This window comes from Canis lupus, chromosome 12 (assembly GCF_003254725.2).
Source record: "Canis lupus dingo isolate Sandy chromosome 12, ASM325472v2, whole genome shotgun sequence".
NCBI lineage: Eukaryota > Metazoa > Chordata > Mammalia > Carnivora > Canidae > Canis > Canis lupus.
The window spans coordinates 60,640,356-60,712,444 of NC_064254.1; the positions used below are offsets into that span (position 1 = coordinate 60,640,356).

General features: G+C 34.1%; 1 long non-coding RNA gene across 2 annotated transcripts; it reads right to left on the reverse strand.

Annotated features, from left to right (window-relative positions):
• Nucleotides 1–20,082: 20,082 nt before the first annotated feature.
• Nucleotides 20,083–45,372, reverse strand: LOC112658616 (uncharacterized). 2 transcript variants are annotated; one of them, XR_003135827.3, is made up of 5 exons: nucleotides 44,993–45,372; nucleotides 44,673–44,834; nucleotides 25,494–25,606; nucleotides 24,317–24,426; nucleotides 20,083–21,278 (listed from the first exon to the last, which is right to left on the reverse strand). It is a non-coding gene; the product is annotated as an uncharacterized LOC112658616 (long non-coding RNA). The 2 variants fall into 2 exon arrangements; XR_003135828.3 differs by lacking the exons at nucleotides 24,317–24,426; nucleotides 25,494–25,606 and having other exon boundaries at nucleotides 20,091–21,278; nucleotides 44,993–45,364.
• Between the last annotated feature and the right edge of the window lie 26,717 nt (nucleotides 45,373–72,089).

Sequence of the window (72,089 nt, forward strand, 5' to 3'; positions counted from 1 at the left end):
CAAAGAATTAGACAGTCTCTGAAAGCTAACAAAAAAGAAAATGATTCAGCCCTAGAGCCTTCAGAATGAACCAGCCCTGCTAACTTCATGTTAGCCCAGTGAGACAGTGAGACTGAGCTTGGGTTTCAGACCTCCAGAACTGTAAGATAATAAATCTCTGTTGTTTTAAGCCATTACATTTCAGGTAATTTGTTAAAGCAGTAAGAGGAAATTAATATTCTAAGTAACCATTAAATTACTATATTTTTAGTGATTTTACAGAATCACGTATGAAAATGACACATTCTTGTCTTATCTGGATTCAGCTGCAGATATTTAATAATGGATTTTCATTCAAACTCTCTGATTTAAAATTTTTTTTTGAAAGAGAAATTCTCTTAGAAATATAAAAAATTATTTGCTGAGGCAAAGAGCTTATTTTGGACTCAATTAGCAAACAGGGATATGTACTTGGCTCCTTTTGTGATTTAAATTTGTTTTTTGAATACTTACTGAAGATAAATAATTACTTACATTTCATGGTTTGTAAAAGAAAAAAAATAAGCTGTAAATTATACATCAAAAGCTTTTCTTTGTAGTCTAGACTTCAGCCTGCACACATGAAATCACCTCAACAAATTACTTAACTTCCTCGTAACATATAGTCTACATATCACTTAGGAGTTTTTTTCTTGGATTTTAAAGTGAGTTGCAAATGCAAGGTATTATTATCATTAAATTGCTAGTTTTCTGTAACTCAACAGAGTTGAGTCACAATCCTTGATGTTATCAAGTAGAAGTTCCCATAGAAAAAGCTTACTACTTTCCTGAAGTTAATCTACAGAAATTACAATGGGCATTTTTTTCATCATATTGAAAAGCAATGGAAGACTGGTCAAGAGCAAGAGAAGGAAGAGAGTAATATGTAAAATTCATTTAAAAATATTTTTTAATTTTATTCAAATTCAATTTGCCAACATGTGAAATGCATTTTAAAAGACTTAAAGAGAGGTACCTGGGTGGCTTGGTTGTAAAACATCTGACTTTGGCTTAGGTCATGATCTGGGGTCTGGAGATTAAGCCCTATGTCAGGCTCCCAGCTCAGTGGGGAGTCTGCTTCTGCCTCTGCTCCCCAACCCCCTACTCATGTTTTTTCTTTCTTTCTCAAATAAATAAAATATTTATAAATAAATAAAAGACTTAAAAGTTCAAAATAAAGTAATGCTTACTTAGTTTGTTGATTTTACTTTCTAGATATAAGCACACAGGTAGAGGTGAGGAAAATTTTACTCAGAAGTAAGGACAGAATTTGGGTGATTTATACCAGGGAAACTGCATTAAGGTTATCTATTTTTACACTAGGGATTAGGTTTAAGGGTGTAGACTCCTGTTTTCATACTATATATAAATTTATAGTAGCAAACCAAGACTTCCTCAATCTTAATTTTAGATCCACACCTATTCTCATTCTATACTCTTCCTCAGTTATTTTATGCACATTTGGGCTTCACAAATCATTTGCATAAAGATTTTATATACCTATATTGTTGATCCACATTCTTTCACTCAAAAGCATTTAGAAACTACATGATTAAAATGAATGATGTAGGGATCCCTGGGTGGCGCAGCGGTTTGGCGCCTGCCTTTGGCCCAGGGTGCAATCCTGGAGACCCGGGATCGAATCCCACATCAGGCTCCCGGTGCATGGAGCCTGCTTCTCCCTCTGCCTATGTCTCTGCCTCTCTCTCTCTGTGACTATCATAAATAAAAATAGAAAAAAAAAATGAATGATGTGGTGTGAGTTCAAAATGCATTTTAAAATCTTTCATTTTAAACAATCTAATAGAAATAACACTTAAATAAGTATGCCACTGTGGCCTACTTGTGTAATTTTCCCTTTTAGAGATTCAATTAGAGATTAGAGATTAACAATTTGTCAAATGTAATGCTTTCTAAACATTATTAAAGGTATTGAGAATATTGTGTATTTGGGATTTATAGCAAGGAAAGATTAACCTTAATAATTCTAAAAGAAAAGTATGTTTTCAGGATCTCCAAAAACATGTCATTTGTAAAGAATGAATAATTTTCTAATATTATTTCCTTTCTATGATATTTTAAGTAATAAACAGTAAATAAAAGATAATCAAGTAGTCAAAATATACACATAAAAAGTTTAAAATATTTTGCTCTACTTATTTTTAAATGATAAAATATCATTCTAGATAGTCATATTTTGTCATAAATTTCGAGAAACAATACAAGTATTTGTACATGTATGCAAAGGCAGCAGAATATTGACTGAAAGAATTCGTCCAGTTTATTTGTTGTTTCTATCCCCAACTATGAACAATGGTTAAATTTTTTAAAATATTTCAGAAGGGATGACTTGATTGATTGATTGATTGATTGATTGATTGATTGATTTTTTTAAAGATTTTATTTATTTATTCATGAGAAACATACAGAGGCAGAGACATAGGCAGAGGAAGAAGCAGACTCCCTGTGGGGAGCTCGATGTGGGTCTCGATCCCACACCCAGGATCACAACCTGAGGTAAAGGCAGATGTTCAACCACTGAGCCACCCAGGTGCCCCAGAAAGGATGATTTTAATGAACTAATTTGGCTACCAGTGTTTGGATATATCAAGAATGTTAAGCTGACATGAAAGACAAATTTTTCTACTAAATTGTGATTTAGAGAGTTATAAAAAATAGCTCTTATTTTATCAATCAATATTGTCTTTTTAAACACATATGTATATAACATTTGTAAGGAAAATAAACATGTTAGTTGCAAAAGGTACACTGACATTCTTTTTTCAGTCTATTTTACTTGTTTATTTATATTTCTAGATTTCTCTTAATCTTTGACTATTTTAAAGACTATATCAACTATTTTAAAATAAAATACTTTTAGTATAAATTAGTGAGTCATGACATATTGCATGTCTATTTTATATTACTATTATTTAATAATAATCTTATTTTTATGTCAGTATTTTGGAATTTAATTCTGAAAAGAAGGAAGACAAGAAAAAAATCACCTATATTTGCACTGCTCATGTAATTCATGTTGACATATAAATAAAAGGTATAAAACCTGCATTTGTAAGAAAATTCATATACAACAGAATAATGTGAAGTTTCTTAAAAGCTCATCTCCTTTTTCTCCTTTTTCAAATATATACCTTCTGCAAATAAAATTTCTTAGGTATATTTCTACACAAAATGAATATGCTTGTTATTTACACTAGTTTATTTATGCTAGTTTTTATCATTAATTTTAATAAAAGGAAATATGCAATGGAAGTTGGTTAGTACATTGTGATTATGTGTTTTATAACATATCTTAGAGACAATTTTATATCAGAGCTTAATTGTTAGCTTCATTATTTTAAATAGAGATGGGTATTTAGGCTTTGTTTCTTAGCAGTGATGAAAAAACACCTTTGTATATTTACTTATTAATTTTATAAGTGAATCCATAGGTTTATTTTCTATAACAATATAATTAACATTTTTATTTTGACATACGATGTCAAGTGTAATTGATTATAGTATTGTTCTAAATATTCATGGCTGTCCCCATAAATCTTGTCCTAATCCCTGGCTATGATAACAGGTGAATATAAGAGATATGGATCTCATGTTTTAAAAATTTCAAGAAGGGTGAGTTACAATTGTGGAAGTAGAGAAATGCTGTGGCAGCTTAAAAGTTGCTGAGGGGGCTGACCTAGTTTTAAGGTTAGAAAAGATATCCCTTATGATGTGATATTTATGATTAGTTCAAAGGATGAGTAGGAGTAAAATAAAGAACAGCCAAATTCATGTTACTCTTAAGAGATACATAGTGATTGCAGAATCAACCTTTGTATTTATACACAATCACAAGTAAATAACAGTGAATATGACTAATATTCTACATAAATTTCTCCAAGCAAATAATCTTTCCATAGGCCTTTTAGTTCAATTCCTACTTAATATCTCTTAAAAGAAGGTTCCTAATTTTTGAATAATACTTTGTAAAGCTTAAAAAAATTGTAAACCATTTCAAATTCCTCAACTAGTGCGTAAAGTCATAAGAAAGGTAAAGTTTCCTAGGTTGTAAGAATGAGACAAAATGATGGCCAAGTCTTGTCTAGTTTTTGCTAAATTTAAAGTTCATCTTGTAAACTAGGATGAAAAACATGTTCAATTTATGTTTGAAAAGAAAGAGAATAAAAAACATAATCCCTGAGTTTGGGGAATTATAAAACATAAAGTCTTTTAGAAAATCGGTCCTATAACTAAGATTCATATAGCTATGTTGACTTGACAGTTTGTATAATAAAATGAAAATACTATACCAAAAATTATGTTTACATTATGCAAGCAAGTTAACACTTTGAAATGACTGAGTTCATTTTCTGCCAACTTAAAATACAGCTGTTATAATGTTTATCCAGAGCTCATTTGAAAGCTTGTATTGAACACAAACCTTTAAATATCAAATGTCCTGGTTGGTCTTTTCCCCATTAGTAAAAGTACTAAGTCTAAAAGCTTTGGCATAAATCTTTTGATTGACATATCCATACAACCAATTATGATCTGCATGAGATATACTGAGGTATATATTAAACATATGGTTTCTGGGTCTCATTCCCAATGTACTGAATTTGAATAAAGGGAAAAGAATAAGGAATTTTTATTTATTTTTTAAAGATTTTATTTATTCATGAGAGAGAGAGAGAGAGAGAGAGAGAGAGAGAAAGGCAGAGACATAGGCAGAAGGAGAAGCAGATTCCATGCAGGGAGCCCGACGTGACACTTGATCCTGGATCTCCAGGATCACGCCCTGGGTTGAAGGCGGCGCTAAACCGCTGAGCCACCCGGGCTGCCCCACATTGAGTTTTAGATGGCAACAGAACATACAGGAAGATGTCATGGTAAAGGTACAGATAGTGAATTGAATAAAACAAACATGTCATAGGTTGAGAGATCCATGGAACTGGAATTGATTGGATGATAACTGAAGACATAGGAAAGATACAGACCAGTGGTAAGAGAATAGAAGAGAACATGAAAGGATAACAAATGGTAGCTAGATTATGTAGAGTGGGTAAAATGTACAAATCACTGGGAATGTTGATGTTATAGATGAAAAGAGGGAATTCTTTTACGGTGAACAGATATCTGACATTTTTGAAATGGAATATGGAGATGTAAGTTGGAAAAATATAAAGATACGATGACGATAACAAAGTAATGATAATCAGTACTCATATTTTGAGTAGGTATATGGAAGGAGGTTGAGAACTTGGGGATGTATAAAAAACACAGACCAGTTAATTTCATAAGGGCAGTAGCTACCGTACAAAAGGAGTCTTAAATAAGGACACTGGCTAGAAGTGGATTGTAAGAGATCAAGATGAGAATTGGATGACTGAAAGCCTAGGTACTTTCAGTAAATTGCCTCTTTGGGGACCATAGATATAAAGAAGATAATAGTAGTTGGAAAGAAAAGACATGCTTTGCAGCTGCAAAATCAAAGCAAGACTGACAAGAGGGGAAAAATGATAAGAGTGATAGAAAAAGAAGAGGCTGCATGTTTAAGGATAGGCACCACATAAAGGTAAATGAGTTTACTTCTGAAGTTTAAAAATATTGAAAACTTTTCTTAAGAAATCTCTTCTTTGTGACCGTGTTATTACTACATCTATGTTTATTCACAGCTTGACATCTGTTTATATTTTCAAGATAATGAAAAGAAAACCCCCTGCCTATGCCAAACCACACTGTCTTTTCTCTTTCTCTCTCTTCAAAAGAAATAGTTGAAAGAAGTAAAGCCAATGATTCTTAGAGAAAAAATTGAGCCAAAAGTTACCTTTATTAAATAGGAGTACCAAAAAATCAGTAAAGAGCATTGTTGAAATCAAAAGAAATTTGTACAAAGAAAACTTTGGCTTTCTTTGCTTTTTTTTTTTTTTTTTAAATCTTCTGAATAATGAACAATGTGTTTGGTAATTAAAAGTTTAATTTTACTGAATTTTTATTCAGAATATTTAGAAATCCAGAGAATAATGCATCATGTCCTTCAATCAATCATCTACTTCTTTCACATCCACCAACCAAAGCACTAATCCTAATTTGTATGATTGGTCCAGTAGGTCCATGACTCCACACACCTTCTTCCCCATTTCTCTTTTCATTGTGCTTTCTGAGACTGCCCTCCCAAACCAACAGACGACTCTATGTCAAAGGCTCTAGCCTGTTTCCTGCAGTAAATCAAGCCTAAATCTTCCCTGAGGAAATTGCTTCTTTGCAATCTCCTTAGATAGTGAGTAATTAGATTCATGAAACCTCTCAGAGATGGGTCTTGTACTTGCTCTTTCTTGATCCCCCTTACTTCACCACATTTTTAATTTATCAAAACCAGTTCTGTTGAGTGCTGAAACCTTTAGCTAAGTGACCACTTTTTATTCTACATTGTTGCTTTCTCCCTCCTTTTTTTTTTTTTTTTTTTTTTTTTTTTTTTTACCATATACTCCTGTCTACTACATCCATTGAACCTTGGGTCAGTTTTTTTATTCACCTCATGCCTTGCTATCATTTTAGGGGACTCCAGTAGTTAACTGGATTACAAACCCCAAAGCTTTCTCTGTCAATCTCTTCACAACCTTATTTCAATTGACTTCATTTCTGCCATTTTAGTAACCCATGCCTACAGTTAAAATTTAGGTCACAATCACAAATGTACTGACCACTTTGCTTTCTTCCAATAAACCACTCCTCTGATATTGTCACTTCCTTCCTATCTAATCAGATAGCAATGGTCTATCATTTTAGCAGCATATCCTCACCAGTATCGTAAACTCCCTTGCCCCACCATTAGGTTGCATTTGTCTAAAAAACTTAAACTTCTAATGAATCCAAATATTTGTTTTCTCTATGACTCATTTAAGGTTATCAAAGTATCAAGTAGGTTCCTTAATGTTTATTTAATCTTTTAAGATTCTACGTTAACAAACTGAAGTTCTGGGTTCCATTCTTGTCTCTAATATCGTCTACTCTTAGTTTCATATTTCTAATATATAAACCCAGAATCCTATTACCTCAAGAATTTTTTGAAATTTATGTGAAAATCAAATGTGATAATGCATGTGGAAACTTGTAAAAATATAATTATTTGTACAATTTCAAGTTGTACTGTGTGGGAGGGACAATGATTTGGCCTTCTAATACCTGGTGCCAGGTAGCCATTCAACAGAATCACTTTTACTCAGTGAAGATATGACACCATACGTCTTAATTAGTTGATTCCAGAGATAGCCTCATGTACCCATTGTAGGTCCTATCAAAATATCTTAGGTATGATGAGAAAACTAGGATTGGGAAAACAGCATGGCTCTAAATACAGAGCATTACAGTCTACCTCAAATTTGATTTGCTTGGAGTAGGTGGCATTAAATATTTTCTATTCGTTTAGACTATCCTTGAGAAGAACTGATTGAAATAAACTGAGAAGGACTGGTAGCATAGGATAAATAAAGATAGGACAAGGTAGTTGACTTCAGATGTGATTCAGTATAGGTTAAACATTTCTTCAATTGCCTCAAAATCAATGTACCTCTTAGAAATCCAGGAAAAATATTCACTACTACTTAGATAGATAATGCCAGACAATTGTTTGTAATATATCTTAAGCCTATGTCCTATTAAAAATAAAATACAAATAACTGATAGTATGCACAGAGAATTCTGAATATTTGTTATTCAGAGTTACAGTATCGCTTCATTTTAAGGTATAAAAAATTTTACTTTTTCATATTCTTAAAATTATAACTCTATTTAATAAAGAACATGACTAAAGAGAAATATAGCCCTAAAAACCAAGAATAAAATTCTTTACTATAGATATCTTCCACTTTAAGTAAAATAAATCTGCAATCTTTTGTATTTAAAAGAGAGACAATCAAGTTCAAAGGATAGAGTCTCAAGAAAGATGACCCATGCTTACTCCTAGATTTGTTAGTGAGAAGTCATGCGACATTAGGCATCTTCTTTAACTTCTCTGAACTTCAGTTTCCTCATCTCTGATATACAGACAGAAAAGTCATACAACATAGAGTTGTTGTGAAGATTAAATTAGTCAGCACTGGTATAGTGTTTAGCATACAGTAAGCACTCAATAATTGTGAGACATTACTATGAAGCAAAATTAGAAAGCATTTTATGAAATGGATGTAACTGACTTTTAAAAAAATCAATTCTCTTAGTTTATTTATAGTTACTTTTTTTGTTTATTTGTTTGAGAGAGAGAGAATGTGCAAGTGGGGAGGAAGGGGCAGAGGGAGAGTGAGAGTGAGGATATTAAGCCCCAGGCCAGAGCTTGATCTCATGGCTCTGAGATCATGACCTGAGACAAAATTAAGTTGGATAATTAACCAACTGAACCACCCAGATGTCCCTTATAAAATTACATTTTTAATTTTGTTTACATTGAGAATTAGCTCCACCATTCACTTATTTCTTCTTCAGCCTATTTTGCAGCATAAAATTGATAAGTACTTGCTCTATGTTGAATTTATCATAGTAAGTAGTTCACCGTCCCTACCCTGAAGGAGCTCAGAATACTCACAGTACAGTAGGGAAGATAAACAGATTATAACACTCATCCAATACAGAATGATGTAGGATTTTACAGCCTTACTTATAGGATGCTTTGAGACCTATACCAGCACCTCAGCCTTATATAGACTTTAAAGTCCTATTAGAGTAACTGATTCCAGTAACACTAATCCTAAATAAAAAGATGAGGAGGAATGGTAAGACTGGATTTCAAAAAATAAACAGCATGTGTAGAGAAGTAAGTTAAAAAATGGAATTGAAAGTTCCAGAAAACTAGAAGCTGAAACAAACAGGAAAAGAATTGTGAAACATGATACTAAAATACATATAGAAGTGGGTTACAAAGTGTTTTTTCTATGACATTTAGTTTTTTCAACTTAGAGAAATATTGACATGTTTTAAACATAGTTCGTACATATTTTTGAAGGTCATTTTAGGTCTAAGATAGGGAATGGTTTCCAGTAGGAACAATCTAGAACTTAATCTAAGTAGGGCTGGGATGGTTGAATTAACTGGAGCTTCTCTCTCTCTCTACCTAAAGTCCTCTCCACATGCTATTTAAGCTTTCTCATGCTATGGGGTCAATCTTCTTACATGTGTATCCTAATAGATATGGAGACTGCTCTTAAATCCAGGACCTGGAAGCTGACACATTATTATCATTTCTTCCATATTCTGTTGGTCAAAGCAGATACCAAACCTTACCCAGTGTAAGGTGAGGGATCATTGACTTCGACTCTTTATGGGACATCAAAGAATTATTTTTGGCCATCTTTAATTTGCCACACCCATTATTGTTACTAATTTATTCCTTGAGAATTGACAGAGGAAAAAAAGGTTATAGAACATCAGAGTAATTGTTAGACTTCTAGCTATTGAAACTCTGAAAAGGAAAATGGTTTGAAAAAGAAAATGAATTCTATCTAGATAGCTGTCAGAGTATTCAGGAAAGATAAACAGTCGCATTTGGATCGGGAGACCCGAAACTGGGATCTCCTTTGGAGTTTGGCTTTAAAATGATTCATCCACACATTATGCAAATGGCAACTGAAGATCTAACAGTGAAGATGAACATTCAGGGAAATTAGAACAGTAAGTAGGAGCCTCAGAAAATGACAGAAGAAATGGTCACTTTTGTATGGGCAGAGGAAGAGAGTCTAGTGATAAATATTGGAAAAGAGTGGTCAGATATGCAGGTAGAAAACCCACAAAAAGTATTTTCTTAAGAGAAGCATTCAATCATGGCTTGTGCTGAGAGAGTAACTGACAGTTTATATATGTAGTATGCATTGTGTGTTGCCAAAGCAAAATTCGTGGTGAATTTAGCAACAGCATGGGAGTAGTTCTCTAAGAAAATAAATCGCATTATGAGTTTAGGCAAGAATGAAAGCTGAAAAAAAAAAAAAAACAACTAGATCTAGAAAAGATTCTGAGAATGAGTGCTATTGTCATGGATAACAAACAATGTTTTTATGTAAATTGTTTATTCACTTATCACATAAAAACATAAAAATATACAACTCAATACATTCTTAAAAGTGAGCACTCGGGGTGGCTCAGTCAGTACAATGTTGATTTTGGATCAGGTCATGATCTCAGGGTCCTGAGAAGGAGCACCTAGTTAGGCACCACACTCAGCAGGGAATCTGTTTCTTCCAGTCTTCCTCTCCTTCTGCCCCTCCCCCGACTCACACATGCTATCTTATCTCTCTCAAATAAATTTTTAAATAAATAAATAAATCTTTAAAACAAAGTGAGCACTAGTGTATTGTACACCCAAATAAAAATGCTATAAAAATAGAAGCTGGAAAGCCTCCCATCTACCCTTTGCTATATTCCATGATATTTTTCTCCAAAAGTAACTACAATCCTGACTTCTAACATCACAGACTAGTTTGCCTGGTTTTAAATTTTATGTAAATGGAATCATCAGGCATATACTCATCTGCATTTTTATTCTTTTACAAATACAACGTTTGAGAGATCCATCCATTCTGTTGCATGTAGTTAACTGCATTTATTCTCATTGCTATTGCTGTGTAGTATAGATGAGTGTATTTTGAAGAAAAAAAAATTAGAAGTTCCCTCATGTTCTGAAATCACAATAAATAATTCAGTAGAAGTTTACACAGTGAAAAATACTGTGTAACAAACCTGGTAATGGTTTCACATATATATAAAAAGATGATGTATTACAGAGAAGGCATTGCAAACCAGTGAAAATAAAATCAAATGTTCAATAAGTGACGCTGAAATAATTAGTTTTCCATATGGCAACAAAATAAAATACTCCTATACATACACACAAAAATATTTAGGTAGATCAAAAACCTAATAGGAAAGGTAACATTTTAAAATACATTTTATAATAAGCAAAAATGTCTGAAGTGATATAAAGAAATAGTCAAAAATAAAATACTAATAAATTACATTAAATTTTAAAAATAGACACAATAATAAAACTTAATAAGGATAACATAGACTCAAATAACACATTTACAATCCATATAACCAAAAGAACTTATAAGTTGTCCTGTGATTAGACAGCCCAAAAGAAAAATGAGAAAAAAAAAAGCCCAAAGGAAATGTAAACATGAAAATAATGATTTACAAAGGTTCATCCAGAAGTCAATAATACTTGAAAACATGTCCATCCATTCTGGAGTGGACTAAAAACTACCAAATTCAGGTTCAGATTGTCTAATGAAGGAAAAACAGGAAAGTCATTAGGGAGAGGGGTCTGTAGGGATTGACTATTAAATAAATGATGTCATGTATTTAATTATAACTATTGTAAGTATAGAGAATGATAGCATTTGATAGAGCTGAGTAATTGCTACTCTTCTTCATGTAGGTTTTCATTTTTCTTTTTTTTTCATTTTTCTTTTATATATTTCTATGTGACTTGAAAATTTTATATTACTAGTTAAAAATTATTTCTGGTTTGCTTGATTTTAAATGAAAGATAACTGGAAAAATACTGACTGGAATAAACCAGAAGAAAGACAGAAGATACAATTGAGAGATACATTAATTAGAACACAAATTCCCTGAAAAATACAAGGAATTTCAAAGCAATTGTCTTTGAAAGTTGTAGGGTAATCTTCTTTTATTGTAGGTCCAGGTTAAGGAAATTAATTAATGAATAAGATTAAGAAGTATTAAATTGGAACTAAGTTTTTTGTATTTTTTTTAACTTAATTGTATCTTTTAAAATTTAAATTCAATGAATTAGCATATAATGTATTATTGGTTTCAGAAGTAGAGGTCAGTGATTTATCAATCTTATGTAATACCCAATGCTCATTATATCACATGTCCTCCTTAATATCTGTCATCTGGCTACCCTGTCCCCAATCCGCCTCCCCTCCAGCAACTCTCAGTTTGTTTCCTATGATTAAGAGTTTCTTATGATTTGTCTCCCTCTCTGATTTTATCTTTTATTTTTCCTCTCTTCCCCTATGAACCTATTTTGTTTCTTAAATTCCACATACGAGTAAGATCATACAGTTATGTTTCTCTGATTGACTTATTTCACTTAGCGTAATACCCTCTAGTTCTACCCATGTCTTGCAAATGACAAGATTTCATTTTTCTGATAGCTAGGATATATATCCCAACATTATATATGGTGGGATATATATCCCAGCTTCTTTATCCATTCATCTGTTGACAAACATCTGGGCTTTTTCCATAGTTTGGCTATTGTGGACATTGCTGCTATAAATATTGGGATGCAGATGCCCCTTTGGATCACTACCTTTGTATCTTTGGGTAAATACCTAGCAATTGCTAGGTCATAGGGTATCTCTATTTTCAACTTTTTAAGGAAACTCCATACTGTTCTCCGGAGTGGCTGCACCAGCTTGCATTCCCACCAACAGTGTAAGAGGGTTCCCCTTTCTTGGCATCCTTGGCAACATCTGTTGTTTCCTGATTTATTAATTTTAGCCATTCTGACTGCTATAAGGTGGTATATGTCATTGTGGTTTTGATATGTATTTCCCTCATGCTGAGTGATGTTGACAATTTTTTCATGTCTCTGTTGGCTTTTTGTGTGTCATCTTTGGAGAAATGCCATTCATGTCTTCTGTCCATTTATTGATTGGATTATGTGTTCTATTGGTGTTGAGTTTGATAAATTCTTTATAGATTTTGGATACTAGCCCTGTATCTGATAAGACATTGCATATATTTTCTCAAATTCTGTTGGCTGTCTTTTAGTTTTGTCAACTGTTTTCATTGCTGTGCAAAGCTTTTTATTTTGATGAAGTCCCAATAGTTTATTTTTGTCTTTGTTTTCCCTTGCCTTTGGAGATGTGTCTAGCAAGATGTTGTCATAGCCAAAGTACAGAGGTTGCTGCCTGTGTTCTCTTCTGGGATTCTGATGGATTCCTGTCTAACATTTTGAGTCTACTTTTGTATATGGTGTAAGGAAATGGTCCAGTTGAATATTTCTGCATGTGGCATCCAATTTTCCTGACATCATTTGTTGAAGAGAATGTCTTTTCCATTGGATATTCCTTCCTGCTTTGTCTAAGACTAATTGACCATAGAGTTGAAGGCCCATTTCTGGGTCTTCTATTCTGTTCCATTGATCTATGTGCCTGTTTTTGTGCCAGTACCATACTGTCTTGGTGGTTACAACTTAGTAGTAGAGCTTGAAGTCTGGAATTGTGATGCCATTGCTTTTGGTTTTCTTTTTCAACAATCTTTTGTCTATTCAAGGTCTTTTCTGGTTCCATGCAAATTTTAGGATTATTTGTTCCAATACTGTGAAATAAATTGATGGCATTTTGATAGGGATTGCATTGAATGTATAGATTTCTCTAGGTAGAATAGATATTTTAACAATATTTCTTCTTGCAATCCATGAGCATGGGACGGTTTTCCATTTCTTTGTGTCTTCCTCAATTTCTTTCGTGAATGTTCTATAGTTTTCTGAGTACAGATCCTTTGACTCTTTGGTTAGGGCTATTCCTAGGTACCTTATGTTTTTGGGTGCAATTGTAAATGGGATTAACTCCTTAATTTCCTTTTCTTCTGTCTCATTGCTAGTGTCTAGAAATGCAACTGATTTCTGTGCATTGATTTTATATCCTGCCACTTTAGCAAATTCCTGTATGAGTTCTAGCAATTTTGGGGTGGAGACTTTTGGGTTTTCCACATAGAGTATCATGTCATCAGCAAAGAGTGAGAGTTTGACTTCTTCTTTGCCAATTTGAATGCCTTTTATTTCTTTGTTTTGTCTGCTTGCTGAGGTGAGGACTTCCAGTACTATGTTGAACAACAATAGTGAGAAGGGGCATCCCTGCCATGTTCTTGATCTTAGGGGGAAAGTTCTGTTTTTCTCCATTGAGAATGAATATTTGCTGTAGGCATTTTGTATATGGCTTTTATGATATTGAGATATATTCCCTCTATCTTTACACTTCCAAGAGTTTTATCAAGAAAGGGTGTTTTACTTTGTCAAATACTTTTTCTGCATCTATTGAGAGGTTCATATGGTTCTTGTCCTTTTATTTATATAATGTATCACGTTGATTGATTTTTGGATGTTAAAGCACTCTGACAGCTCAGGAATAAACCTCACTTGGTTGTGGTGAATAATCATTTTAATGTACTGTTGGATCCTATTGGCTAGGATTTTGGTGAGAATTTTCACATTCATGTGCATCAGGAATATTGGTCTATAATTCTCCATTTTTGTGGGGTCTTTGGTTTGAAGTAAAAATGCTGGCTTCATAGAAAGAGTTTGGAAGTCTTCCTTCCAACTCTATTTTTTGAAACAGTTTCAGAAGAATAGGTATTAGGTATTAATTCTTCTTTAAATGTTTGATAGAATTCCCCTGGGAAGCCATCAGACCCTGGACTCTTGTTTCTTCAATTCCCTTGCAGATGTTTGGTCTTTTCAGGTTTTCTATTTCTTTCTTAGTTTTGGTAGTTTATACCTCTCTAGGAACGTATCGGTTTCTTCCAGACTGCCTAATTTGTTGTGTATAGTTGCACATAATATATTCTTATAATCGTTCATATTTCTTTGGTGTTGGTTGTGATCTCTTTCATTCACAATTTTATTTATCTGGGTCATTTCTCTTTTACTTTTGATAAGCCTCGTCAGGGGTTTATCAATCTTAATTCTTTCAAAGAACTAGCTCCTAGTTTTGTTGACCTGTTCTGTTCTTTTGATTTATATTTCACTGGCTTCTGCTCTGATATTTATTATTACTCTTCACCTGCTGGGTTTAGACTTTATTTGCTATTCTTTCTCCAGCTCCTTTAGGTGTAAGGTTAGATTTTGTATTTGAGGCCTATATTGTTTCTTGAGAAAAGCTTGTGTTGCTATAGATTTCCCTCTTAAGACAACCTTTGCTGCATACCAATGGTTTTGAACAGTTGTGTTTTCATTTTCATTTGTTTCTATGGATTTTTTAAATTCTTCTTTAATTTCCAGGTTGACCCATTCACTCTTTAATAGGAGGCTCTTTAGCTTCCATGTATTTGAGGTCTTTCCAAATGTACCCTTGTGATTGGCTTCCAGTATCAAAGCATTGTGTTCTGAAAATATGCAGGGAATGATCTCAGTCTTTTGGTACCAGTTGTGACCTGATTTGTGACCCAGTATATAATCTATTCTGGAGATTGTTCCATGTCCACTTGAGAAGAATGTGTATTGTTATTTTAGAATAAAATGTTCTGAATATATCTGTGAAGTTCATCTGATCCATTGTGTCATTCAAAGCCCTTGTTTGTTGATCTTCTGCTTAGATGATCATTGCAGTGAGGGGGTGTTAATATCCCCTATTATTATTGCATTATTATAGATGTGCTTCTTTAATTTTGTTATTGTCTTACATAATTGCCTGCTCCCATGTTATGGGCATAAATATTTGCAATTGTTAGATCTTTTTGAATAGATCCTTTAGTTATGACATTGTATCCTTCCTTATCTTTTATTATAGTCTGGTTTAAAATCTTATTTGTCTGATAGAAGGATTGCCACCCCAGCTTTCTTTTGATGTCCATTAGCATGATAGATGGTTTTCCACCTCCTCACTTTCAATCTGGAGGTGTCTTTGGGTCTAAAATGAGTCTCTTGCAGACAACACATTGATAGGTCTTGCTTTTTTATCCAGTCTGATACCGTGTGTCTGTAACTATTGAAAGATATGAATTTAGCACCATTGTATTACCTGTAAAGTTACTGTTTCTGTATATTGTCTCTGTTTCTTTCTGATCTATGTTACTTTCAGACTCTCTCTCTGCTTAAAGCCTCCCTTTTAATATTTCTTACAGAGTTGGTTTGAAGACCACAAATTCATTTTCTGTTTGCCCTGAAAGCTTTTTATCTCTCCTTCTATTTTGAATGACAGCCTATCTGGATAAAGTATTTTGGTATGCATATATATATATATATATATATATATATATATATATATATTTTTTTTTTTTTTTTCTTATTTAGCACCCTGATTATATTGTGCCAGTCCTTTCTGGCCTCTCAGGTCTCTGTGGATAGGTTGCTGCAAGTCTAATGTTTCCACCCTTGTAAGTTATGGACCTCTTATTCTAAACTGCTTTCAGGATTTTCTCTTTGTTTCTGAGATTTTCAAGTTTCACTATTATGTATCAGAATGCTGACCTATTTTCATTGATTTTGCGGAGGGTTCTCTGTGCCTCCTGGACTTGGATGCCTGTTTCCTTTCCCCAGATTAGGGAAATTCTCTGCTATTAATTTGCTCCAATGTACCTTCTGCCTTGCTCTCTCTATCCTCTTTTTCTGGGATCCCAATTATTCTAATATTGTTTCACTTTATGGTATCACTTACCTCTCAAATTCTCCCCTTGTGACCCAGTAGTTATCTCTCTTTATCTAGTTGATTTTCTGCTTCTTTATTCTCCATTTTGTCTTCTATATCACAAATTCTCTCTTCTGCCTCATTTATACTAGCAGTTAGAGCCTCCATTTTTTATTGTATCTCATTAATAGCCTTTTTGATTTCAACTTGATTATAATTTAGGTCTTTTATTTCTCCAGAAAGGGATTATCTAGTATCTTCTATGCTTTATCTTTATAAAGCTAGTATCTTTATAATCATTATTCTGAATTCTAGTTCTGACATCTTACTTAGTCCACACGGATTAGGTCCCTGGAAGTCAATATTGCCTCTTGTTCCCTTTTTTGAGGTGAGTTTTTCTGTCTTGTCATTCTATCCAGAGAAGAATACATGAATGAAGTAACAAAATACTGAACTGGCAATAACAACCTCAGAGAAATATACACTCCACAAATCAGAAGTGACCCAAAACCAAATTTTATATATATATATATATATATATATTTACATATATTACATATATATTATGTAATATGTATATTACATATATATTACATAAATATATATATATATATATATATATATATATATATATATATATATATAAACTCAGGTGAACACAATAGAGCAAAACACTGGATCCTGTGTATTTTGAATTCTAAATCAGAATACTAGATCCTAAAATTTTAAAGTGAGAAAAACTTATATATGTACAAAAGTAAAATTAAATCCAATGAAAAGATAGAAGGTAAGTGTAAAAATGAAAATTAAAAGAGACATATGCAAAAAAGAAGGAATATCAACAGACAGGTGAACAGAACAGAGTAATACGCTCTATCCTGAGTGTATTTTTCTTGGTTTGTTAGAAGAAACTCTATCTCAAAATTAAAAAGAAAGGAAAACATATATATGTAAAAATAAAATTAAATACATTGAAAAGATAAAATGTAACTGTAAAGATGAAAATTAAAAAAGACTTTAACAAAACAAAAAGGAAAAAAGAAAGAAAAAAAAAAACACAAACATACAAGAGAATATGACCAGACATGTGAAGAGAATAGAGCCGTATACTAGATTCTGGGTGTATTTTGGTATGTTAAATGAAATTGCATCCCAAAGTTGTAAAGAAAGACTTACATATATACAAAAATAAAATTAAATACAGTGAAAGGATAGAATATTAACTTTAAAAATAAAAATTAAAATGATTTTTAAAAACGGTTGATAAAATGAAAAATTGAAAAATAAAGAGACGAAAATTGAAAGACTAAAGAATAGTGGGTAAAAAAACATGAATTCTAAGTTATATTCCCCAGAGCTGGAGGTTTGCAGTTCTCAGTGATCGGTAAACTTGTTCTTGGCTGGATGTTGGTGTTGATCTTCTCAGAGGCCTGTGCTTTGATTCTCAAGTGTCTTTGCATGGCACCACCATTGCCAGTGGGCTAGGTTAACTAATCTGCTCTAGATTGCCCTATGTGGGCCTCAGAGGATGAGAATGAAAATGGCAGCCTCCCAATCTCCAGCGTGGAGCTGAAAGCTCAGGGCCCTACCCTTTAGTGTACCTCAGTCCATCATTCCTGTTTCCCTGCTCTGGGTCTGCATTTTGTGCTCACCCAGCATGTGACTCCATTTCAAGTCTCCAAACCCTGAAGACTCCTGTGGCATGCTCTTGTGATGCTCCTCCCAGGGGAGGGAAGGGTTTATTGCCAGTTCTTCTGTTTGTAGAACCCCTGCTCAGACAGCAGTCACAGAAACTGTGCCCCAGTTTGTGGTTTATGGCAAGCCCGAGCTGGGCTCACTTCTGGGCTCATTGATTACAGATGGTTTCTCAGCTCTGATGCTTGAGAACTCTGATGCACTCAGGCACTCCGGGTCTCCCCATGATCTCAAGAATCCTGAGATCACTCCGTTCCCCCTGCCCCAGCTTTACCACCTGAGTACCTTTCAGGCAGGGACCCTCATCAGGGCAAACTTCTGATTTTACACTTGGCTGCTATATTACCTTACAGTAGCCAGCTGATGGAGACTCCCTCTCTCCTGGGTTTATCTTCCCACATATCGCCTTGGATTCACTTCTCCGCACCTCCGATCTTACAGAAAGTGGTTGCTTTTCTATTTGTAGAGTTGCAACTATTCTTTTCTTTGATCTCCGGTTGAGCTTGCAGATGTTCAAAATGATTTAATAGCTATATAACTGAATTCCTGGGACCAGATGAAATTAAGTTCTCCTACCCCTCCACCATCTTGGACTCTGGAACTAAGTCTGGAACTTATGTGTGTTATCATGTTTGGGAAATGCTTTTTTAAACATCAGCTTTGTGTTTAGAATTATTTTTCTTTTTAATTTTATTATGGTTTCAGTTTCATTTTAAATATTATATTATATAAATATATATAAACATATATGCTATGCATATATTTGGTCCATCAATGCTTTCTTATAATTTTGTGAGCACCAAAAAGTGAAAAAGTTGTAGGATGTCTGACAAATTTTTGTGGTAAACATTTTAAGGGTTAGACCTTCAAAATACTTGAAGTTTCTTTAAAGTGCCCTCTTAGAGGTTTCTCTTTTAACATTTTAGACGCATTTGGCTTTTCTAAAGCTAGGTATCAAGACAAAGAGATTTTGCAGAACATGCGATATCCAATCTGTCATGGGAGGCTTTGCTGCCATTTCTAAGAAATCTCCCTTTTTAGATATGATCTTTCCTAGAATAGAAAAAGATTTCAACCAGAATACAGCCTACAATAAAATGTCATTGTGCCATTCCAGAATTATAAGTCTCATTAGAAGTCATCTCTGTTTCTGCATGAATAGTAAATATAATAAGTTTTCATGAAAGAAAGTATGAGTAATAAAATAAAGTCATTATAGTGAATACTTTAAAGGTAAAAACAGAATATATGCTTTATTTCCATAAGATGAACAGAATTTACAGTTCTAGAAGGAGAAAATTAGTCTTTTTTATATACTGGCTGCCATTGACTTGGGCTGTCATTAACTTGGGTTGTCACTATCTAGTTCATATATATATATATATATATATATATGTACATATATATACACACATATATATATATATGTTGAGAGAAAGAATATATATGTGTGTATGCATGTAAGTGTAATGAATACATACAGCTAAAGAACCATATCCAACTTTAATAATATATGGATATTTATCTGTGCTGAAAACTTCAAAATAAAATGCTTAGAGCTTAACAGTTTAACACATGTGGCCATATCTTTCTAAAGGAAAAAATATTTGTCTTCTCAATAAGAATAACTGTGAAATAAAACACTAACAAAACCTTGCATATTTCTTTTAGATGTTGCAAGTAATGCCATAAAGTATAATTATTTTCTTAAATGTCTCAGAAGGAAAACATCTAAATATTCACTATCAGTAGCTGAAATATTTGTTAGCTCTCAGTCTCAGTATTGATCATTATAGAAGCAGTGGTAGGTAGGAAAATCTTCACAAACAAAAGCCTTTATGTCCAAATCGTGAAAGGGCATATATAGAAATTATGATAATACTAAATGCATAATTTATTTTATAAAATCTGATCAGGAAAAAATAAAAATAGGAAACAGATATCAGACATTGGATATATTTGATTATTTGCTTTTATGATGTCAAATTTCTCATACTATCCACTCACTAACAGAGAGAGGTATTATTAATTTTCAAAGGTATCATTTTAAATGAATCTTAAGATTAAACTTACATTATTAAGTTATTTTATTCAGAGCCAGCATAAATAACTAGTATAATTTCTAGTTCTATTGCTTCATCAGCTTCATACGATGTCTTGATAGCTTGGCCACAGAGCCTACAGAATTAAGTATGAATATGTTTACAATTAGACTTATGAATAGGGAGTTAGTGGACCTCTCATACTCATTAAAAATATGCAACACCCAACCTCTACAGGAGAAACCAGCAGCCCTGCAGCTGCAGATGTTGAGCTCAACGAAAAGACAGCATGGGATGAAACTCATTACAAGGATAGAATTCCTCAAATAATTGCAGCATCCTGGTTAGCACATATTTGTCTAAGGGCTCAGGTTAAGAGAGGGGCTGGACAATCCTGAACAATTCATGAGGGTATTCTTCAATGAGAAAAATTAGAATGATCTTTCAGAAAGGTGACATAGTTTAAATTTGAAGACTGTAACAATGATACTATATATAGGACTGGTGACCAAAGCAATGAAGAATTTTGGAACAGGCCTTTAAGAATAGATTCATGTAAACATATGGAATATCATTATGTTACTTCTCTGCAATTTTCAACGAAATTGTGGGAGTAGAAGAAAAGCACATAAACCAATCGAAATGAAAGCTATGCCCAGCATGAAAGATGGCATCAATATAATGTAAAAGGAAGTTTCTCACCCATGGTGAGATGATGAAGGTAAGAACAGTAACAGAGGTTGATCCCACAATAATTGTTATAGCTATTTCCACATAAAATGAGTCATACATCAGGTTGATAAGAACTCAAATTCTGTGGAAAGATAGATTAATGCTCATATTTTAGGTTTGAATTCACAGTAAAATATGAATACCGGTTGTACTGTTTTTTTGCTTTATGAATCACATTGATTTCATACGTTAGTGGGATACAGCTACATACTAGGCTAGTTTTCCATAAATGAAATATAGATTTATTTTTTTAAGATTTATTTATTCATGAGACACACACACACACACACAGAGGCAGAGACACAGGCAGAGGAAGAAGCAGGCTCCTCACAGGGATTCCAATGCAGGACTCGATCCTGGATCCTGGGATCGTGCCCTGAGCTGAAGGGAGATGCTCAACCACTGAGCCACCCAGGTGTCCCTGAAAGATAGATAGAATGATTTCATATATGTTTAATCCACAAATTAAAATCTAGTCTAAATATCAATAAAACATTCAATTCAATAATGAAATTTGAAGGTTAAAAATAAGAGGATGCAGTTCCATTTAATTGTGTGTGGAATTCAATTAATGGGGTCCAATTGATAGTTTTCCTAATTTGTGCTGTATTTTTCAGTACTCATAGCCTTTGATGACATAAGTTGTAGCTCAGTCTTTGAGCTTAGTGAGAATCTTCTAAAGAAGATTTTAAATTTTGGTAGACTTAAAAATTCTTATTTAAAAGGCCACTGACAAAAAAAAAAAAATAAAAAAAAATAAAAGGCCACTGACAGATCCAGAATAAATCATTCATTCATTTAATTACTATTTATTTATTTATTTATTTATTTATTTATTTAAGATTTTATTTATTTATTCAGGAGAGACACAGAGAGAAAGAGTGGCAGAGACATAGGCAGAGGGAGAAGCAGGCTCCATTGCAGGAAGCCTGACGTGGGACTTGATCTTGGGTCTCCAGGATCACACCCTGGGCTAAAGGCGGCGCTAAACTGCTGAGCCACCAGGGCTCCCAAGAATCATTGTAATACTTTTTTTTTTTTTTTTCATTGTAATACTTTATGAACTATCCATTTTTCCTATAATTTTCTATGAAACACCTTAGAAATGTTTTGAAAAAAAAAATCAATACCACTGCTGAATTTCATATACACAAAGGCAACATTAAACCATGTCTTATCATGTATCAGACTACAGTGGACAATGATATGTAGTTTGCAGTTTTCAGAAGTTAGAATATAGATTACATCATGAGCAATGTCGGCACTGTAAACAAAACCAGGGTTTAACTTCATATGTATGAGACTATCCATAGGAGCACTTGAATTACAGAAAAGACTTTTCTGTGATTTCTTTTAAAAGCAATTTTCCCCATGCTTATTTTTCTTGTCTTTTTAAATATCACCAGACCATTCAAAACTAAGGCTGTTAATTAACTGTCAATATAACAAACAATCTTTGCTCTCCTTACAGCAAGATCACAGTGTGACAGCTGAATCCTCAAAGATAATGACCTAATATGTGTTGAACTGCAATTGCAAAGGGAGTAACCAGGAAAGGCTTTAAAATGTGATATTTTTATTTTTTAATAAAGTGTTTAATATCATGTAAAATATTAGAATACTGCCAGTGAAGAATGTTTGAACCATGATTAGAGTCATATTGAAGATTATATAGTTAATAAGAAAATAAGAATAACTGAAACAATGTTATGGATTGGTAACTTTATTTTTAAAAATCTGAATCAGGGATCCCTGGGTGGCGCAGCGGTTTGGCGCCTGCCTTTGGCCCAGGGCGCGATCCTGGAGACCCGGGATCGAATCCCACGTCGGGCTCCCGGTGCATGGAGCCTGCTTCTCCCTCCTCCTGTGTCTCTGCCTCTTTCTCTCTCTGTCTATCATGAATAAATAAATAAATCTTTAAAAAAAAAATCTGAATCAATTCTGTTGAAAAGTATTAAAAATATCCAAATAAGTACAGGATTATATGAATAAATTATTTCTAATCTTCACTGCAATATTATTTTAATATTTTAGGCCCTATTTTTTTCTACATAAGGGGCAATTTTCATGGTTGATTTATAATAACTTCAAAAAATTGATATGTATACAAAAACGTGCAAACATATATATAAAAATGAAAACTTTCCATATCAGTATGTTAATAACTTTCCCTCATTCTGAATGAATACTACTGCTAAATGTTGAGAAAACAATACTGAAGAAATACTAGATTTGGAGGATAAGTAACGAATATCTTTTAGTGTTGAATTGGAAGTCCCTTTAAAAAAAAATCTAAGTACAGAAGACCACTAGTTAGTTTAAATTGATTAGCTCTCAATAGATACCTGAGCTAGAAATATAAATTAGGAAGTATGAATACATAGATGGTAGAAAAACAAAAGGTAATATAGAACTGACTGCTGATGTTATGTTGAAAAAGAAAAATAAATCACAGATTCCTGAGAGACACTAATTCAATCTTTAGGGATAGATTAAGGGAAGAAAGCCAACAATAGGAATTAAAAAAGAAAAAAAGAATTACATTTGCCCTTTCCATTTCTTTAGTTTCACATATAACCCATCATCAGGTGTTGGGGTTTCTTCTGTTCAATGTCACTAGAATATTGTTTCTTCTTTCAGAACTTACTAGTTAGCTCCTTTCATCTCCTCAATCCCAAACTCTACCTCATGTTCATTTCCTGCCTTCTCTGGAAAAAAATGCACCCTGTTGCTGTATCTTACACACTCTACTATTTATAATTTCCACTATATAAAGCAGAATTTATGGTCACTACCAAAAAGAGAAATTGGCAACGAATACAAACAATACTTGATGGTCTTAGTAAATGTGATACTGAATTTACCTTGTTTTACTAAATGGGAATGGTTGAGACAGTCTTTCATAGTAGAAAGCATACATCCTTGGGAATTAAGATAGGCAGGAGGAATAGCACACATGGATTTCAGGTGTCAGACAAAAATCAATGAGGTCACCAGCTCACAGACATAAGGACATGGCCCCTTTCAGTTGTATAATTTCAGAGCAAAATGTTCAAATCAATAACTGATGTCACTGATTGTTAGTACAATCTTTTCTGATGTAGAATATAAACTTATTTTTTAAATAGATTGGAGAACATTATTGATGAAATCTTAGTTTGAATATTGTACACATTAGAATCCCCAAAATGTTGTATTATAGATCATCTGGTTAGGCAAAATCTATTGAAGAAATACATGAATTTATCTGAGAAAAAGTATCAAACTCATTTCTGTCATTAAAGACAAAAAAATTCAATTCATAACTTCTTTAATCATATAACTTTTATTCTAGATGTGGAGGCAAATAAATACAATATCGTGTTATGTTTCATGCATGTACAGAATGCTGACAGTTCATAGGAAAATGTGAATGTCTCTTTCTTAATTAAAAAAAAGTAGACATCTTATTTAAAGTACCTAATCACAGAGTGAGGTCCATGTAGTCTTCATCAATGCACCTTGCTCATTTGCTGTTCCTTTTAATGTCTGTATCAGCCATTCTGGAACTTACTCTTTCACCTGTAAATCTTTATTTTGCATGTAGAGTGGATGAATTTCTAGCAGTAAGATTATATTTAGTTTTTAAAAAATTTCTATCTATATTTAACAGAGACTTAGTCTTTACAGGAAGTCACTGAATACATATTGCATTTATTGGACTCCAGAGAAGAAACTGAGTTTCCATATCATGAGAATTGAACTCAGAAACAGAATATGTTCAAAGACCACAGAAATTCAAATTCAGATAAAATAAAATAAATAAAATAAAGGCATAAAAAGGCACAGAGCAACTAAGAGTAAAATTAGAAAATTTTACTGAGAAAATCTCTAATTTGACTTGGGTCATTTTCTGAGTTTTTCTTTCAGTCAAATATTTGTTCTTCTTTTTCTCACATAAGAGGAAATAAAGAAGTGAGTTCCTCACAAATTCTCATATTTGTTTTTCCTTTATTTAAACTTATCTCTACCTTGTTTTCTTCTTTTTAACATCTAGTGAGCTTATATATTTTATATCAGCACAACCATTACCTACAAATAATGCTCTTCATTCTTCCTACTCTTCACAGATTACCCTCAGAATAGAGGTAGACACATGGAAATAAATCCTTTTAGAACTGTTTTTAACCCAGGTGGAAGTTCATCATGCCAGCTTAGTTCTATGAGGCTACCATACCATATTATTGTACATATATTAACAATGAGTTCTCACTAGAGTCAGAGAATGATTGGTATATTAAAACCAATAGCAGAAATGAAATTTAATTGTGATATATATATATTTATTTATTTTTAGTTATAGAATCACATCATATTAAAACTTAGTTGTTTCATAAATATACATAATTATTTCATTGAGGGAGTATAGGGTCTATGTTAGATTTTATAAAATTTGTTGCATATTGGAATCACCTGGAGAGTCTTCAGTAATGACAATAGGTCGTACCTATACCCTCATTAAATTGATTTTCACTAATTAATTGAATTTTCAAAATTTCTTAAAACTTTTCAGCTAAGATTGAGAAACATTAACCAATATCATGTAAAACAGCTCTTAATTCCATACTGGTTAAGCTATATATATAAAGATACCTACATTAAGGAAGTATGGCAAAGTTCACTGTAATAATATTTTATGGTGATGTTTTGCCAGATAATTAAAAAATATCCAAGTCTTGTCTTCAACAATTCAACATATTTCTCAAGGTACTAAAGAAACACATACGCACAAAAGAGAGAACAACAAAAATTTACCCTTTTATTATCTGGGGTTTTAGAAAACTAAGCCAAGTTCTTTAAAAATAATCAAAGAATTTGATAAATATTTAAAAAGAAAGAAGACACAAAAGAGGGAATATAACTAGATTCTATAGGATAGTAAGAGCATATTATGAACTCCATGCTCAGAAATTCAAATTTGCTTAAATCAGCTAATTTTCCCCCAAATCACAAATTTACACACACAGTCAAGATAAAAAAAATAATATATATATCTATAAATCATGAAGAAATTTAATTGAGTTAAAAATACTTTGAAAAACAAGTATCTGGCCACTGATGCTTTCAATGGTAAATTCTGACAAGCATACTTTTATATGACATACATTATATTAGTTTCAAGTATATAACATGAATACTGAATATTTGTATACATTGCAAAATAACCTCCACAATACATCTGGTTAACATCAGACACCAACATAGTTACAAAAATAATTTTTCTTGTGATGAGAACTTTTAGGATCTACTCTCTTAATAACATTCAAACATGAAATATGGTATATTATTAACTTAGTTATCATGCTGTACATTACATATCCATGACTTATTTATTTTATAACCAGAAATTTCTATCTTTTGACTACCTTCACTATTTTACCCACTCTCTTATATCCCTCACACCACCCACCCCCCCAAACCCTTCTTCAACCACCAATCTATTTTTTTTTATTTATGAGCTTGTGTTTTGTTTTTAGATTCCACAAATACGTGAGATCATACGGTGTTTGCCTTTCTCTGATTCATTTATTTCACTTAGTATAATGCCCTTAAGGTCCATCCATGCTTTTGCAAATAGAAAAATTTCATTCTTTTTGTGATTGAATAATATTTCATTGTATATGTATATCTACCACAGTTTCTTTATACATTTATCTATCCAAGGACACTTCCTCTATTTCCCTATCTTAGCTACTGTAAATAATGCGAAGAACATGGGAGTATATACATATTTTCAACTCAGGGTTTTAATTTTCTTTAGATAAATAACCAGAAGTTCAATTGTTGGATCAAATGGTGGTTCTATTTTAAATATTTTAGGAACCTCCATCTGTTTTCCATTGTGGCTTCACTGATTTACATTTCTACCAAAAGTGCACAAGGGTTCCTTATTCTCCACATCCTCACCAACACTTGTTATTTCTTGTCTTTTTGATAATACCGTCTAACAAGTGTGAAGCGATCTCTCTGTTGATTAGTGATGTTGAACATATTTTTCATTTGGCCACCTGTCTTTGGAAAAATATTTAAATCTTCAGCCAATTTTTTTAATTGAATTGATTTTATTTTTGCAATTGAGTTATATGCATTCTTCATGTATTTTTAATATTAAACCCTTATCAGACATATGATTTGAAAACATTTTCTCCTACTCAGAGGCTGCTTTTCCATTTTGTTGATGGTTTCCTTTGCTATGCAGAGATTTTTAGTTTGATGTAGTCTCACTTAATTATTTTTGCTTTTGTTGCCTTTGCTTTTGGTATTAGATTTAAAAAAATCATTGCCAAGACCAATGTCAAGGAGCTTACCAATTATGATTTCCTCCAGGAATTTTATTTCAGATCTTACATTCCAGTTTTCTTAATTTTGAGTTAATTTTTGTGTATGGCATACAATAGTAGTCCTTTTTTTTTCCCAATACCATTTATTGAAGAGATTGTCCTTTCCCCATTGCATATTTTTTCTTTATCATTAATTAATTAACCATATATGCATATGGATTTATTTCTGGACTCTATTCTGTTCTGTTGATCTATGTATCTGTTGTTTGCCAATACCATACTGCTTTGATTACTATTGCTTTGTAAAGTAGTTTGAAATCAGAGAGCATGATGTTTCTACCTTTGTTCTTTCTCAAGACTGCTTTGGCTACTTGAGGTCTTTTATGATTCCATACAAACTTTCAGATTGTTCTATTTCTGTGAAAAATGCCATTGAAATTTTGATAAGAATTGCATTTAATCTGTACATTGCTTTGGGTGGTATGGACATTTCAATAATATTAATTCTTCCAATCCATGAGCATGGAATGACTTTCCATTTATTTGTGTCTTCAATTTTTTCATTAGTTTTCAGTGTATAGGTCTTTAATCTTAGTTAAAGTTATTACCAGATATTTTCTTCTTTTTGAAGCGATTATAAGTGAGTTAGTTTTCTTCATTTCTCTTTCTCATAGTCCATCATTAATGGATAGAAATGCAACAGGTTTCTGTATTTTGGTTTTGTATCCTGAAACTCTACTGAATTCATTTATTAGTTCTTTCAGATTTTGGTGTTTTCAGGTCTTTTTATATGTAATCTGCATAGAGTGACAGTTTTACCTCTTCCATTCCAATTTGGACATCTTTTATGTATTTTTTCTTTCCTAATTGCTTTGGCTAAGACTTCCAATATAATCTTGAATAAAAATGGTTGTGTATTCTGTCTTTTCCTGAAATTAGAAGGAAATCTTTCAGCTTTTCACCATTGAATATATTAGCTGTGAGCTTGTTATATATGGCCTTTATGATGTTGAGGTGTGTTGCTTCTGTGCCCATCTTATTGAGAGGTTTTTTTTTTATCGTAAATAGATGTTGAATTTTGTCAAATGTTCTCTATGTATCTATTGAGATGATCATATGATTTTAATCTCCCATTTTGTTAATACAGTATATGACATCGATTGTTTTGTGGGTGTTGAATGTTCCTTGTATCACTGAAATAAATACCATCTGATCATGACGTATGATCCTTTTAAGGTATTTTTGAATTTGGTGTGCTAATATTTTGTTGAATATTTTTGTGTCTATGTTCATTAGGGATACTGGTCTGTAATTTTCTTTAGGTGTCCTTGTTTGTTTCAGTATCAGGGTAATGCTGGTCTTGTAAAATGAGTTTGAAAGTGTTAATTCACCTTATATTTTTGGAAGAGATTGAAGTGAATTAGTATTAATTCTTCTTTGAATGTTTGGTAGAATTCTTCTTTGAATTTGGTAGACCAGGGAAGCCACTGGTCATGGACTTTTCTTTGTGGAGAGGTTTTTGATGACTTATTCTCCTTACTACTAATTGGTCTGTTCAGATTTTCTTTTTCCTCACTATTGTCTTTTTTTTTTAAGATTACTTATTTATTTATTCATAGAGACACAGAGAGAGAGAGAGAGAGAGAGGCAGAGACACAGAGGGAGAAGCAGGCACCATGCAGAGAGCCTGACATAGGACTCGATCCAGGGTCTCCAGGATCATGCCTTAGGCTGCAGGCAGCGCTAAACCTGCTGTGCCACCGGGGCTTCCCCTCACTATTCAGTCTTGATAGGATGTATGTTGCTGGGACTTTATTTTTTCCAAATTGTCAAATTTGTTGGTGTATAGTTGTTCATAGGAGTTTCTTATGATCCTTTGTATTTCTATGGTATCTGTTGTGATGTCTTTCATTTTTTATTTTATATGGGTACTCTCTCTTTTTCTTGGTGAGTTTAGTTAGGGGTTGATCAATTTTGTTTATTTTTTCTGAGAATCAGCTCCTAGTTTCACTATTTTTTTTCTATTGTCTTTTCAGGGTCTATCTATTTCATTTATTTCTGCTCTGATCTTTGTTATTTTCTTTGACTTTAGGCTTTGTTCATTTCCAAGTTCCTGGTGGTGTAAAGTTAGGTTGTTTGAGATTTCTCATATTTCTTGACGGAGGCATTTATCGCTATAAAATTCCCTCTTAGAGCTGCTTTTGGTGCAACCCCTAAGTTTTGGTTTGTTGAATTTTCATTTTTCTCAGGTTATGTTTCTATTTCATTTTTTATTTCATCTCTGACCCATCAGTTCACCACTAGCATATTGTTTAATCTACACATAGTTATGGATTTTCTAGTTTTCTTCCTATAATTCACTTTTAGTTTCAGACATTTGTGATCAGAGAATATGCTTCATATGATTTCAGTCTTCTTAAACATATTCAGACTTGTTTCATGGCTTGACATGTGCTCTATATCTTGAAGAATGTTCCATATACAATTGAAAAAAATGTGTGTTCTGTTGCTTTTGGACACAACATTCTGAGATACCATTTAGGTCTATCAGGTTTAATGTGTCATTAAAGTCAATATTGCTGTATTGATTTTCCTGTCTGTGATTGGAAATGGGATATTAATGTACTCCTATTATTGTATTGCTCTCTAGTTCTCTCTTTAGGCATGTTAACATTTGCTTTGTATATTTGGTGCTTTCTATTATGGATGAATAAACATTTACAAATGTTATATATTCTTGTTGGGTTTATCCCTTTATCATTATGTATTGCCCTTCTTTGACTCTTATTACAGTCTTTGTCTTAAAATTTGTCTGCTATGAGTATAGTGACTCCAGCTTTCTTTTGATTTCCATTGCCTGGAATATCTTTTTCTATCATTTCACTTTCAGTCTGTGCATGTCCTTATATCCATGTCCTTATATCCAATGTGAGCTTCTTGTAGGCAGCACATAGATGTGTCTTGATTTTTTTTCCATTGAGTCATCCTATGTCTTTTGATTGAAGAACTTATTTCACTTACATTTAAGTAATTATTGATATGTATATAGTTATAGCCTTTTGTTAATTGTTTTCTGGCTATTTTGTGGTTCCTATCTGTTCCTTTCTTCTCTTACTCCCTTCCTTTGAGGTATGATGGTTTTCTTGAGTAGTATGCCTGGATTCCTTCTCTTTATTTTTTGTGCATCTACTATAGGTTTTTGTTTTGTAGTTACTATGAGGTTTAAATAGGTAAACTTTTATTTATAACAGTCTATTTTAAGTTGATAACATAAGGTTGAATGCATTATTACACTACATTTCTTCTCTCCCCCACCATGTTTTATATTTTTGATGTCATAGTTTAGGTGTTTTTAAAAGGGATATCATAAGCTATCAAACTTTTAAGGAAAAAAAATAGCACCAATTCAACCACATTATCATCTATAAAGTAGGAAGGAAAGGAAAGCAAAAACTGCATAAGAAGAGTATAAAAATGAATCAAACAAGAAACAACAAAACAAAAAATTCAAATAACAAAAGATAAAGTGTAATGAGTATAGATATAAAAAATCCCCACAAAATATTAGAAAATTGAATACACCAATACATAAAAGAATAATATCATAATCAAGTGAGATTTATCTCAGAAAACTTAGCAGGTTTGATATTTGAAAAATCTAGCAATAAAATAATCATATTCATAGTCTAAAAAGCAAAAAGGACACTATCATATCAATTAATACAGAAAGAGTTTAACAAAATTCAACACTTAACACTCTCAACAATCCAAGAACATAAGAGAATTTCTTCAACTAAGTAACAAACACTGGCAAAAATTCTTAGTGATAACAAAATTAATAGTAAATGGCTGTATGCTGTTCTCTTGGGGTCAAAGACAATGCAGTATGTCCTTGCTCACTATTCCTACTGTATTGGAATAGGAGTGTAGGTCAAAGCCGTAAGGCAGAAGTGTAGATCAGAGCCATCAGGAAAGGAAAAACAAAACAAAACAAAAACTGACTAAAAATCATACAGTTTGGAAAGTAAGACATAAACTGTCCCTATTTGGAAAAACATAATTTTCTACTTAGAAAACACCAAGGACGGGGAATATAAAAATTAGTGAAAGGGAATAAAGGGAAAGGAGAGAAAATGAATGAAAATATCAGTGAAGGTGACAAAACATGAGAGACACCTAACTCTGGGAAATGAACAAGGGGTAGTGGAAAGGGAGGTGGGCGGGGGGTTGGGGTGACTGGGTGATGAGCACTGAGGGGGGCACTTGGCGGGATGAGCACTGGGTGTTATGCTAAATGTTGGCAAATTGAACTCCAATAAAAAAATTTAAAAAAACAAACACACACCAAGGAATCTAGAAAAAGAAAATAAATGCTTCTAAAATCAATGAGTTTAGCAAACTTATAAATTAGACTAGAACACACACACAAATCAACTTCTAAATGCTAACAAATAGAGACAAAAATAATAATTAAAAAAAACATTTAGTACAGTCTCTCATAAAACAATCTATAGGTATCACATGCTTAAAATGGAAAATATAATGAAATAAATGAAAAAAAGACCTACTAATGTATATGCATAACTTACTCTTTTTTTTTTTAAGATTTTACTTATTTATTCATGAGACACACACACACACACACACACACACACACACACACAGAGGCAAAGACACAGGCAGAGAGAGAAGTAGGCTCCATTCAGGGAGCCTGATGTGGGACCTGATCCCGGGACTCCAGGATCATGCTCTGGGCTTTAGGCAGGTGCTAAACTGCTGAGCCACCCAGGGATCCTCTGCATAACTTATTCTTGGCCTGAAAGACTACACCTAGTCCTGATCCAACTTAATCTATAAAATCAGTAAGAATTATGTACATATTTACAAGCTAATTATAAAAGTTATATAAAAAGCCAAAGTAGAGAGAATAGAATAAAATAGCTAAAAAATAGTTATCTGATTAATGATTTCCTCTACAGGAATAAAGGCAGTGTTAAATTGCTAAAGGAGATAAACACATAAATGAATGTAACAAATTGGATAAAATGGAAATATACTTACAAAACTATAGCCAAATGATTTTTGACAACAATGCAAAAGTATTCTTGTAGAGAAAGAACAATCTTTTCAGAAAATGGTGTAGAATAACTGGACATAAATATTCAAAAATAAACTTGGATTTAATCTTCATAATGTATATGAAAATTCATTCAAATGGATAATCCATGTAAATTTATAAAGTAAAACAATAACTTTTCAGAATAAAATATAGGAAAAAATACTCATGATTTTGCACAAATTAATACCAAAGTCACAAATTATGTAGGAAAAAATCTTAATCAATTAAATTGCATTGACATTATAAAAATTTTATTCTAAAGGCAATGCTAAAAAAATGAAGTCAAGAAACCATTTTTTTTTTGCAAAGAACATTCTGACAAAAATTGTATACAGAATATGAAAGATCCTCAAAGTTAATAGAGAGAAAAGATTTAAAGGGTAACATCAGTGAACCTGAGAGAGGAAGGTCCTCCATAAATTCTCTCCTCTACTAAAATATAGTTCTGGAAATTAACCAAAGATTTGCAGCAATCTGAAGAATGTTTAGGGGAAAAAAAAAAAAGGTCTGTATTCTATAACCATAAAGCAATAAAAATAGTCTCTAAAACTACCAAAATTTAAATAACTTTTATCCTAACAAATTAAAATAGAGAGTATTAAAGTAATAAAAGTGGATAATTTATGCAGCAAAATCCCTAAGATGTATCTAGAATTATATTGTTATTAAGTACTGAATAATAAGGAAAATAAGCTAAATATATAACAATTTTGCAGAAATAATAAAACAAGAATGAAAAAGAAGAGAAAAATAAGATCAATGTAGAACAAAATGTATTAGTAGGGAGAATAAATATCAATCAAAATACTAAAACACTATCCCTCCTCCGCTGATAAAGTTGTATAGGAAGTTTTAAAAATTCATTATATTAAAATTATAAGGATGATTTAATAAAAATTATAATTCAAAATATTTAATTCACTATTCTAATAATTTGAAAAATCATTATGAAATTAACTATAGGATTATAAATTTAAAATATAAATATTTTAAAAATAAATAACTACCTTAACATAAACATAACTAAACGTAGAATTAATTGTTCCTAAAATCTCTTGCTCCATTTGTTTCCTTAAACACATTGCTTCCATATATTTAAGGCTGAGTTACAAATCATACAAAGAGGTTTAAAGCCAGAGAATTAATCATATGAAATTATCAAAATTAAAAAGTTGATAGAAAGTTGACATTTATTGTACAAAAATGTTCTACAAAAGCTATTTTCTGGGGCACCTTCATGTCAGTGGTTGAGCATCTGTCTTCGGCTCAGGTCACGATCCTGGGGTACTGGGATCAAGTCCCACATTGGGCTCCCTGAAGAGAGCCTGCTGCTACCTCTGCCTATGTCTCTGCCTGTCTCTGTGTGTCTCTCACGAATAAGGAAATACAATCTTAAAAAAAAAACAAACAAGACTATTTTCTTCCAAACTCTTAACAACAATCAGAGCTACATTTTGGAGCATTTTACAATGTATTATTCACTACATTGAGACCTTTTTTCATATTAACTCCTTTAATCTTCATATTTGGCCTCTGATAATAGATACTATTCTTATCCACATTTTACAACTAAAGCATTTGAATTACAGGAAAGTGAAGTTATTTATAGCCATAACGTAACTGGGTTATGAACCCCGAAAAATATAGTTTTACAATTCTTACTTTTACCACCTATGGTTGTTTATTTTATGTGTTAACTTGGCTAGGTTACAGTACCCAGCTACTTGGCTAAACATGATTCTAGATATTTCTGTGAAGGTAATTTTTAGACAAGACTAACATTTAAATTAGTAGACTTTGAGTAAAGCAGATTATCCTCAATAATGTGGGTGTATCTTGTCCATTTCAAGGCCTTAAAGGAAAAAAAAAAAAAAAATCTCCCTGGAAGAGGAGGAAATTTTGCCAAAGGACTGTCTTTGAGCTCAAACTGAAACTCTAACCCACGGCCTACCCTGTAGATTCTGAACTTACCAAGTCTCCACAACTGTATGAGAAAAATTCTTTAAAATCCCAGCCAATCAATCATTTCCCACTTCCCCTCAGCTTTCCTTTGCATTATTATAGGCCAGGACTGATGTCTCTCGTATGCTGCTATGAAATCTGGCTCCCTATTACCATTGGGAATAAGAGAATTTCAGTATCTCAGACTAAGTAGCAACACCTAATTGTAAAAGGTATGACAGATGTGATGGATAGCAAGCCAGAATACATACCAGGAGACCTTGACCTACAGGGATTCATGACAATTTGAAATAAACCATGCATGGTTCTTCAGGAGACAAGAAAAATGTAAACCCCATACAAATATTTCTTGACATGTATAACCAGAAAAGATCAAGATTTCTAACTGTGTCAGTTGACAATTACAAAGCACTATCCCACGTACAGTCTCTAGGTATAAACCACTTCTGAGACCTAGAGTTCATTGATTTAATGGAAGGCTGGGTCTCCTTGAAGAAGGGCCCTATAAAATCACAGGAAGTATGCATCACAATGGTCAATAATATTTCTTCACAGGAACCTACCACCATCTTTCATAATAACTAAATACGAGAAAGTTCAGATCTTCACAGGACCCTTGGATGCAGAGTCTGAGCTGACACTGAATTGATACCAAGGAATTCAGAAGTCATCAGTCCTCCTGTACCTTTGCCCCCTGTTTAGAGTGATAATTCAAATACCAGTCCAACGCATTTCACAGTTTTTTCAATAGGTCTGTGAATCTAGGATATTTCTATGGTTTACACTTAGGCACTCTCAGAATCCTCATTTTGGTTCTTAACTTGTGGGTTTCAGAGTTATGGTATCAGAAGCACATGATACCTCTAATACCCACTCAAAATAGAGTACCAACAGCAATACTAATTAGAACAGCAAAGCGTAGTACAAACTTCTTAAAGGGTACAAGGATGATAGTCCCCATCGTATCCTCACTTAATTCAATACTTTAATCCCCGCAAAAGCAAATAGATCATAGCAGAGGAGAGTAGTCTATTTTAACCTTAACTATATGATAGTCTCAGCTGTAATGAATTTAGTATATTTATTAAAACATATCCCACAAACTCGAGCACTTGCCAAATAGCTACTAAGGTGTTCCTATCAACCTCAATCCACAAGGGGAATCAGAAACCATTTAGATTTCCTCAGGATAGAGAGCAGTACACATACACTTGGCCTTGCAGCTATATTAAATTTTCTCTTTGTCACAGTAAAGTTTGATGGCAAGATCCTGTGGACAATGTATAGAGAGCATCATTCCTGTCCTTCATTATTGATAACATCTGAATCAGGTTTGCGGCTCTGAGTGGGCCAAGAGCAAGAGAGAAGACTATATCTATTTAAAACTATGGTACTAAAAAAATTAAAAAAGAAAAACAACTATGTTACTAAGTAGTACTGTCACTTGAGCCATATGGTTCTGTAGACGCCATGATGCTAGATACTAGATACATCTAGGGAAAACAGGTACCATATGGAATTTTGGGCTGACCTAGTGGGAGATTTGCAGCATATACTTCTGGAATTCTTAAGCAATGTCATGTTATGTGCAACAAAGAATTATCCTTCAATTGAAAAAGTTTGTGGATCTATCTCAGACTCTAAGGTCCTGGTATTAGCCTCAAGACATTAGGTAAAGAGAGGGCTTGGAGATGCTCATCACAAATGCATATTTTCCAAAATAATAAGTTTGAGTGACTCCACACCAGTTTATTATGTAACAGAAATGATGTCCTTTTCTATAGCTCAGGCAATTAAAAAGAACAAAATTGTATTATATAAATAGGTGGCCTAGACCCACTTGTTACCCATCACTATTGCATTGTTTATACCGCCCACTTTACAGGTAGTTGCCTAAGACCAGGTATCAAAGAAAGAAAAATACTAGTTCCACTTAATGACTAGACTAGCTCAGTATATTGCTGTGAGCAAAATATAGACTGTTTCAGCATTACTGGCTTAGAACCAAGGAATGGAAGTTATAATAGCTCCTCTCAGTGACACCCCAGGGAATTTATTCCCTACATTTTCAACTCTGTTAAAAAATTTCTTTTTGATTTCTTGGTTTTGATTTCCTGGGCAAGAGTTTTTCTACCTGGAAATACAGAAAGTGTTCAACTAAACCTATGTCTATTATCTGGTTACTTTGGGCTATTAGTGCCGGGCAACAGAAATTGTTCCTACATTAGTAGGGGTAATTGACTTTCATTATCATGATGAAATACAGCTACTGCCAAAAATTAAGACAAGGAGGAATATGGCTGCAACTTAAGAGACTTACCGTTGTGCTTGTTTATGCTTCCATATATGGAGATCACCATAAAGAGAAAATTATAGGAACAATGAACAGGCAACACCATAGTTATCTTGGAGATAAAGTCAAGAATTGAACGCTCTACTGCATTCCCACCTAGGAATTTCATTTTAACATCATCTTTACACTAAAATGAAACCCCTTGAAAGTAAATAAAAAAGTATTGAGGCAGAGATATAAAGAATCTGAAGATTATTCTAGGATTGGGGATTATTGTGTATACACGTTAAGGAAAATTTGAAGCAAGATCAATAGTCCATTTCATCTTGTGTAGAGTAGATAGTTTAAACATATTTAAAATAAACTGGCAAATTAGACAGATTCAATTTTTCAGATAGCCAACAAACTAAAGCAGTACTCTCCACATTGTATATAGCTTTCTTAGGTCAAAATGTGATTAATATATATAATACCAAGTCAGTTAGGATTCATTTAATTATTAGCTTTTGTCAGATACAATGAAAACTATTTTCCTTAGAATAACATATAAAAAATTTAAGCCTCCTAGACTATTTTGTTTCTAAAAGGTACTAGTGTAAATTTCTGCTCTAACATGTAAATAGTGTAGAAGTAGCACTCCCAGTGTCACAATTAGATAAAACTAAACAAGCTGCAAAACAACTCTTTAAAGATTCATCAGAGAATAGAGGCCACAGGGCAAGCTGCTGCCCCAAATCTGAAGAGAAAGGCAGCTATAGAGAATCACAGAGAATAACAACTCACTGGTAGCAAAAGCCATTGTTGTTGCCAGTATCAGTAGGTAAACTTACAGTGTGCTTGAAGAACTGCTGGAAGCTCAGTGTGGAGTATCTTGAAGTTAAAATCTCTGGGAAGCCCAGTGTTAGGAGGGCCCCCACACGTTCATGAGCTTCACCTCCATGATTCCCACTAGCTTCTCACTGTGAAGACTGAAGGAAAATCCTTTGTGCTTTGGAAATACTGTTCTGATTACTGTAGCTTTATAATAATATTTGAAATTGGGTAGTCCGAGACTCAAATTTATGGTTCTTTTTGAAAAACAGTTTTACCTATTGAAAAATATTTATGGAATTTCAGGGATCTTTGACTTTCCATATAAATATAAGAATTAGCTTGTAAATATATCCAAAATATATGGTAAGGTTTTGATTGGAATTCCATTGGATCTACAGATCAAAATGGGGAGATGAACACATTAGCAATATTGAATCCTTGAATCCATCAACAAAGCTTCTTTCTCTATATTATTTCTTTCATAATATTTGGAATTTTGATTTTTTCTAATTTTATAGTGATATAATCACCCAATAACATTGCTTCAAGTTTAAAGTGCATAACAAATTATATATTGCAACATGATAAGTAAAATAAGTTAACATTCATTCCTTCACTTATAATTTTTTCTTTTAAGATATACTCAGAAATTTTTAAGTATACAACACAGTATTGTTATCTACAGTCATCATATTTTACCTTATATTTCCAAAACTTGTTAATCTTACTGAAAGTAGTCTCTTGACTACTTCTGCCCAACTCTGATACCCTCCATCCTCCAATTCTGGCAGCTACCATCCTGATCTCCTGTTTCTGTTTTTTTTTTTTTTTGATCCCATATATAAGTGAGATCATGTAATGGCTTATTTCGTTTAGCATGATATATTGAAGTTTCATCCATGTTGTCAAAAATGGTGGAATTTCCTTTTTTTAAATGGCTGTATAGTATACACATATAAAATATATATACAATAAAAAATAAATAAAAAATAAAATATATATATACACAATATATATGATACATAGTATTTTGTAACACTTCATCCATTTGTTTGTTGACAGATTTAAGAATTGTTGTATTCTTTTTTTACTGGAAGAGTGCTAGCAACACTTCTACTAGACCTCTAAAATCATGATGGAAGATGAAGATCCATATATATACAATTTAATTAGTTTATGTATTAAGACTGAAACATTGATGTAGCTCATCAGCCATCTATAACTGGATTTAATGAACTTTATCTATTAAGACAATTGTTTACCTTTGTATGTGACTTCTTTCATGGGCTTCACTTATATCATTGTAAAATCTTATGGTTTGTAAAATAGGAAACCTAATCTTAAAATAGCCCTATGTAGGAATGGTCTCATTTTTAGAGGAGGAAATCGGTGCTGAAGGAGGAAAAATTTTTGATTTTACAAGACAATGTGCACTGAAGTTTGTAAACAGACTATTGCTTTCAAAATCCATGTTTTTGTTCCATACTTATTCTATGCCTTATGTAACAGTACACTGTAAACATAATAAAAATGAAAATTGAAGTACAACAGCATGTTTATAAAATTGATTAATATACAATTAATTAACAATGAGACTTTAGTCTATTATTATGAGTCATTTTAGGATATACAGTTCTTCATGGATGATAAATGGTTTGACCTATATATTAGAATAGCATTCTATATAGCATGAATATTGGTTTCCTTTTTTTTTAAAGATTTTATTTATTATTTATTTATTCATTCATTCATTCATTCATTCATGAAAGACACAGAGAGGCAGAGACACAGGCAGAGGGAAAAGCAGGCTCCATGCAGGGAGCCTGATGTGGGACTCAAACCCAGGACTCCAGGATCATGCCCTGGGCCAAAGGCAGGCGCTAAACTGCTGAACCACCCAGGGCTCCCTAAATATTGGTTTCCAACAAAATATATTTATATGAATTTCTGCACTACTTTATCATTGACAAATGATATCTATTTAAGAAATTAGTATTTAGAAGATAAAACTTTTTTTAACCCATTGCCTTCTTACTAGGGAAAATAAAGATTAAAGTAAACTGTAATATTAAATTTATCAGTGTTGAACAGATAAGTTACTAAAAAGAGGAAATATTTTCCTAGGACTTTATTCTAAATAGTCTTCTATACTAAAAATATGTTACTGTGCTAGATATCAAGCCAAGCCCCCAAGAAAAGCACTTAACAGTTTCACATTCCACTGACAAGTATTTTATATGGTTTCTTTAAATCATAGCAGGATATTTGGCATTAAATGATTTTATCTTGGCTTGAGAATTAACCAACAGCTGAGAACTTTACCTGTAATCTCATTCTGTGTAATTTTAATGGGCTAGCTCATGGTGGGAAAATGCCATCACAATTAAAATGAATCTTTTAGGTTTATGAGTCCTTGTGGAAGCTAATTCAAGAAGGATATCAATTGAGGTTACAAAGAATATTTTAAACTTGAAATTGTTCAAAATACTCTGAATTTGTGACATTTTTTATGAACTCTTAGACTTTATCATATTTTCTATTTTAACACATAATTATCATCAACTAAATAGTATGAATATTTTAACAAGTGCTATGGACCAAAGACTAATGTTTTTCCCTTTGAGTTATTTGTACTTCAGGGCTCTACCTTCTAATGTGTGGGATGCCACACCTAATAGTTTGCCAAAGTGCTCCTAATCCTTTCACTTTGTAAGATATTGCCACCATTGTATGAAACTTCTGGGTGAGAAACAATAGACACAATACCCTACTACTTTGGGAAGATTTCTAGAATTAAAATAATTGAGGCCGATTCCAAATCATTTTTTTCTCACTAAAATTTTAGCATAATTTGCTTCAAAAGAATATTTAAAATTGTTTTAATGGCAACAGTAATCCATTCCTTTATTTTCTTACTAAAATTTTAGCCTAACTTACTTCAGAAGAGTATTCAAAATTGTTTTGATGGCAATCACTATAGAGAGCATTAAAGATATATAGATTTTAATGAATTTATAATTGAAAATTCATTAAGAATACCTTGTCTGAGGTAACACAAAGACAGAAACGACAATAAAGATAAGTTGGTGATAGAGGTCGAAGTCTGAGGTATGTATTTAATTAGAAAGACTTGGGACTAGGGGTAGAGATAGCATGTCTTGGACTAGAATGAGGCAAATGTGGAACCCACAACAAAGAATTAAAGGAAGAACCCTCAGATTCTTGCAAGTGAGTGCCTCCTAAAATTTTGTGCCTTAGACTCATGGCTTGCCTTATCCTTGTTGTAACCCTGAAAAGGTGAAATACTACATAGATTTCCCAAATTTCAATAGTTTAAAGGACTCATTATACTTCTCACAAAATATTCACATAACACTTTTTATTTAAAAGTAAAAATAAGATATAGCAAATGGAAAAGAATACAGGCAAGTGTGGGGATCTGAAACATATCCAAGTGCAACCTCCCCAGGATCCTTAATGGAACAAGAGCTAGGCTTCCGTATCAACTGAACCATCAAGATCTGTGGAAGGAATCTTGGCCTCATGAGAAGCTCAAGACAGAAGTCAGAAAGGGGAATTACACACTGTGGCCATGTAGTTTAACCAGGTGTCTAACAAGCTACACCAGGTAAAAAAAACATAATAAACCTAAACTGAGAGGTGTCTGGAAGAATTTTAGGCTTTAAACTGCACATTATAAATCCCGTAGCTCTTATCTTGGTCAAAAGTCAAAGCCAACATCCAGTATCCCCAGAGATAAGTTTAGAGTTTTCCCAAATCAGCATGAATCAACTTGGCCCTACATAAATATCAGTATGACCTCCAGTTAGTAGGGCTTCTATGTAGAACATTTTAACAGATGCCAGTTGGATTGCAGGTTAGTGTTAACCAAATCTTAAGCATGCAAAGAGATCTTGACAGTCCTAGACCTGGCATTAGGGAAACCTTGCATTAGGGAAAAATTAAAGCAGTAAAAGCTGACGCTAGGAATTTGAATTCTCTAGATGTTTACCAAATTTTTTCATTACTTTTGATCCCTCCTTCATACACATATCTTTTACAAGTACTGAAGAACTTAAAATTTGAAAAGCTGCATTATGTTTAGCCATTTGCTAAACATTAGGCAATGCTGAACATTCAGTGGTCTGATTCTTAGAATAGGATTTTTTGGGATATGTTTCCCAAATCATATATTATCTTTGAACTCTTTTATTTGTTTGCTTTTCATAGGTAAAATAAAAAGAAATATAGAAATTAACCATTACTAGTTTTAAATGGTTAGTAATCAAATAGGGTGAAGTATTTAGATGAAACATCAGTGTTTATTAGGCAATAATATATCTGGGGAGTTTAAATGCAAAAATGTAAGGCCATAAAAATTTCTCTACTGTTGATCTCTGATTTCCAATAGGGTATGAAAAAATCTTTATATTATTTTCTATATCACTAAATTAGTGAAACTTTACTGAATAACATACCATAATCCAATTTTAAAAATAAAATATTATCACTGAAAATATTCTGAATTTATATTTTATTCACAGACATGACTGCATTATGAATTATTTATGTATATCTGTTCAGATACATTTTTACTTTTTATTAACATATTCATAAAGTAGAAAAAAATTCTGTCATAAAAGAAGTTTTATCACATAAATGTGTAATGTCAAAGTGTACATTTACTATTACAGTTATAGTGAGATTACTAAAGTAAAAATGTAGTCATGGAAAAATATTCTGAAATTACATACTTCTGTAAAACTATTTAAGTAGTTAAAGTTCTGTAATATTTAAATGATAATTAGTTTTGTTTATTAAATGAAATACAGCATACACATAAATAACGATATATAATGTGATGAAAAAATTGATATTATGAAACCAGAGTATAAAGGATAAAACTGAAGAAATACTCATAAATAGTACATTATATTATAAATTCTTGGTAAATGATGTCAATAAAACCACAAAAATGTTTTAGAAAGAAGAGGATTTGAAATGACTCACAAATACGTGTAATATGCATGAATAAATAAATGAAATTTAAAAAAGAGTAAAACTGAGTTACATAGGAGAGAAGAAAAATAGCCATTAGATATATTTACCTTTTTTTGAGAGAAAATGATTTATATTAGTAAAAACATAAACTGTAATATGTTGAATGATTTTAAATTATCGGAGTTATTTAAATAGCACCTTATCCTTTTTCAGTTTTCTAAACTTGGTTATTGGGGGATCTCGGTGGAAGAAGAAACCATGCATATTATCCTGTTAAATAGAATTAAAGATGTATAAAATAATACCACTTCTGTAACTGAATTTAAGGCATTTGGTAGTTCAGTTTTTTTTTTTTTTTTTTTAAGATTCTATTCATTTATTCATGAGAGACACAGAGAGAGAAAGAGAGAGGCACAGAGACACAGGCAGAAGGAGAAGCAGGCTTCATGCAGGGAGCCCGACGTGAGACTTGATCCAGGGTCTCCAGGATCCGGCCCTGAGCTGAAGGCTGTGCTAAACTGCTGAGCCACCCGGACTGCCCCTGGTAGTTCAGTTTTAATGACAAATATTAACTTCTCAATTGCTTTCTGTAAGAGTTTTTCTTAAGTATTGTATATATTATTTCTTAACATGGAAACAAAAAGAAATTTAAATTTTCTACCATGGTAAACATTGACATCTACAAATATCTTTCTAAATTGTTATCTCCAGGATCCCTGGGTGGCTCAGTGGTTTACTGCCTGCCTTGGGCCAAGGGCGTGATCTTGGGGTCTTGGGATCAAATCCCACATCAGGCTTCCTGTGTGAAGCCTGCTTTTCCCTCTACCTGTGTCTCTGCCTCTCTCTCTCTGTGTCTCTCATGAACGAATAAATAAAATCTTTAAAAAATAAATTGTTACCCCCAAATTTTGTGTTCATAAGTGTGTTAGTTTTATCACGCCCAGAATAATTAAATCTGTATATCTAAAATAAGATTAAACAAAAAAAAAGATTAAAGACAAAATGGTACAGAATTCTTAAAATGTGTTGTTTTGAACATCATAAGCCACCAAACATACACATTGCTATTAACTGTCTTTTATATTTAAGAACCATAAAGATAATTCTCCTTGCAATTAAAGCCAAAAGGCCTCCTCTCTAAGACTAGGATGAAACGCTACATTGACATGATTAATGCATTAAAATTTGATGAACAAAATTCACACTTAATCTCACTCAATTTTGACATGGAGCTACAATTGGGTGAGCCAGGCAAGAAGGGCAAGAAGCCTGGAATTGTGTCGCCACTTAAATGAGATTTCCCAAAGGTGGAAAAGACCAAGATTAAGAAAGCTTGGAAGAAGATAACAAAGAGCTCCCCTCCCCACCTGCGTCTGCGCTGCTATCCTTGACTGAGCCTGTGGGCCCGACAGCCACTGCCTGGAGGAAGTGAAGCCCTTAGGTCGCTGCTAATCCACATACCTGTGTACTTGCACAAGAGGTCCTGAGGTCACCGCCAACCCACACACCCGGGTACTTGCACAGGAGGTCCTGAGGTGGCCGCCAACCCACACACCTGGGTACTTGCACGGGAGGTCCTGAGGTCGCCCCTAACCCACACACCCGGGTACTTGCATGGGAGGTCCTGAGGTGGCCGCCAACCCACACACCCGGGTACTTGCACGGGCGGTCCTAAGGTCACCATTAACACACACACCCGGGTACTTGCATGGGAGGTCCTGAGGTGGCCGCCAACCCACACACCCGGGTACTTGCACGGGCGGTCCTAAGGTCACCATTAACACACACACCTGGGTACTTGCACGGGAGGTCCTGAGGTGGCCGCCAACCCACACACCCGGGTACTTGCACGGGCGGTCCTGAGGTCACCATTAACCCACACACCCGGGTACTTGCATGGGAGGTCCTGAGGTGGCCGCCAACCCACACACCCGGGTACTTGCACGGGCGGTCCTGAGGTCGCCATTAACCCACACATCCGGGTACTTGCACGGGCGGTCCTGAGGTCGCCATTAACCCACACATCCGGGTACTTGCACGGGCGGTCCTGAGGTCGCCATTAACCCACACACTCGGGTACTTGCACGGGCGGTCCTGAGGTCGCCATTAACCCACACACCCGGGTACTTGCACGGGAGGTCCTGAGGTCGCCGCCAACCCACACACCCGGGTACTTGCACGGGAGGTCCTGAGGTCGCCGCCAACCCACACACCCGGGTACTTGCACGGGAGGTCCTGAGGTCGCCGCCAACCCACACACCCGGGTACTTGCATGGGAGGTCCTGAAGTCGCCGCTAACCCACATACCTGGGTACTTGCACGTGAGGTCCTGAGGTGGCCGCTAACCCACATACCTAGGTACTTGCACGCCTGCAGGAGGAATGAGACTGCACTTCACAGTTGGCGCCAGGCCCGCTGGCTCCCCGTACTCACGGAGCAGCACGATGCTGCCTACGACGTAAAGCCGGCCTGGAGGAAGGAGAAGGACATCATCTCAGGGGCCCCACGCATAACGTTGCTGCTGTCTCCCACTTCCCGGAGGAGGCCTTGCAGCTGGCGGTGCTGGCGACGGCCCAGGGCCACCTCCCCAGCCAGAGGCCGCGTGCGCCGAGCTCTAGGGGCCTCACCTCAGGCTCCCGGAGAAAGCCAGCCGCCTGCGGATCCTGGCTGCGGAGGCTACGGTCGCTCCCCAGTGCTCCCCAGTGCTCCCCGCGCAGCCACGTCTCCCGAATCCTTTACACGGAGTCCACCATCGACTGTCTGGGCACAGCAATGTCTTATGGAGCCTCAACACCCACCCACCACCTGTCCCTCCACAAAAAGTGACATTCTCCTACAAAAGTGGGCGTGCGGGGTCCTAGGAGGCGGAAGCCAACGTGTTTTCTCTTTTCTCTGGGCGTCCGCACACGGGTTGCGCGTGCGCCCCGGGCCTTCTGCACGCGGAGGTCGCCTGGGGCCGCGGCCGTCCCGAGCGCTCGAAGCGCCGCCCTGCTGCCGAGGGGCTCTGCGGCTGCGCGCGGCGAGGTGTCCCTCCCAGGCTCCCGTCGCAAAGTTCCAGCGAGGCGCTTTACGGCTGCACGAGGAGCGCAAAAGGGCCTCGGTCGCGACAGCAGCCTCGACAGGAGGCCGCCCTCCGGGAACACGTGCAAGCGCGGACGGACGCCGCCGCGGCCCTGAGGCCTGGAGGAGGACGGGCCTAACTTCCGGCAGACAGTCTGGCTGAGGACCGCCCGGAGCTCTTCACGGTAAGGGCAGGGCCTGCGCGGCTCCATGTCCCCACCCACTCTTTTCCTGACCCGCCGGCTTGGTGGGGGAGGTTCCCTGCCCCGGGCCGGGCGGGAACCGTGGGCACAGGCGGTCCTCTCCTGTGACGAGAGCAGGTCTGTACCCCAAAGCGGTTTGTCGAGTGACGTAGAAGGGCAGTTCATTCTGTCATCATGTTAGGCCACACTATACAGATATTTTCATTTTTTGCTACATGGACTGAAATGTTCTTGGTCCTAACACCTCCTTATAAAAATTCTTTCTTTTTTCAGGATTTTATTTATTTATTCAATGGCTCTACACAGGGAGCCGGATGTGGGATTTGATCCCAGGACCTCAGGATGAGGACCTGAGCCTAAGGCAGACGCTCAACCACTGAGCCACCCAGGCGCCCCTAGAAATTCTTTCTTATTACATCCTACGTAAAATATTTTGCAAATGTACAAGGCTACTTTATATATATATAATATATATATATTATATATAAATTAAATTATATTATATATAATATAAATATATATAAATATATAATATAAATATTATATATAAATATATAATATAAATATTATATATAAATATATATATATATATTTTATTTATTTATTTATTCATGACAGACACCAAGAAAGAGAGGCGGTGAGACCGGCAAAGGGAGAAGCCAGCTCCATGCAGGAAGCCCAATGCGGGACTTGATTATGTGACTCCGGGATCATGCAAGACTACGTTTTTTTTTTTTAATCCATTTATTTGTTCAACAAGAATTCATTGAATGCTAATTATGCTTAAGGGTGGGTTGATTTAAGATAATTTTCTGATAGTCCCATAGAGGATGTCAAAACTATACGTGTATAGTTGTTGACTTTTTCATTGCCTAACAATTTCGGTGAGTCTATCACAACTCATTATTTCCAAGCTAACTAATCAGAAGCCAGTAAGTTTCCTAAAATGTAGAATTGATTGTTTGATTGATCGATTGGACTAGGCGGGTGATGTTATAGCGAAAGCTTCTTGGGTACATAAAAAAGGGATTGTACTAGTTCAGACATTGCATAAATTAATGCACGAACAAGAGAAAGTTCCAAATCATTCTTTCAAATCATGAAAGAGTTCACTGAACTATGTAACTAAACATTTTATGATTGACTTCAGTCTATGACTGAGACCAGAAGAGATTCACAGAATGTAAAAGGTGTAAAGTACATTTACTTTTCTTTATTGAGATTCCTTTGGAAATCAGAAAATTTATAATAACCTATCATCAACTAGGAGGAAAGGCTTTTTATTGATACTTTTATTAATCTCTACCAAGGATCTTTTTCTTCTCCCAAATCAAGCCGAATGACTTTTTTTTTTTTTTTTTTTCAAGAAGCAAAGCTGTTATTTCCTGTAGGTCATAAAGGGCCTTCTGCAAAATCTTCTAAATCTCCCTGGAGGTTTGACAAGTAATGGCTTAGGAGGAATGACAAATAAATGAAATTCATACTGAAGCTCCCCCTATACCTTGACTCAAGTCCTCTAGAAAATTATGTAAGTCATTATTCCCTCTAGCACAGCATGTTCTTATATGTACTATTCACTTGGACCAGCAGTTTTCCAGATTGGTAAGTTCTAAAGAGATGGAAAGCTGAGAAAAACTCTTACTTCTTTCAATTTATATATAATAGTTATTTCTTCTTCTGATACTATTTTCTATAGATAGTTATCTTCTGATATGTACATTTCTATATTTATAATATAAATTTCTACTTATATATGGCTTTGAATTAAGGGACTCGTTTCTCTAATATTGAAGGGTTTCCTCTAATAACTTTTGCTTTTATGTTGGCATTTCAAGTCATCTAAAGTATTGATTTTTAAAAATTCTTCTATTTCTGTTAAGACATTCTATAATCCTTTCACTGGCTAGTATGAATCATGCAGAAAATAGATTTTAACAAAAGTAAAAGATCTATCTACCTATACTTCAGTGCCATGACAAATCAAGCCTTGGCCATAGATTATACAACTACAGCTAATCCTGAAGTGAAAGCTATGCATCATAAGAGAGCTTGGATAGGGCCATGTATTTAGGTCAATACAAATTCATTAATTATTTGAAAAAAGGGATCCCTGGGTGGCGCAGCGGTTTAGCGCCTGCCTTTGGCCCAGGGCGCGATCCTGGAGACCCGGGATCGAATCCCACGTCAGGCTCCTGGTGCATGGAGCCTACTTCTCCCTCTGCCTATGTCTCTGCCTCTCTCTCTTTGTGTGACTATCATAAATAAATAAAAATTAAAAAATAATAATTACTTGAAAAAAAATTCAAAGGTCATAGTGAATGAATGATGACAGAGTAACATCATGGGTAATTTACAAAGGGCAGCACACACCATAACTGTATGTTAGAATGTCAAATTGAGTTTTTATTTAAAATTTTACTGTACAAACTAACTTCTCAGTTTTCTTAGTTGGTGATTTTTAAAATAATTTCTTGTTTAGTAGTACTATTTTAGAATAACTGAAAAAGTTAATTTAGGCCATTTTACTATTAGCATGAAGAATCAATCCATCAAAAGATTTTGAAAGTGCAATGAAAACAATTTCATTCAATAAATAAGAAAACTCATATGCAATGCATAAATTGAGAAAGAAGATAGTAAATTACAAGTTGATGGTTTGAACAAGCATATGAAAATAAAATAAAAAATAAAAAATGAAATTATAAACATCCTAAGTAAGTAAATAGTATGCACACCTAAGTACAAACCTATTGATCCCAGGACCGTGAGGTCATGACCTGAGTTGAAGGCAGACGTTTAACCAATTAAGCCACCCAGGCACCCCTCGCCATGATGTTTTCTAATCAGAAGTCTTTCAAAGTACACAAACTACTTACATGATATCAGAAAGTGACAAAATTAGAGAACCAAGAATGGTAGACAGTCTTGCAAGTCATTTTAGATACTGCTCTATTTTTTTTTTGTCAGAAATAAATTACCTTTTCAGAGATCACATGGAGTTACTGAAAAACTCAAATGGTGGAATGTTTCCCAATTTAGCTAACCTATGTGGCATTTTAATATTCATATAGCTAATGATGTACATAAAGATAAAAAGTGATGTTTCTATGTGTTTAATGCAATTCAAAAGAAATATTAAATGATCCTAAGAAATCAGGTTAGAGATGAAATACAGTTGAGGATATAAAAAGTAAAAATTTTTCCTGCCTTTTGACTGTGAAGAGATGTACATCATGAATAAATACAGCAGACAAAAAGGTATGTTCATTTAAGAACACTGCCATCAACACAGAAAAAAGATATTTTTCTTTCTTTCTTGTTCCTCAAGTTTTTATTTAAATTATAATTAGCTAACATACAGTGAAGTATTATGATTCATCACTTACATATAATACCCAGTGCTCATCACAGGTGCCCTCCTTAATTCCCATCACCATTTAGACCTTCTTTCTACACACTTCCCCTCCAGCAACCCTCAGTCTGTTCTCTATAGTTAAGAGTCTCATGGTTTGCCTCTCTCTCTTTTTTTCTTCCTTCCCCTAAGTTCATCTGTTTTGTGTCTCAAATTTCATAATACGAGTAAAATCATATGGTATTTGTCTTTCTCTGAATTCTTTCGCTGAGCATAATACACTTCAGCTCCAACCATGTCATTGAAAATGGCAAGATTCATTCTTTTTTATGTCTGAGTAATATCCATTATATATATCTATCTCACATCTTCATCCATTCATCAGTCATTGGACATACGGGCTCTTTCCATAATTTGGCTATCATTGATAATGCTACTATAAACATCAGGGTGCATGTGCCCCTTTGAATCAGTATTTTTGTATCCTTTGGAGAGATACCTAGTAGTGCAATTGCTGGGGTATAAGGTAGTTCTATTTATCATTTTTTGAGGACCCTCCCTACTGTGTTCTAGAGTTGCTGCACCAGTTTGCATTCCCACCAACAATGTAAAAGCATTCCCCAAAAGATAGATTTATTTTATTTATTTTAAAGAAAAAAATGGGCATAATGTACTTTAGGTAATTATTAGTTTTAATAAAATAAATTTTACAGTGGTTTACAATTCAGATATATACTTTTTTAAAGAAAGCAATGAACAAAACTGAATAGAAAGGATAAAAACAAGCAGTAACACGTGAAAGAAAAGTTATCTACTAAAAATAAATTCAAATCAAAAATGTCAATGGGAACTAAAATATCAATGAGAACTAAAAATAGAACATTTATGATAATATGTGTCACATAAGAGTATTAATTTACTAAGTAATATAGCTTTAATGGACTCTAAGTTAGTGAAATAAGGACAAAGCTGAAAACTACAGACTCATAGAGGGAGATAACCTTAAATACTATCCTCAGAAAAAGGATAAGCAGACTTAAAGTCATAAAGTACAAATGCAAAACTTGGGCTGGCACACACATAAGAAATCCCAACAAAAACCATGTATGTGATCCTGAAGACAAACCATTGAGATCCAAACAGGAAACATTTTACAACCCATGTTCACTGACCAGAATTCACTGGTATTAGAATTAACAACAAAGTGATGGCCAAATAACAAAAAAATCTTTCCATTCAGGTATTTAATGCAAGAAACAGGCAAAAGCCAAATACATATTTATGCAAAAATGAAATCAAAACAGACTATGAAATGTGTAGAAATGAATCAAACTATATTACAAAGCTTGTGTGAAAATGTACAGATGTAAATATTTATTGAAAAATATAAAAAAAAGTTAAAATAATTTATCAAAGTCATCAACTCAAGAGGTTAGAAAAAATAACAAAATAAGCCTTAAAATTGAAGAACTGTATAAATCAATCTATGAACATATATTGACATAAAAATCTCAGGATATAACTAATCAACAAAACCAAAATATTTTTATCAGAAAATGTATATAATGAAATGGCTACATAGAAATTTGGATGAAAAAGAAAGAGGTGAGGAAAAAATATATTTTGAACAAAATAAAGCAGATAAACTTAAGACAATGATGTTTTAAAATAAAACAATCATAAAAATTTTACATTAACAATCCTAAACTAGAGGTAAAATGATTCAATTCATGAAAAAATATAAATTAAAAAATACCTGAAGAATAACATACATGCATATATTAATAATTTTACAAGAAAATTGAAAATAAGGATCTATTCAATACATAGATTTGTCATTTAGATTGAAATAACAAACCAAGATCAGTGAGGCCTCCAGGGACTAGATACCAAGGAACTCCATTACTACCCATAGAGGCAAGGCTAAAGGAATGGTGTTACAGGAACCTGAAAAAAATTCTAGCCTGGAAAATAGGCCCTTTGCCAGTACTTGTAGACACTGAAAGAGGAATGGAGTCTGCTAAATCTCCAGGCCTAGATACAAAAATTTGGGTAATAATTTTTGCTGTCAGCTTATTCCATTAGCCAAGTGAACAGAAGCCAGATGCAATCAATAGAGGTCAGCATTTCTAGCCCTAGGAATAGAAAGGTAGAAATGTTTCTGAAGTGGCAAATGAAGAATAAGTTATCCAGTTATACCAAAAGTGGCCCAATTAACCTTGAAACATTGTTAGGATAAACTTTGGATGTCACATGTTATTTCAAAGCACTGTTTGAATTCATTGGGTCATATGTTGTTTATTATAGTTACAGTTGTATTTATGAGCAAGATAGTCCAGTAGTTGTGTCAATTTACGTTAGTTTTTTCTTTTTATAGCTTTTGATATTCATTTTTTTCTTACATATACTGGCTTACTACTTTTGACTTACTGCCTGATAGCTCACTTAAACCATAATAGTGCTAATTGCTGGCCTTGTTTATAATTATGAATATGTTTAGTTTTCAACACTGAATATTATGTGTGCTATAAATTTCAAACAGATAGCTTTCAATAGGGTAAGCCAGTTTTTTTCTATTAATAATCTGATTAAATCATTATTTTATGTTTGTATTAAATAGTGCTATTAAATGTTAGAAACATATATAAAATATTATCCATCAAGATAGGTACATTGGAATGTTATTATGGTAAAGTGAGCCTGACTAGGAACTGTATACTCAATAGATTCAATGAAAAATATTAGTAAATGTCAGCTATTAAATGTAAGTGATATCAGCAAGATGACCTAATAGGGGATTTCCCACTGGTGCCCCCACAGCAATAATAGTTTGGCAACCATCCACGGACAAGAGTGCCTTTGTAGGAGTGTTGGGATCCAGGTGGCAGACTATGAAACCCCAGTGAAGCCCAAGGCTGAGGTGAGCCATTTTGAAAAGGCAAGTCCAAGCCCAGGTGGCAGATTCACTGACCATAGTCCTGGCTTTCTTTCTTTCTTTCTTTCTTTCTTTCTTTCTTTCTTTCTTTCTTTATTTATTTATTTATTTATTTATTTTTAATTTTTTTAAAAATATTTTTTATTTATTCATGAGAGACAGAGAGAGAGAGAGAAAAGCAGAGACACAGGCAGAGGGAGAAGCAGGCTCCATGCAGGGAGCCCGACATGGACTGGATCCCGGGGCCCCAGGATCAGGCCCTGGGCTGAAGGCAACGCTAAACCGCTGAGCCACCTGGGCTGCCCAGTCCTGGCTTTAGACCCAGAAATAGCCCCACCCATTGTGGACTCAGCTGCCTCCTTGATTGGCTTTGGTTCTGTCATTAGCGCCACCCACAAAGGGACCTGGGAGGAATCATGCATGCCTGTCACAGGAATTAGACCCAAACTCATTTTACAAGATCAAAATTACCCTGATATCAAAGCCTAATAAGGATTCTGCAAGAAAAGAAAACTACAGGCCAGTGTTCCTGATGAACTTGATGCAGAAGTCCTCAATAAAGTATAAGCAAACCAAATTCAATAGCACATTCAAAAGAGCTACAGAACAATCTATTGGGATTTTCCTGAGATGCAAGAATGGTTCAATATATGCAAATAAAAAAATGTGAAAACTGTCAATGAAACGAAAGATAAAAACCATATGATCATCTCAATAGATATAGAAAACTATTTTGACAAAATTTAACATCCTTTCATAAGAATTCTCAACAAATTAGGTATAGAAGGCCTGTACTTCCTTATAATAAAGGAATATATGACAAGTCCACAGCTAAACTCTGAGATGAGTGGTTATAAACTTTTCCTCTGAGATCAGGAACAATACAAGGGCACCCAGCCTCACCACTTCCTTTCAACTACTTAGTTCACCACTTCTGTTCAGGTACTTACAGTAGTTAGTAATGAAAAAGAAATAAAAGACATCCACATTGGATGTCTTGGAAGAAAAGTTAAATTGTCTCTCTTTGCAGATGACATGATCTTATATATAGAAAACCCCAAAGACTCCACCAAAAAGGTATTAAAACTAATAAATTCAGTAAAGTTGCAGGATACAAAATTAACATACAAAATCAGTTGCATCTCTATACACTAAAAACTATCCGAAAATATATTAACGAGACAATTCAATTTACAATAGTATCAAACAAGCAAACACTTAGGAATAAATATAACCAAGGCAGTGAAAAACCTGTACACTGAAATCTATTATAAGACAGTGATGAAGATAATTACAATAGAAATAAATGGAAATGTATCCTGAGCTCACAGATAGGAATAATTAATATTATAAAAATATCCATACTACAAAAATTATGTATAGAGTCAATGCTATCCTTTCAAAATGATTTTTTTTTTTACCGATTTAGAAAAACAATTATCAATTATAAAATTTGTCTGGAACCACAAATGGCTCCAAATAGTCAAAGTATCGTGAGCAAGAACAAAGCTGGAGGCATCACATTTCCTGATTTCAAACTATATTACAAAGGTATAGTAATCAAGACAATATGGGACTGGCATAAAAGCAAATACATAGACCAATAGAACAGGATAGAGAACCCAAAAATAAAGCCACATGTACAGGGTCAATTCATTTTTCACGAGAGCAGCGAGAATACACAATGGGGGAAAGGACAAGTTAGTCTCTTCAGTATTGGGAAAACTGGATATCACCATGCAAAAAATTAAACTTTTACACAATACATAAAAGTAAACTCAAAATTAATTTAAAAATGTATTACCTGAAACTGTAAAACTTCTAGAAGATAGAGAAAAAAACTCCTTGACATTGGTCTTAGCAATGATACTTTTTGAATATGACACTAAAAGCACAGACAACAAAGCAAAAATAACAAGGAGGACTACATCAAACTAAAAAGCTTCTGCACAGCAAGGGAAACATTATCATAGTGAAAAGTTAGCTTACAAAAATGAGAGGAAATGTTTTTAAGGGGTTAATATCCAAAATATATAAGGTATTGCTAAACTAAATAGAAAAAAAAATGAGTAACATGATTTTAAAAAGATCAAAGTACCTGAATAAATGATAATTTTCCAAAGAAGACATACATATGGCTAACAGCTATATAAAAAAGTGCTCATTAACACAAATAATCAGAGAAATGCAAATCAAAACCATAATGAGATGTCACCTCACACCTGTTACAATGGCTATTATCAAAACGATAAAAAATTACAAATGTTTTCAAGAATGTTGAAAAAGATGGAACCCTTGTGCACAATCATTGGAAATGTAAATTGGTACAGTCGTTGTGGAAAACAGTATCTCAAAAAATTAAAAATAGAACTACCATATGATCCAGGAATTCCATTTTGGGATATTTTTCCCAAAAGAAACAAAAACAGTAACTTGAAAAGATATGTATACTCCCATATTCATCGCAGCACTATTCACAATAGCCAAGGTATATACATAATTTTAAATAAAATACAAGAGAATTTAAATGAAGAAAATAGAGGCACCTGGGAGGCTCAGTGGCTGAGCGTCTGCCTTTGGCTCAGGGATCTGGGATGGAGTCCCACATCAGGCTCCCTGCAGGGAGCCTTCTTTTCCCTCTGCCTATGTCTGTCTCTCTCTCTCTCTCATGAATAAATGAAATATTTAAAAAATGAATAAAATTTTAGAAACAAAACATTTTATGAATATTTTAAAAATAATCATTCCAGGTTAAAATTACATAATTCTCAGAGAAATACTTGTCTTAGAATTAAAGACAGTTAAAGCAACTGATTAAGTATGTGAATATTTACTAGAATGATTATCCTGTTATGGTATATAATAATTTTCTGATGATCAATATAGGTAAGTTTTAAAGATAATCAGTATTAATGAGGAGCTTTAAAGTACACCAAACTATATTATATTTATTTTAGAAGTAATGTCTTTCATGGGATGCCTGGATGGCTTAGTGGTTGGGCGCCTGCTTTCGGCCCAGGGCGTCATCCTGGAGACCCGGGATCGAGTCCCACATTGGGCTCCCTGCATGGAGCCCGCTTCTCCCTCTGCCTGTATCACTGCCTCTCTCTCTCTCTCTCTCTCTCTCATGAATAAATAAGTAAAATTTTTTTAAAAAGGCCTTTCTCAAAGATAGCATGGGTCTTCAGAATGTCTCTCCCACCACCCCTTGCCATCTGCTACAATTTTATTATTTACCAGGAACAGCCAATACTGTATAAGGACAAGGGAGTCTCTTTTTCTCTCTTGATATTTTGTAATTCTTAATTTTATTGGCCAGAACCACATCATACACTTCCTGAAACAATCACTGTGAACAGAATAATGGAATATAATGGTCATTTAAGACATTCATGGCCTACCCTTGGAAGGTCAAGGAGGAGTAAACCCTTCCAAACTTGATGGATGAGAATGAGGAGGGGTGAATTTGCAAATGGGAAATCAAGATATCTTTGGAAAAAATGCAGAAATCAAAACTATGAAGGACGCCAAGTCACTTTCATCATACTATTTCTGAACTCATCATATACAAGCCTCCTCTACTCTTTAAGCTGTAACTTTTCAGTTTCTTTTCTCTTCTTTTTTTCTTCAAGATTTTATTTATTTATTCATGAGAGACACAGAGAGAAAGAAGCAGAGACATAGGCAGAGGGAGAAGCAGGATCCATGCAGGAGGCCCCATGTGGGACTCCATCCTGGGACTCTGGGATCACACCCTGAGCCAAAGGCAGATGCTCAACCACTGAGCCACTCAGGCATCCCTCCTCAGTTTCTTTATAACACCAATTCTCATTCTCCATTTCTAAGCATGACTGGCCTTCTCTATCTTAATTGTCACAATCTCAGAGAGACCTTCCATATTCATCCTGCATTTATCATATAGACTTCCCTCTTATACTACCACCATGAATTTTTAACAGAGGCTTGTATTGTTTTCTATAAACCATGTATCATAGTTTTCAGAATTATAAATTCACTCCACATCAGGCTTAAGTAAAAAGGTGTACACTAATTTCTTTCTTTGTTTTCTGTTTCTTCTACTAGAAAATATGCTTTGTGAGAGTAGGAGCTTGGTCAGTTTTTTTCAGTACTAGAACTCCACAACCTGAATAGTGTCAAGCACATAGGAGAGAACCAGTTGGCACATTTGAATTAATCAATAATAGAATATTGATATCTATAATTGACTGTGGGAGAGAAACGTCTGAACTCATGCACATCTATATTCTGGGCAAAGAAAAGTGACCATAAGATATAGTTAGTTCATGAATACTTACAAACCTAAAAGTCAAGCAAGAAGGCAAGATTCACAAATACAAAACAACTAGGAAATAATTCAAGTTGATACATAATCAGGTAGATTTATTTACGTGAATGTATTGGTACTGTAATGAGCCTTACTGAATATTATCTAGTATAGCCCCCACATTAAATAATTAAGAAAATGCTCAGAGATAATGACTAAGCTTTGCATTTAGGATTGCCTGTTGCAGAAAAATCTTACTAGTACAGTACAGACTCATTACAGGGATAGGCTGTGCATATACTAATCTAATAGGCTGTGCATATACTAATCTATTTCAACTATAGATATAAATATACATGTAGATACATATTAATAGATACATACTGAGTCAATTTGGTTTATATCTAGCTATACCAATTACATATACTTACATAAAATTATATAAAGCTATTTTAAACAGTTTATAGATAGGTTAGTCCTTTTAGTAAAAGATTCCATATATATGTTCTTTGAGTATACGTATGTGCTTCGGTATGTTTCTGAGTGGATTAAATCAATTTAATATCTTTATCTTAGCACAACCTCTATTACTCTCCTTTCCTGCCCTGTCAATTAAAATTATGGTAAAATATGATTCATCTAACTCAAATTAAATTCACCTAAAAGAATCTCTGAAGATATTAAACTAAGAAATCTGATATTCAAGATCCATTTATTCTAATATGACACTGACCCTAAGATTCACTACCTTCAATATATTACGTATCCATTCTTCTGAGAATGAGAGGGGCCAGAGGAGTTGCCAGTAATCTCATGACCCTGGTTCTAATATATACTCCATGCTATTACTCTGGTATTCCAAATTTATTTACCACTTCTCTCCAGAATTATCCTTTCACTAAACCCAGGTCAGTTTGTTCATTTTTCCACAAACTCACTATGGTCATTTCTGTCTTAGTTTCTCTTCTCTAAGTGTCACTTTCCCCATGATTTTTTTTCTTCTGTTTTTCATTTCTTACCAGCTCCTGGTCTCACTAACAATTTTCAGTATTCTTTTCTCTAGGTGCAATCCAGCAGTCATATTCAATTTTCATATGTGCAACAAATGTCTCCACTGAAACTGAAATGTTATAGCCACAGTAATCAGTTGTGTATTTCAGAGTCATTTAAGGTGTAAAAAATAATTTAATACCAGAAAATCTTGCCTTCTTAAAGAATGGCTAACCAATGCTTTTTTGTAGCCCAAGGGTACCCTTTTTACTAAACACAAACTTCTGATACTTACAGCATCAAGTTCTGTAGCTAACTGATCACTCCTCTAAAACAGGGCTATGTTCTGAATTGCTGTTTTAACATATGATTAAGATAAATGGAGAATGGGAATAAGTTTCATGTGCATTACCTTCCTAGGACTGTAGGCCTCCAGGGCAAGGAGTTGTCTTCTTTATTTCCTTTATATGACTATAACAAATGATAAGTAATAACCAGTCTCACACAATATAGCAGCATAGTACATTTCTACAGTATAGGTTAAACTTTTTCAATGTAAACACTTGACTTTATCCAGAATTTATTCCTTATTAATTTTTTTTTCAGTTGGCTATCTTGTCACAAGCTATGTGGTAAAGCCAGGTAAACTTGTTATCAAGTGGATCTTATATGATTACTTATGAATTTGCAACAGTAACATGGGAAAAAAGCAACGTCCTCTTTATAATTCCTTTAGAATAATTCATTATAGAGAAAAAATATACCAAAAGCTAATTAGAATGTTTTTATCTTTCTTTTTTCTTTTTTTTTAAGATTTCATGTATTTATTCATTCATTCATTCATTTATTTATTCATTCATTCATGAGAGACACACAGAGAGAAGCAGAGACACAGGCAGAGGGAGAAGCAGGAAGCCCAATGTGGGACTCTATCCTGGGACTCCGGGATCAATCCCTGAGCCAAAGGCAGATGCTCAACTGCTAAACTACCCAGGTGTCCCTGTTTTTATCTTTCTTATTGATTCTTCATTTAATTGCAGTTAGACATGATTCTACAATTGATTATGTTATCCTCTCATTTATTTTTTTTTAAGATTTTATTTATTTATTTGAGAGAGAGAACATGAGCGGGGAGAGAGGGAGAAACAGACTTCCTGCTGAGCATGGAGCTTGATGTAGGCTCAATCCCAGGACCCTAAAATCATGACCTGAGCCAAAGACAGAGGCTTAACTGAGTGAGACACCCAGGTACCGCTCACTTTCTTGCTTTAAAAAAATCCAGGCTTTCTTCAACATATAAATAAGTTTATAATTTATATGGAATACATATAGAGACTTTCAACATTTTACAATACGGTAACTTAGAAAGTTGTGGTTAGGAATTTGACCAGCACTATTTAGGGATTTGGTCATGTCAGAATTTTATGTTAATAGATATTACTTCATGTTTTATCTATCATAAGTGTTATTAATTGGCTAAGAAAAAGAGAAACTTCATGAACAAAATCATGTGGCTATCAGGTACTCAAGAAAAAACTACTTAACAATGTGTATTAATGATAATAAGTATCTTAGAAAAATAAAGGGAGGGAGTGAAGAGTAGTCCATGCAAATTCTGTGCCCCTCCTATAATCCCTTAGCTATAGTGGATATAAATAAATAGATTGATACATATCTCAACATTAAAAGTAGATGAAGATTATTTTAGTACTATCACCATTGCATTATATTTGGTTTCCTTTTATAATTTGTTCTCTTACAAACAGTTTCTATTTATCTATTTATTTTCTAATTATCTTTCTATAAGGCCAGACATTAAACTGGGAAGAACAGTCTGCACTTGAATGAAATAGGCACCAGGAATGCTGTCCATCATACATTTTGTCATCATATATATTTATATCATCATAAAATTCTTAGTTTTGCTAACATAGATTGAGTCACAGTGAGCTCACATGGAGTATTTTTTAGACCTGCTCTCAAGATTTTGTGATATATCATTCCAAAAGTTTAACATCTGAGACTTGTAGTTATAGAATAATAATTTAGAAAAAAACTAATTTCTTAAACATGGCTTTACAATTAGATATCTCCCACCACACAGTTTTATCTGCATTCAGAAACGTGTATTTTCCTATCTATTAGTGGGACAAAATAAATGATAAAGTTTACTGAAATTTATTTATTACATTCTCATTGTTTGAGTACTCTTTCTGTTGCTCAATACCTTTATGATCTCTTCTATTTTGTATTGTTTCTCCCACTATTTTGGTTCATTATAACTTAGCTTGTTTTTAAAATGCTTTGTTTTAAAAATAAAGCAATATTGGTATACTGAAAAACAGCAAACTGCTAAGGGTATTGTGTGTTTATTTTTGATTCTCAGAAGGCCATTGAAAGGTCTCCATGTAGGAGAGCTACAGCTGCAGATTGTATGGTACAGTTGTGAATCAAAGAGCACTAGTAAACCACATTGCAAACAAACCAATCAACAGTCATGTTTTACTGTGCTGTTCTGATTTGGCTACATTCTGCAACATGTGTTGTTTATTCCTTTGTGACTTCCCTCTTTTTTTTTTAATTTATTTTATGTTTTAGTGAAGCATTTTTACTCACAATGGCAGACAAAATTTATGCACAAATAAAACAAAATGAAAATCTGATACTAGATACTAGAATGCAAGTTTCTCAAGGTTTAAGTTGTCTTCAAGGAAATACTTGGAGAAATGAACAATACATATTAGCACACAATTAAGAATGATGGAATCATTGGTATCGTTAAAAGCAATATAAATCATATTGCAGCTGGAGAGCCATGTCCCTCATTTATAGGATTAGTTGCTTGAATAAACTATAGGCAGGAATATTGTGTGACTTTAAGGAATTTGAAGGAAACAGAAGAATGACTTCCATGATAAAAATCTGGGATAAAAACACTGAATAAAAGTGACTCTGTTAGCAGTCCACAATTTCCAGAAATGGATGCTGATTACTACAACAGATTTTTTTCTGATGCTCATAACAGACTAACAATTGTAGACTTCACAAAGGTTAATTTTATATTCATTATTGAAAGAGTCACTGAAAGCTATAGATATATTAAGATGCTATATATATATATATATATATATATATATATATATATATGTAAGTAAGTATATATGTACATATTGGGGTCATTCTAAGCCAAGACTTCAATAGTTTAAATCAATTATAGATACAGTAACTCTAAAGAGTGTAAATGGTACTTCAGTGCTTTTCTGACTAAATTCTAATTCTGTAAATTAGTATAAAATTATGTTCTACTGATCACAGACTGAGATTTTTAAAAATAAAATGACTTTAGCTTGTCATTATGGTAGGATTTGTTGATCCAAACACTATTTGATTTCTACTTTTTGTTTTTTTATTGATAACCAAGTTTGAGATGAGGCAAAGACTTGCTGTAAGCTTATTTCTGTTTTGTGAGATTCTATTTTGATGCAAGGACAAAAGTTTTTTCAGGAAGGAGAGAGAAAGAGAGAGAGAGAGATTAAAATATTTTAGGGAGAGCTACTGGTTTCTCAATAGCAGAAGCAGATTGCTCAAAAAGGCATTTTAAGGAAATGGTTAAAACTGCTTTCTTGATTGACAGGTTAAAAGATGGGAGGAAAATTAGTGAATTTTTTTCAGTAGATCAACTTGATTTTTCTCATGCAGGAAAACCACTTTATGGAAGTTGCTATCATATCTTGTTTGCAGCTATAATTGCTAAGTAAGTCACCTCTTCCAAATTCCTGCTCCAAAGTGTGGCCTTTCTTTGAATAGCAAGTTTTAGCAAATTCAGGTAATCACTAAAATCCTATAATATCTGCCTTCAAAATAGAAGTCAAATGCTGTGCACCTCACTACCTTCAAACCACCAGAAAAAAGTATGTGCCTATTCTTTTTTTTTTTAATTTTTATTTATTTATGATAGTCACACACACAGAGAGAGAGAGAGGCAGAGACACAGGCAGAGGGAGAAGCAGGCTCCATGCACCGGGAGCCCGATGTGGGACTCGATCCCGGGTCTCCAGGATCGCACCCTGGGCCAAAGGCAGGCGCTAAACCGCTGTGCCACCCAGGGATCCCGTATGTGCCTATTCTTGGCGTGACTATAAAAATAGCCTCCTTACTGGCTGGCCACAAATCCTCCCTTCCATACTATCTGTTCATCGCTTTACAGGCTGTTCATGTTCAAAGAGTCTAAGTTTCAATGACAATTCTCACAGTATAAATTTTAGTGTTATACTATTGCTTGTACAGTAAATTCCAAGGTTCTCTTTATTATCCCAACATTTTTTCTATATTTCTCCTCTCTCAGTGTATCCTCACTGCTGGCTGTCAGTGATTCGAATGCTATTTTTACATATCAGAATTTTTGCACACACCATTCCCCTTACTGGAATAATAGCCTCTCTCCCAACCACCCATCCCTTCCTTAGTCAACTCATGCTCACACTTTATGTCTGAGTTGAAATGGAATTTCTCAAAGATCTTGTTCTCCAAAACTCACAATACCATACATTCCATTTTAGCACTCATCACAGTATTTAAGAAGGAATTACAATTGACTCTTGAACAAGGTAGGGATTAGGGATGCTGATCCACTGCAAAACTAAAAATTTACATATAACTTTGACTCCCCCAGACTTAACTACTACAGGCCTACTGTTGACTGAATGTCTTAGCAATAACATAAACAGTTAATACATATTTTGTATGTTATATGTATTACCTACTGTATTCTTACAATAAAAGAAACTGGAGAAATTAAAATGTTACTAAAAAAAATCATAAGAAAGAGAAAATACATTTGCATTACTAGAAAAAAAGTTGCATATACCTAGACCAGCCCAGTTCAAACCCATGTTGCTCAAGGGTCAACTGTACTTGTATAAAATTATTTTTAATTAAAATATATTTTCCTGAGGTGTCTGGGTGTCTCATTTGGTTAAGTGGGTAACTCTTGGTTTCAAATCAGGATTGTGGGCTTGAGCCCTGCATGGAGCTCTGCACTCAGTGGGGAGTCTGCTGGAGATTCTATCTCCCCCCTTCCCCTCCCCCTGAGCATGCTGTCTCTCTCTCTCTCTCTCTTTCTCTCTCTCTCTCTCTCTTTCTCTCTCTCATAAATTAATCTTTAAAAGAAATAAAATATGTTTTCCTTTTGGCTACATTCTCTCTTTTTCTTCTTCGTCCCATCCCTGTGTGTGTGTGTGTGTGTGTGTGTTTTGTTATGTGCCAAGGAGATGAGATTTTATATACATATGTACATATATACACATATATACAAAACTATCATATATATATATATAAAACCATGTGCCTCACATTTTGATATACATATATATTAAATTGTATATAATAAATATATTCATATGTATATAATGAATATATACATACATATAAATATGGGCACATGGTCACATTGTTGTCACTTAAGTGTTTGTTGGTGGATAAATTGGAAATAAATAACACTCAATTTAGAAAGTGCAAGAATATTAATACTTCATGTTTTATATTGGTAGAAAACACAGATAAAATTTCAGTTTTGAGAAAGTTCATTGTAGTAGAAGTTTCCTGAGAGGAAAATTTGGCAATATAGATGTTTAACAGGGAAAACGGTTAATTTTCTATTTTTTTTTAAAGATTTCATTTATTTATTCATGAGAGACACACAGAGAGACAGAGACACAGGCAGAAGAAGAAGCAGGCTCTATGCAGGAAACCTGATGTGGGACTGGATCCCAGGACTCCAGGATCTCGCCGTGGGCCAAAGGCAGACACGAAACCGCTGAGCCACCTAGGGATCCCAATTTTCTATTTTTTTATTGAAATTTAACTATAACATTAATGGTAATAGTCACTACAATGTATTTAGTACTAAACTGAACCATACAATGTACTTAGTCCTGTATATATGTTCTTTGATTTAGTTTGCTCAGAAATTCCTGAAAAAGAAAAGTTCATTCACTTCTAGAAAAAGATTAATTGCCTTATGATACAGGTAGCAATCCAAACCAGTTTTAAGCCTGTTTATTCAATAAGCAAAAACTTTCCTTTCTGAGTATACTTTTACACACTGACCAATTGATTACAGCTCTTCATTAATCAAAGTGAGCCAATCACAGACTTACTCCAATAGATACACCTCTGAGTACTAACCAACTAGCTATTAGCAACCAATTAATCTTACCTGGGTAATCATGCTTTTACAGACTATATCATCCTACTGATAGTCCACTAATCCCCAAACCTCACACTTCTAAAAAAATTATATAAAAAGAACAGTCTGTTCTACTCAGATTCAGAGAGGCTATACTTACATGGCATAACTCTCTTAATGAGATAAGCAATAAATTTAAATTCATCTTCCTATTTCAGATACTGAGCAGTGACATCGTTTGACATTCCTAAGCCATCTATTACTATATTCATTTTAAAGAAAAGAAAATGAGGATCAGAACAGATAAGCAACTTAAATGAGGTTGCAGAGATAATAATATATCAATATTGGAACATTGATCATACTTACTCTAAATATAATTATTTAGTCACTATAATATATTGATATGGGCATGTCCTTAATAAACGTGTTTTATCTAGAATTTTTAAAGGATATCTAGCCACCAAATCATTTAAAAGCATGAAAAGCAACAAAACAGAGGAAGAGGTAAGAATAGAGGGACATATCGAGAAAACATAAAAAAAATAAAAACAAGACATTGAAATTAGAAATAAGAATATCTACTATAAAAATTAATATAAAGACTTAAAAACTAAGTGAAATGCTTTTAATTTTTTTAAATAACAATGCAACCACAAAATACTTATTAAAGACAAACTTGATGGGTTAAAGAGGTGGTGGGGATTAAGGAGTGTACTTGTGATGAGCACCAGGCATTATATGGAAGTTTGAATCATTATATTGTACACATGAAACTAATATTACACTGTATGTTAACTAACTGGAATTTAAATTAAAATAAAATGGAAAATAGGCATAGTTGATGGATAGGATGAAATAAAATTCAAGTGAATATTAGTGTGAGATCAGGGATCCCTGGGTGGCGCAGCGGTTTGGCGCCTGCCTTTGGCCCAGGGCGCGATCCTGGAGACCCGGGATCGAATCCCACATCAGGCTCCCGGTGCATGGAGCCTGCTTCTCCCTCTGCCTATGTCTCTGCGCCTCTCTCTCTCTCTGTGACTATCATAAATTAAAAAAAAAAAAATATATTAGTGTGAGATCATTTGACAATTTGTGTTGATTTAAGATAAAAATCTCAATAAAGATATAGTTATGAATATTCAAGTTCAAAACATCACACTAAGGAAGTATTTTTAAATCTTAGGAGGAAACTGAGATACATTTTAGATGAGTTTTTATACACTAATGGATGTTAAAATGGTACATGGTTAATTAATAATTCAATGTGATATGCTTTCTGTATATTATAAAGGAAGAATAGGCTTTCTACAGGATTTTTTATAAAATATAGTTGGGATTTTTAATAAACTTTGTATACATAGGTTTTCTCCATACACAATTCTGATTTCAAAAAATGTGAATGTATATTAAAAAAAAGTAAATTTCCAAGGATAGATGAAGTAAACAAAGATGACCACAGATAAGAAATGTCAGCCAAGTTTGCAAGAAGAAAAGTAGATGTATAAATAATAAATGATATAGAGTTTATGTATATCCCCTGCCTGACAAGAGCCTAAATTAGTGGGTAGAGGGTAGTCCAAGAATCTGATTCCTTCCACAGAATTTGCTAAAAATGGTCAGTGATTCAGTGATTTAGGGCCAGTGTACCACTATGAAAATATATGTGCAAGGGAGAGATGCTGGAAGAGGATTGTTTGAATCTGTATGAAGAGAATTGATGAACCTTGTCACTAACCAAAGGAATGTCTTCCTCCACTCCTGTTGAAAAGAAATTTACCTCTCAGGAAAAGGGGTATCAGTGAAACTGTCCTGGGGCCTACTAAATGCTGATGAAGTTGGGAAGAGGTGCCTTATTCATGAAACTCCTTTGTCATACCTCAAAGTCACTAACCACATTAAGCCAAACTTAAAATCCTCTTTAGGAAATTGAGAAAAAAAAAAAAAAGAGAGAGAGAGAAATAAGAGATAAAGCCTACAGATAGAGATTTTGGTGTAGATGGAGATGAGAATGGCTGCTCCATATAAAGCAGCTTGGTCTCATTGTGTATGGTGGATTTAAACACCTATCAGTGGACAAATTGTTCACACATCTGAGCTATCAGTTTTTTTTTTTTTTTTTTTTTTTAATGAGACTACTAGTTTAAAAGAATGAAAAAATAATCACAAAGAATCATCAGATGTTGGGGCACCTGGGTGGCTCAGTGGTTGAGTGTCTGCCTTTGGCTCAGGGTGTGATCTTGGGATCCTGGGATAGAGTCCCACATCAGGCTCCCCATGGGGAGCCTGCTTCTCCCTCTGCCTATGTCTCTGCCTCTCTCTCTCATGAATCTCTGTGTCTCTTATGAATAAGTAAATAAAACCTTTAAAAAAATAATCAGATGTTGAAGGAACACCTCAAAAACACCAGATTAAAGCAGAAATCTTATTTGAATAATATAACTATATTCCTGAATATATCCTGATAATAAGAATATTATTAGAGACTTCACAGCACCAATTTAAAACATACCTTTTATGCCACACAGCTAGAGAAAGATCATCAACATATTTTATATTTTCACACTGTATGAAAATTCATTGCATAGTTTACAGTCATTAAGACCTATTGGACTTAAGTCTCAAGAAAACATTTTCCCGTTTTGACAAGTTCATGTTACTCATTATTGAATGATGTATCAGGATATTTCTGTCAGGTTTGCTAGTAATACGTGTTATTCTCATTTGCAATCAATGACTTGACTGGCGGGCAACTCCCAGAGAGAGAGAGAGAGAGAGAGAAAGGATATTAAACTGCTTGTTTTGCCATGCTATGTCATTTAACTTCATTTTTCAAGCTTTTTAAATATGTCACAGTACAGAAAATGCCACAGAACAGTGCTTCATAATTAGCTTCCTATTTCTTTTTGGTATTACTGCTTTTATGAGAGGTAGTATTTCTTGTTACAATATGTCATCCTAATACCTTGTAACTTGTTTAAGATTTTATTTTTTTTAAGTATTTTATTTATTCATGAGAGGCACAGAGAGAGAGAGAGAGAGAGGCAGAGACATAGGCAGAGGGAGAAGCAGGCTCCATGCAGGGATCCTGATATGGGACTCGATCCCGGGTCTCCAGGATCACGCCCTGGGCTGAAGGCAGCACTAAACTGCTGGGCCACTGGAGCTGCCCTGTTTACGATTTTAAAATGTATTTTCTTTTCTACTTTAAAAGAGACAAGGAGTATAATGTATATTGTCAACATAATTAATAATCTCCAGACCCCCCAAAATATCTGTCTGCAATTTCCAAATATCAAGTCCTAACATTTATTTTCAGCATTCGTTCAAGACATAGTATTGTTAGGAAAAACCTATTTAGAGATCTTACATATCTTACATATCATTATAATGTAATGAGTGAATTATGGTACCATTTTGTTTTGCTTGCTCCAGCTCTAACCTTGAACTCAACACTGAAAAGTTCATATTTTGAAGACCGGATTAAATTATTAAATTATTTTCCTTCAGGAATTTTATCAGAAGAAAAAATACAGGTGTACAAAATCTATGGCTTATAAATCTGGGTTGATCACAGTTAATGGAGATTTCGATTCGATTAAGGGAATATGTTGTAAATTAAACTGCTTTGAATCATTTATATCTTAGTTAAATGGATGAAACTATGTGAAAATCTCATTATCAAAGTTTGAAGAAACTCAGATGCAGATAGAAGTAAGTCATACTTCAAACTAGTAAATATAAAGGTATAAATGAAGATGCATTCTGAATTAGGAATGTCTTAATATTTCCATCACTACAATCTTAATGTGAATCATCATCCATGTTCATCTACATGACTAACGTTCCCCCTGTGTCCTATCCTGGCCCCCTATACACCACCTTTCAGCAGCAGCCAGTTTTCTAATATGTTATCAGATCATATCACCTCTTTCTTTGAACTTATCAATAGATTTCTATTACAAATTAAGTAATGACTTTATTAATTTTCTATGGACCACAAGGCTGTACATGAACTGGATCTGGTTTCCATCTCTCCCCTATGCATGAAGCACATCTAGTTTCACCTTCATTCTGCTTTTATTTCACAATATTTGTATTTGCTCTTCTTTTAGCATGGCTTTTTTCCTAGATCTTAGTGCTGGGCACTGGACACAGTCCATCAGTAGAACAGGAAAGTGAACTAACAGTTATATACTGTAAGGTTAATACTGGGATCCCTGGATGGCCCAGCGGTTTAGCATCTGCCTTCAGCCCAGGGCGTGATGCTGGAGTCCTGAGATTGAGTCCCACATCAGGCTCCGTGCATGGAGCCTTCTTCTCCCTCTGCCTGTTTCTCTCTCCCTCTCTCTCTCTCTCTCTCTGTCTCTCTCTCTCTCTCTGTGTCTCATGAATAAATAAATAAAATCTTTAAAAAATAAGGTTAATGCCATTCTCTATATTTGCAGAAACAAATACATGAGCTATCTACATTGTATGGGGATCAGGGAGATAATGGGCAGGGAAAGAAATGGTCAACTTAGCTTCAGGCCTTGAAATTTACCTAGGAAGAACTAATATGAGATGGAGTCTGTATGTCTTCAACTGTTACTCCAGTTCTTAATGCATACATTTGGTTATATGATTGAATGAATGCACTTGTGTGTGGGTGTGGGAGATAATAGTGTTTATATGTGTTCAAGGGAGGAATAAATCTATTAATTTCCTTATGTTAACATTAGTAAGTTATCTTGGGAAAAATATGATCCACAATAGTTCTTCTCAACTTTAAAGTGGTCTATGCAAATTTATACCTCTGTAATTCCTCTTCAGATGCTTATTCCTGATCAGTTTCTTAGTCTTTCTCTTCACCTGTGTAACCATTGCATTAAAGTCCTTCTGCTATAAACACTCAGAGTGCTTTATGTTTTAATAGTTGGGTCCTAAGTAGGCCCCAAAGTATTCCCACAAACTTTCCATTTATGTATGCTGTCAGGGTTGAGCAATTTGTCTCAGGAAATATAGCTGAATACAGCATATAATAATAACCTAGCTATACTATCAGAAGAAAACTGTGAGAGCTTTGACATGGAACCCCATTCTATACTTCAAAACATCTGGGTGTTTATTGATTCCAGCTGTGAAGAATACATTGCAACTCTGGCTCTCCATGTGCCCAGATGTGGACAATCATTGTGTGAAGTGAGCATTGACTAATGTATCAAATCTGCAAGTACTTCAGATACAGTATTTCAGACATAAAGATTATGCCATTTCAGGTTATCAAGACCTTGAATTACAGCTTAGTAAATATGAAAAACTAGTTGGACAGCTTGTGAAGGCTCCATTGTAGGCCTGGCTGACTTGTAACACGTAGTAATGAAGGTGTTGGTCCTGCTATAATTTTATCAGGTTGGTGAGCAATAGTGAACTTGATGCCTATTTTTTGTGGGTACTTCTTGAATATTGTGTAGACCCTAGTAAAACTGTGGTGGCTATGGCTATTTATAAATACAGATACATTTTGTGAAGGTACTGTGTCTACTTTTCTGCTGTCCTGTTATCAAGGACTGGGTTCCATATTTAACAATATACAGCTTGTCAGATTTGACATTTGGCCAGGGTGGTTGCCTAATCCTTGAACTCTGGACTAAGGAAGGGTGCCTGGAATCCATGAAAATACTGAGTTGTATTCAAACTACTGTATCCCTTCAGTTTTGCTTTTCTCAAACCAAGTACTTGCTAATGCATCTTCCTCATGAACTTGTTTCACAACAGATTTTATCTCTGCATTTTGGACCCTAGCTCTGAACAGTTTTTCACTTGTCACTATTTTACCCACTATAAACATGGGTGTGGAGTAATCAACCCATAATGGTAAAACAAATGAACACATCACCTGATAAAGTCACGATCGTTCGTTTATCTTTTGTTTCCCTTGCTTCTGGAGACACGTCTAGCAAGAAGTTGCTGCATCCAAGTTCAAAGAGATTGCTGGCTGTGTTCTCCTCTAGGATTTTTATGGATTCCTAGATCTCTTTTAGGACTTTAATCTATTTTGAATTTATTTTTGTGTGTGGTATAAGAAAGTGGTCCAGTTTCATTATTTAACATGTAGCTGTCCAATATTCCCAACACCATTTGTTGAAGAGACTGTCTTTTTTCCATTGGATATTCTTTCCTGCTTTGTCAAAGATTAGTTGACCATAGAGTTGAGAGTCCATCTCTGGGTTCTCTATTCTTCTCCATTGATCTATCTGCCTCTTTTCTTTTCTTTTCTTTTCTTTTCTTTTCTTTTCTTTTCTTTTCTTTTCTTTTCTTTTCTTTTCTTTTTTCTTTCTTTTTTCTTTCTTTCTTTTTTTTTCTTTTCTTTCTTTTCTTTCTTTTCTTTTTTTGTGCCAGTACCATACTGTCCTGATGAATACACCTTTGTAATAGAGCCTGAAGTCCAGAATTGTGATGCCTCCAGCTTTGGTTTTCTTTTCAACATTACTTTGGTTATTTGCCCTCTCTGGTTCCATATAAATTTTAGAGTTGTTTTTTCCAGCTCTGTGAATAATGATAATGGTATTTTGATAAGGATTGCACTGAATGTGTCAGGATAAAAGCTTTTGCACAACAAAGGAAACAGTCAACAAAACTAAAAGGCAACCTGAAGAATGGGAGAAGATATTTGCAAATGACATGGTACATAAGGTGCTAATATCCAAAATCTGTAAACAACTTATTAACAAACTCAACAACCAAAGAACAAATAATCCTGTTTAGAAATGAGCAGAAGACATGAACAGGTATTTCTCCAAAGAAGACATACAAATATCTAACAGACACAACAAAGTGCTCAATATCACTCAACATCAGAGAAATACAGATCAAAACCACAATGAGGTACCACATCGCACCCATCAGAATATCTAAAATTAACAACTCAGGAAACAACAGATGTTGGCAAGGATGTGAAGAAAGGAGAACTCTCTTACACTGTCGGTAGGAATGCAAATTGGAGCAGCCACTCTGTAAAACACTATGGACTTTCCTCAAAAAGTTAAAAATAGAAGTATCATGCAACCCAGCAATTGTACTATCAGTTATTAAAAGGACACAAAACTAGTGATTCAAAGGGGCACATACACTCCAATGTTTATAGCAGCAATGTCCACAATGTCAAAATATGGAAAGAGCCCAGATGTTCATTGACAGATGAGTAGATAAAGATGTAGTATATAGGGGTGCCTGGGCGGCTCAGTTGGTTGAACGAAATCAAGCAACTCTTGATTTCTACTCAGGCCATGATCTCAGGGTCATGAGATCAAACCCTGATTGTGCCCTGTGCTCAGTGAGGAGTCTGTTTGAGATTCTCTCTCTCCCTCTCTGCCCCTTCTCCCTGCACTCTTCTAATCTCTCTCTCAAATAAATAGATAGATGATAGATATAGATAGATAGATAGATAGATAGATAGATAGATAGATAGATAGATTTTTAAAGAAGATATGGTATTTATATATAATGTAATATTACTCAACCATCAAAAAGAATGAAATGCTATTTGCACAACATGGATGGAACTATAGGGTATTATGCTAAGCAGAATAAGTCAGAGAAAGACAAATACCATATGATTTCACTCAAATGTGGAAAGAAACAAAACAGATGAACATAGTGGAAGGGAAGGAAAAATAAGACAAAAACAAAGAGGGACGCAAACCATAAGAGACTCTTAAGTCTGGGGAACAAACTGAAGGTTGCTAGAGTGGGAGGTGAATGGATGGGGTAAATAGGTGATGGGCATTAAGGGGGGCACTTGATAGAATGAGCACTGGGTGTTAAATGCAACTGATGAATCACAAAATTCTACCCCTGAAACTAGTACTATAGTACACTAATATATATTAACTAAATTGAATTTAATTTTTTTAAATAAGCACATTTATTTACTTTGAATAAAGAAACAACAAAAAGTTTATTATTTGTCATAAAAAACAGACATTATTTACATTACCTCTAATGTGAAACCTCCCTATCAGTGTTAACTATAACCTTGTTTGGTCGACTACATTTTAAATACAAAAACATGCACTATGGCAGTTTTTAGCATATCCTTTAAATGAACAAAGTGTTTTATTCTCATGTTCTGTTTCATGAAATTTTTATTATTAGGGCTGGTCTTCTTAAAGGAGACTTGGCTTTTTTCATTTTGTATTTTTTTTCTCAAAGTAAGATCTTCTTATTTGCTTGGTAGATTTATTCTGCTCAACTTCAGTTGTACAACCTAGCCAGCACAGCCCTCACTGACTATGGCAGTGTATTATATTAGAATCTATTTTCCTCCAGTTGTGGGACTCATGCAATGCCTCATTCCTCATCCATCCCAGCTCTTATTGTTGGTCTTGCAATGAGGGCTGCATTCTGTGGAGGAAAATAAGCCTTGGTTCAGAACAAACTGATGTTCCAGATATTATATAGTCACTGAGGTTTCCTATGTTCTGTCTTCCTTCAGCCAGTTTCCTGAAGCATTCCTGTTATAACTTTTTTTTGCAGATGTATTAAGATTTGACTACTAAATTAATAGAAATATACCTACTAGGCACAATAAGAAATACATAAAAATAATAAACACAAAATAAAGCATGGTAATATATATCACCTGTCAAATTAACAAATATTAAATAATAATCATAATGGCTAAACATAGTGATGATATAGTAGTAAACTGAGTGATAGGCTTATACACTT